This window comes from Astyanax mexicanus, chromosome 9 (genome assembly GCF_023375975.1).
Source record: "Astyanax mexicanus isolate ESR-SI-001 chromosome 9, AstMex3_surface, whole genome shotgun sequence".
NCBI classification, from domain to species: Eukaryota; Metazoa; Chordata; class Actinopteri; order Characiformes; family Acestrorhamphidae; genus Astyanax; species Astyanax mexicanus.
The window spans coordinates 37,739,699-37,811,787 of record NC_064416.1 but is presented as its reverse complement, the minus strand read 5'-3'; the positions used below and the strand labels follow the sequence as shown (position 1 = coordinate 37,811,787).

Genomic DNA, 72,089 nt, shown 5'->3' with positions numbered 1-72,089 from the left:
TCTTTGTCTTATAGGTTTGCCCCCGACATTTACTGGTGACCCTGAACTCTGCAGCTCCTTCAAAGTGATTGTTGGTCTCCCTGTACTTTTTTTCTGACCTCATACTTGTATGTTGGTGAGTTCTGAAGGGTGACCTTTTTTTGTTAATGCTTGGGTGGTGTTTTATACACATGTTTAGCATTAGAAATGCTATATTTACAAGAATTAACTTTGCCTTTAATGAAAAATGAATTTATTAGTCAATATAAATATACATTCTATACAAAGTACCTGGACATTAGGAATACAGGCATTATTACTGACATATAAATATAAAATAAAAACATATAAATCATTTAACTTAAGTTTACCATTCGTTAAAAATAACAGTCCCCCCTCCACTTACTTATCAGACCAGGTCTACCCGCAGAAATATTATAAGAAGATGCCACTGTTGTCAGTGGTCTGGGCTTGGTTAACAGTGACAGTGTCACACCTGGATTGATCCAGGATCACTCTGGCTCCACTATTTTACTGCCCCAATCCACTGTCCCACTGTGAGCTTTCTGCTGCATTGAGTAATAAAGCGTTTCTCTATCTCTGTCTCTCCGACGCTCCCTGTCTTTATCTGCTCTGTAACCTCTGCAGTGTGTGCTGCACTTTGTTCTGTGATCCTCCCTGTTAATTACTAACCTGAGTTAATATGTAGACCTGCGAGAAAAGAGTGAGAGCATATTTATATTTTTACACTGTAAAATGTAAAATTGTTCTTGTTAACCCTTTCAGACCCTGTGTCCATTACAATGGACATCATGTATTTCCTTTTTTTTCCTTTTGTTGCACATAACAGTAATTGAGGCCTGTTTGCCTGTCAGAATAGACCATAACCAACAATAGAAAAAGTTTACCAGCCAAAGAAACAGTAGCTGAGCTCCGCCCACTGCACTGGAAAACAGTACTACACTGTAAACCCAAAAGTGGTTGAACTCAAATTATTTAAGTCTGTTTTACATAAAATTGGATATTTCTAAACAATACTCAACTATCTTGAGTTAGTTGTGGGCACATATACATTCAAACTGAGATCTGAGATGAGCTGAACCAACTTAAAATAACTGAGTTTAGTCTGTTGCCATTATCTATTTGCATACAGGGTGTGTCCAACAGTTTCTGACTAACACTCGCCATCAGTGTGTAGTGATTCCCCCTGGGCTACCTTACAAATAAATCAAGTTGCCCTTTATGCTAACTCAGGTTTTTATTCCCCATTGCTTAAAAAACATTGAGCAAACCGGCTGCCTTAAAAAAGATAAGTAAACTCAACTTATCCGGTTTTACAGTAAAACAAACATAAAAAAGTTAAATCAACTTCCCCTTTAGTTGAAATAACTTGATGTTCTAAGTTATGCTAACTTAAGTTTTCATTATCTATTACTTAACTTTTTTAAGGCAACCGGTTTCCTCAATTTTTTAAGTAAATTCAACTTATCCGGGCTTACAGTGTAGAGCAGACAAGGCAAAACAGGTTCAGAAAACTTTTTTTGCTACTGCTTACTACTGTTGCTCTTTGTGCAATGTAAAGGTCAATTTCAAATATAAAATAAAAATGCTAAACAATGCAAAAATCATTTAAAAGCAATTAATATTTTAGTTTTTTGGATTTAATTTTATATTAGAGTATTATAGTTATATTAAAGTTTATACTGTTTATATTTATAAATAGTTTATATTTAAACAGTTTTTTGTCCATTACAGAAAAAACAGCATTTTTATATTTTCACATCAGTGGAACATAATTCAGGTCTAAAAGGGTTAAGGTCAGCAGAAAAAAAAATAATGAATTGCACCGTAAACTATAGCTAACTAATCACTTCCACTATCATTAATCAATTTCTTGATAAAAGTTGGCGTGATTAAACAATCTGTGTTGGCAAATTTTACAAATTGTACTTGAACCCTAGTTAAGCCAACTACTCTGCAATACTGCACATGCTCAGTTTGACTCATTAATTGAAAGAGGTCTGCTGAGCATTTCTGCAGGGTTTTACACCTGATGTTGGTAATATAGTTGGTTTACAGCCATTTTGAGAAAAAAAAAACTCACTCAGGTATAATCATTTTCCACAGGGTGCTGCTGTCTTCTCTTGGGATATATGTGTTATAGTATAGTTAACTGTCTAGCCTCAGTGTTTAAGGCTATAAGAGCAAGTTACTGTTTTGTGCTGCACAAACTACATGCATATGAATTTGTTGATCCTAAAGGATAGTCAGCAGAAATTACAATGCACATTTTATAGAACTAAAATTAGACGAATTAAAAACAAAGTGAATTTTAAAGTTGGTGAGATTTAATGTTTGAAGTTGTATACATATGAAAAATACTCTGAAATTAAAGCGCAGCGTAAGTACTGCTATAGACTCCATTGCTACGTCATCTATTTACTTATCCAATCAGCTGCTCCCTTCTCAAACACTCATTCAGTACCTTTGCCGCCTTTCAGATGCTGACGGCTTGTTCTCCCCCACCTCCTTCCCCACCGCCTCCAGGCTGCTCCTGTTTGGTTGCCCCGGGTGTTGGCTCCTCCTTGCCTTCCATGTACAACAGGATCTGCAGAGTCCAGACATATCAAGACATGGGCAGATGTACCTGTATTTTGTTCAACATTAAATATTATAACTAACATGTTTGCTTGAGGACTTGTAATAGTAGAACTCAAGATTTGGCACAGTTGATGGTGGTTTTCTTTGGCCTCAAAACTCAAAAATTTAGTGCAATAAGTTGCCTTAAAATTTTGAGTTCAACTTTTTCATTTTACAGTTTTACACGCCCCAGACACTTTATTAAAAATTATTTTAAAGTGTCATTTTGGATGGTGTTCAATTAAATATTGTCTGATGTGCAGATGATTATATTCTGCCCACAGAGCAACTCTTTTTTGTCTGGGTACTTTTGGACTGTGGACTGACATCTCACTGATTCAGTCTGTACTCTAATACTTTTTTTTACACCTTGTTTTTAATTTTTTATGTCTAATATATATATATATATATATATATATATATATATATATATATATATATATATATATATATTTACCTTCATTTCATTTATAATGTTTTTACATACATTTGCTGTTATTCTAATTACTGATATTCTGCAGTATTCAGTAATATCCTGAATGCATTGCTTCATTTTGTGTTTATTATAGATATTTTTATAATGTGTCATACTTTCATTGCACAGCCATGCCAAAAATCTACATTAAACCTAAAGTGAGTGTAGGCTACAATTTGTATTTGTGTGTGTGTGTGTGTGTGTGTGTGTGTACATCCTCCATTTAAAGGTCTCATGACCCTATTCCTCTTTCTCCTCTTTCTGTTTGGTTTCGTTTAGAGCTTCCTGCACTTCTGACCGACCCTTATTACAGCACAGGAAGAGAGATAGATTCACTGTGTACATTACCTGTCAAAAGTTTGAACACACCTTCTTATTCAGTGTTTTTATTTTTTTCCCGGCATTGTAAGTGAAAACTGAAGTCATTCAGACTATAAAGAAACACATAAGGAATCATGTAGTAACTTAAAAGTGTTAAATAAACCAAAATACTCTGTGAAGCCTTTAGATGCTCTTATCTAAGGTGCTGTTAACTTGTGGTTTCTGAGGCTGATAACCAATGAACTTATCCTGTGCAACAGAGGTAACTCTTGCTCTTCCTTTCCTGGGGTGTTCCTGATGAGACCCAGTTTCATCATTATGTTTTTAATGATTTTCGCCACTACACATAGAGCTATTCACTGTATACCTGTAACTCTACCTCTTCACAACTTTACAACTGATACTCTCAAACACATTTAGAGACAAGAAATTCAAATAATTAACTCTTAACAAGTTTAGCACAGCTGTTAACTGAAAGCCTGAATTCAAGGTGACTGAACCTCTTAAAGCCAGGCGGACACTGTGCGTTTTTTTTAATCGGATGCGTTCTGGAGAGCTCACACTGCACATTTGAATCGTTTGTCGTGAATGAACAACGCCTGCGATTCATCTGCACACACTGTACGGTCCGACTGACCTGCTGCGACGGGGGAGCTTACACTGCACGTCTAAACGCAGCCCGTAGGCGGAGCTTTCTTTGCGTACAAACTCTCGCTTCAACACAACATGACGCCTTGCAAAAGAAAGCGCTTAGCTTTGCTTATTTGTGCCCTGTTGTGCGCTGAAAGTCCACGGAAGAGACGTACATGGACTCGCAGGTGGCTGAGGCGACGTGGACTCTACGGGGTCCGTTTTACAGAAGGAGAGCGCATAGAAAGATTACTGCGCGTCAGGCTGCGAAAGAAACACCAGCAGCTTAAATAAAATAAAATAATTTTATTTTTTATTCTGTTTATTGTTTATGTAAAAACTGGTTTTGCAACGCTGAATATTAAACAGGCAATCGATTATTCACACTGGATAGGGACCCTCATTTACAGTGCCGCTGAGCATTAACAGTTTAAAAGGGATTAAAAAAAAATATAAAAAATAGAAATAAAAACTGACAATAAAATAGACGAATAAAATATATACGTAAAAAAGGAAAAATAGGACCTTAAAAAAAGATAATAAAAATTGACATAAAAGGTAAAAATTTATATCTTATGAAGATATATATTTAATGATTTGATTAATAAAAGAAGAAAAATAATTTAAATGAATAAATAAAAAATATAAAATATAAACTCATTAAAAATTCGTTTAAAATAACCCAGGCTTTCTGCAGAATAATCAAAGTTTCAGTTAGTTTCAGTTTCAAATCATGAAAACAGCTCACCAAAACCTCAAACTATTCTTTATATTTGACAATATTTACTTACAGGTCCTTTGCTTGTACTTACAGGCCCTTACTTATTTTTATTCAACTGAACTGAGTTTTATATTATCTGTAGCCTCACGCTGAATTCAGCTCCGTGCTGCAAAAGAGAGTGAGAGAGAGGCGCAGCGCATTTTGTCCGATTTATCTTGATTAATTATCAGTACATTTATTAGCTTAAGTTTAATAGCATTAATTTTACTACACTTCTCCGACCTTATTTATTAAAACGTTTATTTTAGAAGACAGAGGTTATTCTGTGCGCAATGCCGCACGCTGCGCTAAGCTGGCTTTGCGTGGCTAATATTGGAGCACTGGACGAGCACTGGACGAGATTTTAATTAATAAATTAATATATTTATAATTTTAATAAATTTGCCCTGGCGAAAAGAAACGAATTATAAAATATAGCTTTATATTTCTGTGCATGTTTTAAGTTTTATATAATTGACGGGCAGCACCAGACGCTGACAATGTGCTTTATTTTTCAGATATAATAGCAAAGTGAAATAAAATAAATTTATGTTTGTCAAAGTTATTTTCTCTTTTAATTTTTCTTTTCAAAAACTCCAGCTATTGACTGAGAATAAGCATCTGTTGAAATTCTTAAACAGCAGAATGCCTGTGTCTGCTATATTAAGCTATAAGTCTGTGTACCGAACATAAATATAAATCCTTATAACTGACAGAAATAAATATGACTAATAATAATTTATGGTTACTTTGCAGATTTTTGGGAAAACAGGTCGTGACGTTAAGAAATCGGCTCGCAAAACAGCTCACACTGTGAGACAAGCGACCAAAATTTCTGGCATGTCAGAAATCCCTGGTCGCGTCCGACTGCTCATTCGCAGCTCCTATGGGCAGTTAATCGGACATCGCTTCCCCTCTCACACTGCACGACAAACGACGCACGATCAAGCTAAAATTCGGCCCGATCATGAAATTCAGTCGCATCCGACCAGATCGGGCTTAAAATCGGGCTAAAATCGCACAGTGTCCGCCTGGCTTTCAGCTGTCTGAGAAAAAACAGCCAAGACGTACAAAACTGTCATCTAATCAAGAGATGATGCGTTGAATAATATAAAATATAAAACATCTTGTGCTTTGTTTAACACTTTTTTTTCCTAAATAATTACATTGTCTTCATAGTTTGGATGAATAATGAAAAAGTACTGAATTGAAGGTGTTTCCAAATTTTTGACTGATACTGTACATGCAAAAAGATGCAAAATCCTTGAGTCTCTGCACGAATCATCCTTATATTCATCATCATCTTCAGTGTGGGGCGTGACGTGTGCAGGTGTGATGGAGCATATAAACCAATAGGGTGTCAGAATGCTATATATTTATACTTGTCTACATCCAACCACAATCAGATTCACTCGATCTGGATGGAGAGGTTTATCTGAATAGGGTTTTTTTTTTTTTTGTTAAATGATGAGAAGCCGGAATGGAAACAAGCTGTATTGTAATAGATATTCTAATGGTCATTAAATAATTAAATAATTAACAAAGCAAAGTGCAATGCGCAATGACATTGATTATGAAAGTGACTGATGTGACATAGAAATATAATATAAATATGTATCTGTAAAAAATATAGTTCTAAAAAGAGAATGTGAACATGTGAATAAAATGTGTACTTGAAAGTAAGTGAGGTTGGGGAAGTGATAATAATAAATAAATATGTGTAAATAATTAAGAATTAAGTGGTTGAATAATGTCCATATGGTGTAACTGGGTTAAACTCAGTTGGTAGCAGCATCCCGTCCCCGATGGGAGGAGTTAAAGAGTCTGATGGCTCTTGGAATGAAAGATTTTCTGAGTCTGTCTGTTGTGCAGCTCTGTGACAGCATTCTGCCACTGAACACACTCCTCTGTCACTCCTTCATGATGGTGGTGTGAAGTGGGTGACTATCATTGTTCATGATAGAAAGCAGTTTATCCAAAGTCCTCCTCTCAGCTATTGTAACCAGAGAGTCCAGCTCCGCTCCAACCACTGCCCCGGCCCTCCTGACCAGCTTATCCAACCGTGTTGCATCTCTCGTCTTCATGTTGCCTCCCCAGCACACCACAGCATAGAAGAGAATGCTGGCCACGATTGACTGGTAGAACATCTGCAGAAGCTTCTTACAGATGTTAATGGACCGTAGTCCGTGCAGGAAATAGAGCCAGCTCTGTCCCTTCCTGTACAGGGTGTCTGTATTTGTTGACCAGTCCAGTTTGTCGTCCAGCTGCAGGAGTCGTCTAAACAATAATTACTCCAGTAAAGTATAGAAAACTAAAAAAATACTCATCCTGAAAATCTTTAAATATGAAATATACGCAGAGTAGTGCATAGCATAAAGTAAACAGAAACAGAGAGATTCACGCAGATAAAGATGGATAGAGGGCAGTATGGGTAATTAATCATGGAGGAGTAAAGATTCCCCTGCTGGTTCTCTAAGCAGAGGTTCTCACTTGTCTTGTCATGTTTTTCTCCACTCTTTCTCAGCATCATCCTCTGTGCTGTCTGTCTCCGGCTGCCTCAGTGTCTGTTCCTCATGGATAATTTATCACTCTCATTAACGCTGTCGGGACGGAGGCAGGCAGGGAGGTTAGTTACTCTGACTGCTCTCCAGCTCGCAGCACGCCTGCGGGACAGCTCCACATTCAGCACTCAGCAGACTCAAAACACGGCTACTCTCAAAAACCTGTCACTAATAACCCTGCTGACTGACAGGTCAAAAAAAAAAAAAAAACAGCTCAACACCAGCCTTGGCTGTTAGCTGGTTTTGGGTGGTCAGGGTGGTTTAAATGTTGTTTAAACTCAAATGATTTAAGTCTGTTTTACATAAAATTCAATATTTCTAAACAATACTAAACAAAACTATTTGGAGTTAATTGAACATTTGTGGGCACATATACTGTACATTCAAACTGAGATCTTTGAGTTGAATCAATTTATAATAACTGAGTCTTTTCCATTGGTTTCTGTCACAATCTATTTGCATACTGGGTGTGTCCAACAGTTTCTGACTAAAACTCACCATCAGTGTGTAGTGATTCCCCCTGGGCTACTTCAGAAATAAATCAAGTTCCCCTTTTGTTGTAATACCTTAAAGTTTTAATTTATGCCAACTCAAGTTTTCATTCCCCATTACTTAACTTTTTGAGCAACTAATCTGAGGCAGGTTGCAAAAACTGGGTGATGGGCAGCTTATCTGTGGTGGGTGATGGGGAAGGCTGACTTCCAAAAAAAAAAATCCCTCAGTCTGCCCAGATAGGTGAACCTGAGAGTGAAACATCCTGATAATCAGGCTTTCATTTCTGCACTTTTTTAGTTTTTGGTTTGTTGTTTGGTTGTTTAGCTAGGATGCTATATAGATGCTTATAGACCAGCTAAACCATCAAGTTTCCAACATTGCAACTTAGTTTAAAGAAGTAATCTCCACATCTTCTACGGTCAGTTGACACTAACTGTAGCACACTAGAAGTGAAAGAACTGTAGATTTTCTGACAATCTGGGTGTGGCCTGATGACCCTATGTTCACATTGGCAGGCGAATGAGCAACAAATGACTAGTCATTTCTTTATTTTTTTATTTCAAATTTTTCCCATTTTCTCCCCAATTTACATGACCAATTACCCAACCCACCCACTAGGACTCCCTCTATCACTAGTAATGCCCCAACACACCAGGAGGGTGAAGACTAACACATGATGGTTCCTCCGATACATGTGAAGTCAGCCCCCACTTCTTTTCGAGCTGCTGCTGATGCAGCATTGCCGAGCAGCATCACAGCGTGCTTAGAGGAAAGTGCAGCGTTTCGGTTCTGATACATCAGCTCACAGACGCCCTGTGCTGCAGACATCACCCTAGGATTGATGTGGGGAGAGAGTACCATCTACTCACCCTGAGGGGGCAGGGCCAATTTTGCTCCCTCTGAGCGCCGGCAGCTTAATGGCAAAGCTGCCTGAGGTGACTAGTCATTTCTTATGAGAGGACACGATTTGTAGCCATAATTTGGTGACAAGCAACAAATTGCAAATATGACATTGAGCGACATTCTGAACCGATTGGTTGACCAAATTCTTCTGACCAATCCAGCTTTTGCCCTCTAAACTTTTGGTTACTACTGCACATCTGCATGAGGGTGGTTCTAAACATAAAGGAGAGGGTAACTGCTGATTAATGATTCTCTTTTGGTTATGATGCACAAATGCAGGGACAATTTGCAGAAAAACTAGGCATGGACGAAAGTAGTGGATGGCTTGATAGTAGCTTGGTAGATTAAACTCTGTGTTAAAGGGCCACACTGATACATGACCAGACACGACAAAGTGAGCACACCCACAAGAGATTAACTGTTGGGTGATGCAAGCAAATTATTTATTAAAAAATAATAAAAAGCTTCTCTGATGAGCTTTTGTTTACATTCCCCCTGTCTCTCTGTTGCGCTCAATGTGACTTTAGTTTCCACCCGTTCTCATTTTTCAGCCCGTTTTTGGAATCCCTATCTCCTTATAAGGGCGTTTTTCTTGGCCGTGTCCCAATTCATTTGCTGGGGCAGCAGTAGTTTATTGGACCGTAACCCTGACAACACAGGTTCGATCCTGCGTGAGGAGAGGAGTGTTTTTTCCTTTCTTCTTGGGTTTACCTGCTTTGGGATCAACTGTTCTACAGTTGGGTTCAACAACCCTCTGGGCTGGAGAGCTACTAGTCTGTACTAGTTCTAGTCTATCCCATTACACTTAATTTTCCTAAACATAATGGCTTGGAAAAGATCTGGCATGCAGCCAACTTAATTACAGACCTCTGACATAAACCAAACTCTTTGGCATCCAAGCAAGGAAAGCGTTTCAGCCTGCTACTGTTACTAAATTAAAAGCTTAAGTAATATAGTTAATCATTTAGCGCACAGTTATCACTCAGACAAACCCTTTCAGAATGGACCTTTGAACCTACACCTGAAATAAAAATTATTGTGTGTGCCTAAAAGGGTTAACTGGTCATGTCTTTTTAGGTGTTTGGGCTCTCTGTAATTGCAGGCTGAGAACATTACGGCTAGTCTAGCTCCACATGGTGTGATGGTGTGAGGAGCAGGACGTTCCATTAACTCTAAGGGGCAGATCTTGTTTCATCACTATATTAGCTGTAATAAAGCTGATTTATATATTGAATCATAATCATCTAATTATCTAACGGAAAATGAAGTATTTTGGCCTATTGTCAGTCTAAGCTTTCAGCACTAACCCAATGACACCATCAGACAGGCTATAAAACTACAGTACATGTCATTATTTCTATTACTCTCTCTCTCTCTCTCTCTCTATCTCTCTCTCTCTCTTTATCTCTTTCTCTTCTGTTCAGTATGTTGTAATAATCACTGGAGCAGCAGCAGATGATCTTAATAATACAGCTCTCTTGTGCGTCTGCTGATAAATGTCCTCTATAAGAGTGAGCTGCTGCAGTATCAGGCTGTTCTGCTGTCTGGGCAGGTGGACCCACAGACAGCAGACATTTGTCTCTCTTACACACACACACACACAGACACATTCACACACACACACACACACATTCTCACAGCAAGTGTCAGACTGATACTTATCCACTATGAGCCCGCAAGGTCGTCCAGTCACTGGCAGGACAAGCGTCTGCAGGGAGATTGCAGGGAAACTTTTGTGTTTTATTTTTTTATCAGGATTTCCGACTCCATGTTCTCATACACATACACTCACTGAAAAAAGAAGCACTTCCCGGATTGCTGCAGAACTTAGCATAGCTGTTATGTCAGATGTAAATATAAATTATCACGTGTGTGTTTTTTTTTTCTTAACACGGGGTCTTGCCACAAGAGGCTGTATAAGTACTTCTGCCACTGCCCTTTTACTTTTGGGTAGTGTACCTCTTGATGAGAGATTTAGGCCCAATCCAATTTCACCACTTGGCCCTACCCCTCTGATTTTTGTAAGGCTGGAGAGGTAGAGGGAAGAGTTAGGGCTACATGGCCCTTTTAAATTAAGATTTTTCAGAGGCACATTCAAAACAGAGGACTATAAGAATCACAGGCAAGATGCGGCACCAGCGAACCAAGAAACCCACAAATATAAGTATTTTCCATCTTAAAATGAAGATAACTTTATATTACCATAGCTGAATGTGTATTTCCAATGTTTTTGGCCATTTCCTTAATAAAAAGCATAAACTTGTTCTCAGTAGCTAACTAACTATCTTTCCCATTCAACCTTAAATGCTGCACCATCTTTCCACTTTCTGAAGACATACAAAGCCTTAAAGTTAACTACCCAATTAACCAGCAGCTAGGTTTCTGACTATAACACTCAGCTGATACATATCTGTATCGAGTGCTAACCAGTATCTCATCGACCAAAGGCGACCCAACTGTCTCTTTTCAATTTGACAGTTTTCCACAATAAATCATTTGCTGTAATATTACTAATCACTTACATATATCAACATTACAATATCCTTATTGGTGCCTGGTGCATTACTTCTTTGTCATTGGGCTTATTTAACAACTGCTCTGTCAGATCCACCTGGGAAATTAAATAATTACTTTGAAATCATGTTGATGCTGCTAACTGCACTATGTAACTTTAGTGAAGCAGGCATGCTCACAAGAAATTATTTGGGTAACCCAAGTTATCATATTCATATAAAATCCTGTCATAATATTAATAATACTGCATCAGTCCAAATGGTTCTGTACCTCACAGCTTATTAACTAATGCATGTGCACATCTGTCCATGATGGGGCCCTAGAAGTGTGTAAAATTTGTATTTACTGCAGTAGAACACATACAAATTCCACTCTGCAACTGTAGGGGCAGCCCAGGAGCAGAAAATACCAATTCTTGCATACATTTGATAAAAACAAATATGATACATTTTTTAAACTATGAATTTATTTTTTTGCATTTTTTCCCTCATGCATAATGTTCCAGAACATTGCATTAAATAAGTACAGAGATTTAGTTTCATGAGGAGCTGGGCAAACTGATATGAGCAGTGAAATCTCTGATTAAATTTAGGCCGAACCGTTCCTGTGATGCTCCGAGAATAACCCTGGCTGGGTTTCAGGCAGTTCCTGGCTCTGTGGTGGAGTCGGGATATAACTCTTTGCCTGCACCGTGTACAAAACATCAGTCCCTCTGTGGTACAGGTCAGATTCACTGAATGTGTCACATACCAGAGCAGGGAATAGAGGAGTGGATCTGGCAACATTTTCAAATGTTGATCTTGGATGTCTCAGCAGACGTATTTGAGATTCTCATTTAGGTTTTATTTAGAGACAGTGGTGGCCAGACAAATCTCTCAAGTGAGGCCAATATTATGATCCTTGGTGTTATGATGAAGTGTTAAATATGTAAATTAACAGCTATCTTACTGTGCAAATTAACAGTGCCACTTTCCATTAAAGCATAATTACTACATAGCTATATAAATATCTTTATATCTTTTAGTTACATACTGAACAGTGTTCAGTGTAAATACATTTTTGAATAAAATTATATTGGTTTTACAGTGACAGAACAATCAATTGTGGTCATCAGTAACGTAACCTGTCAGTTTACCCCCACCAGGCCCGGAGTGGCTAATCGGGAGATTCGGGAGGATTCCCGATGGGCCGGCTCATGTCAATCTCGAGTTTGGGCCGGTTGGAGGGAAAAAATTATTTTGACACTTATCTGTCCCTTATCTAATCTTATTCTTGCATTCATTTCCATTCAACTACGTATGCATTCTCTATTCATCTGACAGCACAGCCCCTACTTCGCAATAAATTAGATGGGTTTAACCACCTGAGGGAATTCTCCCCTCCCAAATGTTTGACTTGGTTGCGCCCACGAGTGGTCTTTTCTGGAGCGATAAAATTAAATATAGCAACAGAATATCACAGAATAGTCAGTCGGCTGTGATGGAGGGAAAAAGAGGCCAGGTGGAGCCAAAAAGGCCAGATTAAAAAAAGAGAGAAGATGGAAGAAGAAGCTGCCAAATGTGCAAAATTAACAAACTTGTTTTCCAGAGGACAGACTCTAGCTGCAGCCGGTAAACAGAGATATGGAAATAATCTTGAATTGTCAGCTGTTGCGCAACGTTTGCAATGTCGACTTAGCGTAGTTTATTTTGTAGAGCCCAATACACATTATTAACCTCCTAACACGATGTGCAGTAAATAAAACACATACAATTTAACAGTTGGAGAGATACAATAAGTGCAATCACAATTCAAAACTACATCACTCATTTGTATATAAAAAGTGATTTACTTTTTTAATAGTTTTCTCTCCGCTTAAAGCATAACAGCGGCATCTGTCTTATAATTATTATTAGAAACTCTTAAAAAGATGGTTAACATGGGAGTGAATGAGAGCGATCTGGAGCTGATTGGTCTATAATATTCAGAGGCAGGACTGTCTGTCCAGAACAGTCTAAGCTAGTTTAACACTGCTTGAATGTGATAAAAACTTTTTCTCCTTCTCGCCCTGTTGTGGGGCGTCACCCTATTGCCCTAATGAAGAAAACCCAAGTGCTTAGAAATCAACTTGGTCACAGATGTTTCTCCTAAAAAGGCTTAGTAGAATAGCATTAGACAAAAATGAGACATAAGATACTTCTGAGGTTAAAGGAGTCAAAACAGAGAACTTGGTTTTAGACACTATGAGATCTGGGAAGATCTATTGGCAGCCTGCCAGTTAATGCCCAGTGCTCTTACCATTGAGCCACCACTGCCCCAACAGCTAGGAAAGCTACAGAGATCTAATTTTGTTGTCACATTTTAACATTCATCATGTTTCTCTTCTGCTTTGAGTCTTTCTACTTCTCTTTTTTCTCACACAGATGAATACTACACCACCCACAACAGAACACACAGGCTCAGCCCAATTAAAGTCATCCAGGCAATGTTGATAACTGCACTATGTAACACTGACGGGAAGGCGGGCAGGACAGCGCTTGTGAGAACTGTCTAATTCAGTTTAATCCACGTCATGCTCGGTAAAATCCGGTAATATTACTCAAGGGCCTCAGTCCAAATGTTTCTTTCACTTTCAGTGATGGTTTTGTATCTCTCAGCTTGTCTAGAAATGTGACCCATTCAAACTTATCCAAATATGTTTACAATATATCTATAGGGCTAGATATGGCCAAAATTTATATCAGGGAATATTTATACTGGGAATATATATACAGTATTTCTTAATTTTGGACAATACAATATAATTCGAATAACAATATGTGTCTTTAATCATGCACTGACAGATCTGGGTGATCACACTTTGACGCAGGTTTGAACACATCTCAGGGAGGACTTTGGCCAATTCCTTTATACAAAATTTCAAGGATATTGCTTGGCAATTTGACATTTGAGACCCCTCCACAGATTCTGTAAGAGAATGTCTCTTTCTCACCAAGCTTCGTAGTAATAGTCTTGTAGACCAATTCAGCCTTGTGCAGCTCTATAATCCTGTCCCAAACTTCTTCTGGTCTTACCCATGGTGGTCAAGAGGTTTGAATGGAATAAAATAATACTCTGACAGGTGTCTTTTATATACAGAATGAGATGAGATTAGGAGTACTTTCTTAATGGGACAGTATTAATGTGTGTGCTTTGTGGGCACATAACCGGTCTGTGGAAGTGAGAATTTATGCGGGTTGGTTGGGGATCAAATACTTATTTCACCTAATCAAATACAAATTAATGTATAACCTTTATTTAATGTGTTTTTTTTTTCTGGATGTTTTGTTGATATTTTGTCTCTCTCTGTTAAATCAAGCGTAGCAGAAACAGGATAGACTGTTCATGTCTCTTTAATCTGTTTTCAGTCAATTTTTTTTTGCGTTTTCTATGCTGTCCCATTTTTTGCAAATTTGGCGTTGTACAAAGACATAAAACAAGCAAATGACAAATGATTCGCAGATGATGCTGCTCTGGGAATGTTAAGCAGGAAATTCACAGGCCAAAACACACTGGCTGACAAATATCATCTGAGTTGGAGACAAGACAACCATAATGTGTAACCACAGTGATCTTGATGCTTAGAGCAAAGTGCTGATGGTTGTTTTCATTGATGCTGTGGCTAATATGGTTTCCTCTGCTCCCTCTGTGACCTGGGGTCAGCTGGAACAATTAGCCCTGGGATCAGCAGAGAGGCCGTAACCACACTACCACATCTTCATCATCACCATTACCTTCATCATCATTTATAACTATCCTTTTTGTTTTTAATTGATGGCAGATATTTGTCTGTATTAGTGTATGGTTAGCAAAAATAGCCAGCTATCATGGTCCTGTGGAGATCACATGGGCTAAGTTGGGTTCCAGGTGGACATGGGCTCTCTGAGTGGGTTTGTACATGTGTTGATACTGGAAGCCAATTTAAGAGAGGCCTTCAGTTGCTTTGAAGTTCCCCTGGGATCCTTTAAGAACTCGCAGAGCATTATACACATTGCTCTTGGAGTGATCTTTGTTGGTTGAACTGGGGGAGGACAGTAACGGTCTGGAATTTCCTCCATTTGTACACTGAATTATGTCCAACTGTGTCTGCGACTGGGTCCAAACTCTTTAGAGATGGTTTTGTTACCTTTTCCAGCCTAATGAGTATCAACAAATCAAGTCCTGAGAAATCTCATTTGTTTGTGCCATGATACACTTCTACAATGTGTAGTAAAGAGCAGAATTTAATAGTTCCCTGTTCTTTAAATAAACTTAGAATAGACTTCTCCCACTCACACCTGATTGTCGTCCCATTGATGGAAAACACCTGACTTTAATTTCACCTTTAAACTAACTGCTAAACCTAGAGGTTCACATATTTCTTTACCATTAACATTTTCCTCATATTTTTCATATTTTTTTTAATCTCATTTATTTAACTGGGTTCTCTTTATCTACTTTTAGGACGTGTAAAAATCTGATCATGTTTTAGATCATATTTTTGCAGAAATCAAAAAAATTCTAAAGAGTTCACAAACTTTCAAGCAACACTGTATTTTAAAAGATCCTACTGCAGCACTTCAGAATACAAGTGGACAAAATAAACTTAATTAGAGTAGATTTATTACTTTTGATACTTTTAAAACAAACCATTTAAGAGTTTAATTCAAAATGTGTATAGTGTGAAATGGTCTGTTGTAGAAAAATCTACTAACAAGGTGTCTTTACAGTGGTGATAATGGTAACAAGGACCAGTCTACAACATCACACAAAAGTGTCCACTAGGTTTTTTTTTTTTGTTTTTACTTTTTTTTAACACTCTGTATGCATCCCTCCATCATAATACATAACAGTATTAAGACAAATTTAATCTGTAAACTATTGCAGAGCAAAGTTTCAGGCACCAGGCAGAGTATACAAACTACAAACTACACAGAGTAATGAAGGAGCTTTTGGGGGTATGGTCCAGTTTGTTGCATTCTCTTCCAAAGGCTGTTCTTTTTAACGTAGGGAAAAAACAGCATCCCTGCCTGGCTGCTCTCAGGGTTAGCCAAACCTTACTCACATCGATGCATCAAAACCCTTACTTGGCCAACGCTTCTGTGTTAAGTGGCTCTAAGCATCCAAACAGCTACTTCCTCTCACTCTCGAGGAGCACATCTGGACAGCCCAGCCACCCTCTCCCTCTTCTTCATAGCGGAGCGCCGTCCACACTCTCGCGGCGTGATAGGCCTAATCGTCATGGCCTCTGACCCCTGTTTCTATCAGCTGCTCTGTATTATTCATGCGAGTGAAATGGCAGGCGTGAAAGGCGGTTATTGTGGGCCGGGTGAAAGGGCCTGTGTCCGGCCTTCTCTCCGCTCCATCCGGCTGGTTGACCGTTGGTCAGAACCCCTTACGATACTGTAGCTGCGAAGCAAAGCAGAGCGAACAATGCTGCTTTTTTCTGCGCCGGTTCGGCTGGACCGGAGCCACCGGCTGAAGCTTGTGGTCAGTGCAGCTTTCAGCTGTTTCCCCCTCGTTCCTTTCATCGCTCTGGCTTATTTTGTACTTCTTTTTTCTACCAAGTTGTCCCGCCAAATGTGGAGGCTGGAATGCGTTCAACAACTAATTCACTTAGGCTGATAATAGATGATGTCATTGTGCCAAGCTCAGTCACTTTGTACAAGGGGACAGTGAATAGGGGTAGAGCTGCGGTCAGAGTGTCAAAAGTTGTAGATTTTTAACCTTTTGGGATACAGTGGTCTCTGCAGGAAACTAGAATTTTTTTTAATGTATTCTAGGACAGGCAGGCAAGCAGGCAGAGACGTAAGCCTATAGAACTCTAGCTACCCAGCTCAGCTCGCTGATTGCTCGGTGGGCAGCCACAAAACTTACATGATGTTAGTTAAGCAGATAAAAGCCTAGAAAAATGTATAATGTACATTTTCATCGCCTGTTAACAGCATACCTGTACTTTAGCTACAAAATTAACTGTTGAAATTAGCCTAATAACAAGCTACCTATCTAATTTAGTACCTACTGACTGGTATATGTAGCTTTTTTAACTAGCTACAATAATAATGAAATTAATTAAAATGTGGAGTGGGTTATCTAAAATAAAACATAATATGATAATATGTAGCTATACTTAGACTGTTGTTTCCACAGAGATTCCAATTCACAGCTCACCAACTACTACCTCAGAGAGCAGTGATAAAGGATAAATGTGCTCATTCACAAAAAAAGGACTTTTTCGCTGGGATAACAAGGCAGTGGGTAATTGAGTTTCCTAGCTAGCATTAGCAAGGTTACCTAAAACAATCTGGAAAATGTTGGATAACTCAGTAACTCAGTTAGCTACACATGCTAACATGAACTGCATGATCAGTTACAACTGAAGTGTCAAGCAGATGTGTTGTAATTTATCTGATTACTACCTCAGCAGTGATGAGTCCTATATTTTTCTCAAACTAATGCGCACTTAAAATCCTTCTAAAAAACTCTCCTAAAAATCGACAGTGCTTCTTATGTATTAATTTTATCAGTCGTTGTAAGGTTGTAAGGAGCAGTAAAGCCAATTCGCTGAAGTGTAGCGTTATATAGGAGTTTCTAGAGCAGTATTAGCATTAGCCGCTAACCGCGCTAAACGCTAGATCTTTTGCTGTTCAGAGGTGAGTACATCAGACTGTACTCTGCATGTTTACCGTGTTAAAACAAGCTACATGGGACAAACCATTAGCTGATAGCACCCTGGCTTACCTGAATACTCAGGGTTTCTCTGTGTAGAGCTGCTAACCGCAGCTTGTGCTGCTGCTAAACGCGTTCATTATTAGGAATTATTAGGAGCTCTTTACTTACGCAAATGAACAGGAGAGAAATCTGTGTAGATTAACATCCAGCACTTGTTTGACTTTGAAAGAAAATGTTTTTTTAAGAATTACAATTAGATGGTGACATCCTTGTTCCTTACTATTGTCATTTAAATGTGCCTTATAATCCTGTGCCCCTTATGTATGAAAATAGACCAAAAATAGATGTTTATTGATATTCGCCCTAATAATATGGTATGCTGAAAATATACATCATAAACCGAAAGTTAGACTCTATAGTGACTCAATTTAGCTACTAATGTGATTATATGTTGAGAAATTATCTTTGACTGAAATGATCACTGTCTAAATCTGTTTTATTTTAATGGTTTGTAATTTGTCCATATCAGTCTAACAGGGCTAAACAATAGCTTTTAAAACACAGAGTATTTTACTAAAACAAGTAGTATTTTCAGATACATATACACAGTATATTGTATTGCGTAGCTCCTAGTTTTTGACCAGTAAAATAGCTTGCAATATACTTGTCTTTAAAACTCCAATCCAGTATAGATTCACCTTAAACTCTGTCTTTGTGGAAAGTAGAAAGTGTTCAGATGTCTGACGTAAACACTGCCTTACTGAGATCCAAAATAAAATGATGTGCCTATAAAAACTGACCTCAATATACACAGAAGAGTTCACAGCAAGTCTGCTTTTACCGACAGAGAAACAGTACACTGGCAGCAAGAAGACATGCAAGAGCAGTATGCAAATAGATCATGAAGTGTTTTGTATAGGTGGTGTGGTGTTATCTTGTAAGTAAGGTTCAACACTGACCCATGTGCTCATGGCCTGATAGTGGGCACCAGATTTCCAAACTTTTTTTGAAATTTAACATACTTTTATCCACAGTGTCACATGTGTATAAGGAATACATCATAGAAGGTATTACTACCCACAGTGGAAAGATCAGTGGGTGGTGCTGATCATGGAGGGGTCTAGCTAGAACTGTCTGTGCAAACAGACAAGTGACTGTGGCAGAAATTACATCCAATAAGACCCAACACACATATTCCACAGGAAAATGCAGTTGTGTTTTTTTTTTTTTGATCAATGGAAGATGGCAAAAGTCATTGGACACAATATTAGTCCCTGTCCCTGTCCAATGTAAATTTACAGTAAAATTCAGCATTAAGTGTTTACAATCTAACATTTAATAATACATCCCAAAAGGGCAGAAACATGCATTTAATGTATTTTCTAGTTTCTTCATTTTTTATTATATATTGTAATATTTATTTATGTATTGCTCAAAATAAAAAAAAATTACATATGTTTTCCATATGACACCTTTCGCCTTACAACCAAATGAGAACATAACATACACTTACCCATACCAAAACACACACTAACACCTCATACACCACCACCATACCAGTACAATCACTAAAGTCCTGATCATTGAAAACAGGGTGATAAATAATGTTATAAAATAGGGTGATAAAAAAGGTTAGTAAATAATGCATTATGTATTTTGACACCTTTCACTTTAAAACCAAATGCTTTTTATAGACAACAAAATGCTGTTGTCTAAAAATATATCTAAAGTATATTTCATAGGTGAACCTGCCCACACATACAATTTTACTGCAGATTAGGATATCCTCCAGCAGTATCTTAATTTATTTGTCTCTTGTTCCTCAGCCAAATGCTGTGACACAGGGTTGGAGACAGAGAGAGGAGTTAGACGGATGTTTCTGTCTGTATTTTAATGCCAGACTCCAGAAACCAGCACTGATATCAGTCTCTCTCAGACAGAGGAGCAGCCTGCAGAGTCACACAACCTGAATTCATCCATCTCAGACCCACAGACACAAACTTCAGTCCAGCAGTATATCCAGCACAGCAAGATGCTTGCTTTAACAGTACTGCCCTCTTCTGGTCAGCTCTGAATAACACAACACAACACATTTGTGTTATGAATTACGAGTCACTTCAGCTATGAATAATGGTTATAGAAATAATGGCTACAGTTAATAATAATAAAGGGACATGGAAGTGTAAATTAGAGAGTACATTATGGGCTCATAAAGCATGTTAAGTAGTGATCAGGTCTAAACAGTCAGTAATTTTATTTGTCAGACACAACAAACGGCCTTTGAAATGTTAAGATATAAATCAGTGGTTATTATATTTTCCATAACATTAACACCACCGCCTTGTTTCTACACTTACAGTCTACTATCTGCTGAGCTCCATTGACCATACAGGAGTCCTTAACACATCAGGACCCCACAGAAACATCTCAGAGTGAGTATTATCTATCAGTGGATCAGACACAGCAGTGCTGCTGGAGTTTTTTAAAGACAGTGTCACTGCTTGGATAAGAATATTCCACCAACCAGAAATATAATCATGGCTAAAAGTGTTTGCACCCTTTATATATTTTTTTTATATTTTCAAAAAATAAAGTATTTCTCCCAGTAAATTAATGCAATTAGACGTTTTTCATACATGTGTATTTCCTTTCTGTGTATTGAAGCGACACAAAAAAAAGAGAAAAAAAAGCAAATTTGACATTAAAAAAAAAAATTAGGGGTGCCAACGCTTTAGGCCATGACTGTATACAAGCAACAGCATCCTGTGAGCAGCGTCCACCAACCATTGATAAAAAGATGGGGTCCTGACCATTGAAAACATAATAAATTGTGCAGAAAAAAACACTACTCATCCATTTGGGCTTTGGTTTGATTATGAGACACTGTGTCTGTTGGTCTTCAGTATTCATCCTGAAACCCTATGTAGGTGTTTTCACTTATTTTCCATTTCATTGCTTTACCAGTAGATGGCGATATAGCATTGCATGCATGATTTATGAAGTTAATGTGAAATACACATAATTATTAATTAATATAGCGTATTTTGGCTAGTTTCTAAACTTTCTAGACTTTACATATGTTCAAATGTGGCCAGATATTCAGGATTGTCTGGTAGAGTGCAGAATTTATAATTCTATCAATTACAGCAAGTTGTCCATGTCATGCTTTTTTGGAAAGCAGTCACGTTTTCACATAGAGCCAGGTTTGTTTGGATTGATTTTTCCCTTTTCCCTTTCCCTTTTTTCCCTTAATAAATGAAATCATCAATAAAAAACTGCATTTTATATGTACTCAGTTTATTTTTGTCTTAGATTAGATGTTTGTTTGATAATCTAAAACATGTAAGTAACACAAAAGAATTCTATAAAGGGGCAATTTTTTTTTTAATGGCACTGTATTCCCTACTGATGTCACGCTTATCACCAGGCATGGGATTTTAAAAGTAACTAAGTTACTTTACAAGTTACTTTATCAGTTACTTTAAGCAACTGCACACACCATGTCCAGCCGCCTTAACATAAAAATTATAACCAGTTTTGCCAATACTCCCTTTATTGGAAAAAGCATTTTTAACAGCATCAATGTATCTCTAGACATTTAAAGTTGAACTATTTATTTTTATCAAATTAAAAGACCATTTCTCTTGAATTAACTTAACATAAATACTTGTTTTTATAAAAATATAAAATAAAGAAAGTCTTTCTTGACCTGACATATTTAACACTGTAAAACTGAATATTGAACCTGTTGTTCTCTGCAGGGCAGCAAGGAGTGGTTTTATAAAACTAAACCATGTGTATGTTCTAGGCCAGGGATCACATATATGCAGACTGCGGTCTGGGTCCGGACCCAGACGTTGTCCAATGCAGACCCAAACCGATAAACTACTGAGAAGGATTTAATTTTGACAGTGTTCATTTAAAGCGTCAGAACTTTTCTTGTCTTTACGGTATACGCACTCTGCGGCATGGGAAACTCACAGACCAATCACGTGTGGTGTAAAATCTTCAAACGCTCTCCTCTGCCAATCAGATCTGTGCAGACCGCTGCCCTGGATAGTGAATTGGGACGTGGCCGGGAAAACCCGCCTTTATAAAGAGATAGGGAGCCCGAGAACTGGCGGAAAAACGAGAATGGGCGGAAACTAAAAACACGCCGAGCGCGCGAGAGAGAGAGACAGGGGAGAAAGCGAGACGCGTGTGATTGGGGGAGAGCGGAGGGGGATGGGGAAGGGAACGCGGTGTGTGTGTGTGTGAGGTGGAGAGAGAGAGAGAGAGAGAGAGAGAGAGAGCGAGAGTAACGCACAGTGACTTGGATAAGTAACTTTAATCTGATTACTGCATTGGAAATAGTAACGCGTTAGATTACTCGTTACTGAAAAAAGAGTCAGATTAGAGTAACGCGTTACTAACATCACTGCTTGGGACCCTGTGTCAGCGTGAGGCTGCCGTAAAAAAAATGCCTTTTTAATTTATTTAGACAGCAGTCATATTCATATTGTTCTACCCAGCTACTGATGCATCTGTAACTCTTTACAATCAGGGTAAAAAATAACAGTTCTTACGACTGTAATAAACATTAAGTGGTAATTAAGTGGTAAATATTATTTAACATTTCTAAATTGTAATGCTTAAGAATGTTGTAAATAAAGATGAATTGCGATATCAGTTTTAACATTTTGTAGGAATTAATATCTTAACTAGTGTCATAATAATAATTAGTTGAGGCATTCTAACATAAGTATGGTTAAACAATGTAAATTAATTGTAAAGTGCTACTGATGCATCTGAGGCCAAATATCTTAAAGCAGGATTCCTCTACTGTAATTGTATATTTTGGTTTGTGGTAGACAGATTTAACTCAAACCAAAAGGATAGGTATGTGGTTTTAGCAGGTGTCCATTTCTGTCATAATCAAGTGATCACCATGAATTTATTTTGAAAGTTACATTTTTTGTAACTTGTAATTTCATATTGTTTTTACAGACCATTTTTACTGAAAGATGTTACTGATCTCTATGTATCACATGCAGAGGGGGAACAAAAAAAAAGTTTTAGATTTGATTTGCTCACTTGGCATTTTTTGAAAGGCAAAATAATGTAGTAATATGCTCAAAATCATGTAACTTAAATATATAATTATATTAAATGATGGTCCTCCAACCTCTGTGGAGTTGTGGGTGCTAATTTGTAATTTGAACAAGTATTTCTAATAAAACAGATGTTTTATTAATGTATAATTTATGTTATTGGATGAATAAAGGGATACTGCAGTGTCTCATGGAACCTGGTAAGACAAGCAGACTGTAAGAACTGTTTTTTTTTCTCTGTTTTTCTAGTGTGTATGCTGACCTCGGACAGTACTTCTGAAATGCTAATGCTTATCTTTTGGAATTTGATTCCTTTGATTCTTATTTTTTAAAGCATCAGAAAGTTATCAGTATATTTCTGTATGCAGGGCTTAATTTTGCACATGTAAAATTACACTTTGGTTTTAAGTATAACAAAAAGGTGTAACAACACTGAGAGCCTTTGTATATTACCAGATACATTATTTATATAAATTCAATTAAAGGAATAACTTTCACTGAAATACAAAACTGAAATTGTCCTTGGAGCTGACATGACCTTATCAACCTTATCATATTTGGGAATATGAGACACCTGGGATAATCAGCTTTTAACTTCAGAACATCTCTGTTCATTACATTAATAATAAATCAATAATTTCTGATTTATTCTTTCAGTGTTTAGTTGAAGTGTTAAAAAGTGGTTGAATGTGGGCATCAAATCCACATTTAATAAAATATTAAAATTATTTTTTTTCCATAAACACATTTCAAGAAACTTAGCGAGAGTGTGATCAAATAAACAGACAAAAGTGATAGCAATAAAAAAACATTTATTGACAAAGTTAAGAAACAAACAAAATTAAGAGCAGTTAAAAAAAAAAAAGTGTCCAAACCTCTTTTGAGTAAGCACAAAGGAGACAGAGGCAAAGAAAATTCTCTCAGAAAGAGAGATAGAAACCTTGAGAGGAACCCATACTCCTTGGGTCAATACACAAATTAAAAATGTAAAAATCTGAAAAAGACAAAGAGCATAAACATTAAATGAAACAAAAATATATACAATGCAAATATAAAATCCTGTATAAAGACATACAATTAATAATCCCGCCTTTAATTTTATAAAAAAATAAATAAAAAATAATGTATAATTAAGTACAGAAAGATTAATAGTAAAATAGTAAAAGGTAAGTACAATATTAATTGATTAAAGCACTAAAAGACAAACGTTAAAATGTTTTTAATGAATATAAGCCCAAAATAAGACTAAAACACCAATACAATAACCATTAATAAAGCAAGTAACTAAGCAATAAAAGAAATATATACAAAAAGTGTATGGATTAAAACACTAACAGTATACTACATAAAGATAAATACAGTTAAGTAATTAATAAACATCAAAAGATAAACAATATCAAGATAAAAGGATTAAAGCCTTAAGTACATGAACACAAATACAAAACAGGAAGCAATTAAAAGCATACAATACACAAAACGATTAAAACATTTATATAGTTAAAGAAAATCATTACCTTTTTAAAAGTATGGAATCAATAGCTTTATTAATACCTGCTATTTTCCTTAGGTGTGTTTTATTAAAAAAAAACCTCTAAACTAGAGTATAGAGCTGGGCGATATGGCCGAAAAAAAAAAAAATCTTAGATTTTTTTTTTTTTTTAATCCAATTTTCGATTTAAATCGATTTTTCCCCCTACTAAAAATCAAACTAAAGATGATAAAGAAATGGTTAAAAACTAGTTCTTATTTAATTTGTTTTCACTTAAAATGTTCCATTTGTGGTTAAAGTGCAACCAGAAACAAGCAAAATAAAACTATTGTAAACAGTGAGAACATCTAGTGACTTTTAGAAAGCTTTCTCCAACATAGTTTAGGTACTGACACAATGCACCCTCAAACTTAAAAAATAAATAAATAAATAAATAAATAAACACACCCTTAAAAACAAATAGAAATAAATAAAATGGTGCCCTTTTTTGATAAAACTTACAAAGTAGACAATAGAAAACAAGTACAATTTATATGCTCTTAAGTAAATACTTTTCCCTATTGGGTTAGAATAGCAAAACAAAGCATTTAAATAAGTGCCAGTGTTCTATAAAATGAGATCTTTTCTCATGAATATGCAAAACATCTTAACTTGTAGTGCATACAAAACCTGGTACACGGTTGGAAGATGTGCCAGGGACAGTTCCTTGTTTAACGTTGAATGGTGAACTGGTGCTGCTGCTGCGTTCATTCCTATGGTAGCAGCACTTCTCCCACTCCGCTACATGGTTCTGTTTAAGGTATAGTGATAGATTGGTTCACCTTACAGCGAGGACCTGTTTGGTCTACGTCCGACGCCGCAAAACCGAACCAACTCCAGATCACGGAGCTAGTTGCTCTTAAGCTCCGCCGTCATTTGTTTTGTGTATGTGTGTGTGTGTGTGTGTGTGTGTTTGTGCGTGCAAGGGAGGGAGGGAGGGAGTGAGGGAGGGGCAGGGGGTGCGCACGCTGGAGGGAGGGAGGTATGGAGGGAGCTAGCTAAGCTCACTCTGTGCCCACAGAGGAGCGTCTGTGGTGAAAAAGAAAACTCAGAGAAAATCAATTTTCATAAAAACACATTGTCCTTAACTATAAATTCGAATTTATCGATAAAATCGATTAATCGCCCAGCTCTACTAGAGAACTCTCTAAACTAGAGATTGAAAATATAGATTTTTTAAAATTATTATTATTATTGTTTTATATGGTACCTGACTGAGGTGTGCCTGATGTGGTGGCTGTGTCGTGGTGTATACTTAGCCAGGGGTCATAGAGCAGATGGTGGAGAGATGATCTGAGACTTCTTTGAGGTGATCTCCGTGCTGGTGTTGAAGGGTCACCTCTCACACACAGCAGGATGATTCCTATCTGCAACACTGTGGAGGATTTGGCCTCATGGGTAAACCACTCATGAGGAAGGTCCTGAAAAGTAAATTAGAGATAGTGACTGAGCGTTAAGGAATGTTTTTGACCTGAATCTCTATATAGCTTCTACGAAGACAGTTCTCTGCCTGTAGTGTTCACTGAAAACCCATACCAGAAGAACAGAAGATGAAGGCGTGGTTCCTAACTGTACATCTGAACCAGGATGTTCTATGGCTTGAGGTCACAGTGCAGAACCCCTCTGGCATGGACCTCAATCACGCCTTCAACTAGCTGCCTTAGAAGTACCTGCAGAGTACACAGAGCACATTCTAGTAAAGTTAAATTGGCTGAAATTTATCCCAACATTTGCAATACTTGTGATTGTCGGCACGCTGCCACGTTCAATAAAAAAAAATATATAAGTATCTACAGAGTGTAAGAAACAGACAGAAAGAAATTACAGTCGCTATAGAACAGGCTAACAGTTATTCAGTGGGTAGCTGCTACATTAAGGGTGAAGAGAGAAGTGTGTTCAGGTACCTAACGATTTTCCAATGATTTCACAGTTGCAGACAAATTTCCAGAGTCAGGATAAAATCACGGGAGTCTGGCTAGAGTCGAGCTGCAGTTGAGTGTCATCTCAATCGTTAAGTGTAAGGTGGTTACGATTGAAAGTTTTAGTCAGTCGGGTTTGGGTACTGGCGCTCCGATAAAATCAACTGGGTTTGTTTTTTATTTATTAACAGTGTGAGCAGCAGCTGTAAGATCGAAAGAGCGTATTACACCTCTCTGTTTGGAAATATTTTAAAGTGGACTGCAAAGGCAGGATTTTACAAGATGGGAAGGAAAAAAAATGCACATTCAACAACAAACATGATTTACCACCTGAGAAACAATAAGCACCCAGCACAATCCTCCCAGTACACTGCAGACACTCAGTACAATTAGCAACAGCACTGCCAACACATTTCTCTGTGTGTGATCCGTCCCTTAATTAGTTCCCCCGGTAAGTCAGTAATAAGAACAAATAGAGTAATAATATTAAGCTATTAATGTATTAACATATATTCATCAACCTCTTTTGGGTGGGGATGGAGAAGGTGGAGTGGCCAGTGCTTCAGCTGGAGCTCCAGGACACTGAGGATGTTGTGTCTTTTGGAACTGGGCCTGATTTTACAGAACAGAAACAAAACAGTTCATGGTAGCTGTATCAATTTATCCAATAAAGTAGATCTACAGGTCTTACTTTATATAAATAAAACTAACCGACATAAAAAATATGCATTTAAATGTTCAGGACATCCAGAATGGCAAGTATTTAAAAACACGGTCCAGTGTTAATTTTTAGTAACATGTTTAAAGTCTATACTATCTAAGACAGTGAGACAAATACAGCAACTTTTCTAAAATTACACTCTTCTACTGCAGCACAGACGTACACTCCCTCCTTAAAAAATGCTCAAAACCAGAAAAAAAAAAAAAAAAAACACACCCTGGGAGGTTAGCTCTTTAAATAGCTTTTGACCAGCATAGGTAATGTTTATTTCTGGATGATCAGCTGGACTCAGCAGGGCCAACATTAGTAGCCTAGTCTTTTAAAAGTAATTAACTATTTTTTTAAAACCCATAAAGTCCAGTAACAGCTGTGTTTATTTGTTTTTTAAAGTCACTGGTTAGCTGCGGGTGTAACTTCACAGACCGCGATCTCAGTTCACAATTATGCAGCCACACATCTTATAAAATCTCCTGCTCCTAACCAAATATCCAGCACAACAAACCCAGCTTTAAACCCAAACCATCGCTGTATAAACAGAGACAGAGGAGTTTTCTTTCAGTGTTTTCTGACAGAAACTGTGAGGATTAAAAAAAAAGACAAGAGTGTGTTTAATAATCCGTTACTCGTTCGTGATGAAGTTAACGCTAACTTGCACGTACAGTGGATTCACGCGGTTAGTTAATAGTATGCAAAATGCAGTGAATGCTGCTGTTTGGGGTCAAAATAAACTAAACACCTTAGCTAATAAATCATGGACTGCAGAAAACTAAGCCGGAGACACAACAAACGCTAGCTCTGTAAGTTAACGTAAGAGAACGGTATTCCGTACACATTTTCGGTATTTTCCGCGTTTGAGTGGATATTACGAAAATACCCGAGTTCAAATAGGCTGCAGTGATTGGCTAAACTATGGAATATCTGCCTAGCAACCAAAATAAATTTTGATTGGTTACTTTTGGACCAATAGTTTTAAAGAAAACCCCAAAAACTGACCTCAGTCCTGTCACCAGTGTGCATCAGTATTCCGTACACCTGCAAACAAACAGGCAACGGTGTTCCGTACACCTCAGATTTCCGCTCGTGGTGGCTGTATTTTGCAAAACTTCACCACCTTTAACATATGATCTTAGACTGACATAGATGCTTAGTAAAGTGTTTGTCAAATGGATTTGATAAGTTGTCTATGAATTGAAAATAAATTGTGCTGAAGCTGCAGCACAAAATCTCAGCTGTCTATGAGTGGTGAAGTGGAGCTGGAGTAAGCTCGTTTTTAAAGTAAGTTATAAACAATGATTATTAATTCCTCAATCAAATATTACAACAAATGCTGTTAGTTGGATGCTTAACGTTGCATTTTGGGTGAAATGCAATGTTAAAAGTGGGTAAAACCTTACGTGAACTAGTCGATAAAGTTTTCCCCACCCCTTAGCCTCAGCGTTGTTAACCCTTCCCCACCCACCCGTTTTCGGCGACGCGGGCGGTTCCTCCCTACCTAGCGGAATTTCAAGAGAAAACACAACGTGGATGGTCACTGACCTGTTTTAATGGAAAGAGGAAGGATTGACAATGACCCCAGACATTATTTCAAATATAACAATAGTTTATTATTAAGTATTTTATTGTTTAAATGCTCAACTGTACGGAATACTGAAGTGTACGATATACCGTTCTCTTACGTTAGTTGTCTAACGGAGTTACGTTAAGTGCATAAACTGCCTGCACAGATCAGAACATAACAGCAGCTTACCTTTTCATGTTAAATCCACGACGAAAGCATTCTTTTCTCATATCTTTATAAAATCCAGTTGCAGCGTCACCTGCTCGTTCAGAAACAAAACAAACACCCAGCGCCGTTTAAGAGCTGATTCACGACCTTCTCTCCCAGCACAGGGTGTGTTTTTCTCAATCAGCAGCAGCTTTTAAATCACGCTGTAGTTCAGTAATAAGATCGCGTTTCACCGAGAGATGAAACAGCCAGTTAGCTAACGGTAGTTAAAATACCTAACAGGCCTGAGAGCTCCTCTCGGTACGGCAGGGTTTTTGTAGATATTTAATTTCTGAATCTTATTAATACTGAATTAAAGTATGGTAATCTGGCTAGTGTTAAAAAGTCAACTAGTTTTTTACCAAAACACTTGTAGTTAATTTATACCTAATTTTAGCGGTGTGTTCCCACAAGACGAATAAAAAAAAAAAGGGGGGGGGGGAGGTCCTCTGCGTCTGCGCGAATATTGGCGGCCGTCTGCGCATGCGCGAATATTGGCGGCCGTATGGTAATCTGACTTTTTAACATTAGCCAGATTACCATACTTTAATTCAGTATTAATAAGATTCAGAAATTAAATATCTACAAAAACCCTGCCGTACCGAGAGGAGCTCTCAGGCCTGTTAGGTATTTTAACTACCGTTAGCCAACTGGCTGTTTCAGCTCTCGGTGAAACGCGATCTTATTACTGAACTACAGCGTGGTTTAAAAGCTGCTGCTGATTGAGAAAAACACACCCTGTGCTGGGAGAGAAGGTCGTGAATCAGCTCTTAAACGGCGCTGGGTGTTTGTTTTGTTTCTGAACAAGCAGGTGCTGCTGCAGGTAATCGAGCTAACTGTAGCTAATTAGCTTAGCCAGCCATGCTCCACTCGCTAGCTCGCTAACGTTAGCTATCTTACAGCGTTATTCGCCATTAACACGCTTTAAATAGTCTTTAAATAGTGATAAGACTATTTAAAGCGTGTTAATGGCGAATAACGCTGTAAGATAGCTAACGTTAGCGAGTGGAGGATGGCTGGCTAAGCTAATTAGCTACAGTTAGCTCGATTACCTGCAGCAGCACCTGCTCGTTCAGAAACAAAACAAACACCCAGCGCCGTTTAAGTATCATAATAAGACCGCGCTTCACCGAGAGCTGAAACAGTCAGCTAACTAAATTACTCACCGGGACTTACAGAGCTCCGCCGCGCTGCTCTAATCTAATCCGGCAGGGTAATAATCACTATCGGTGCTGAAGGCCCGCTGGAGGCCCGCTAGTGCCGCTGTTTTAAGACTGAGGGGCTTTAAATGAAAACAGAGTAAAGGGGAAACACAGTAAAGAGCAGCGCAGCGGACCTTCAGCACCAGAGTGAAGAAATACTGGATTATTTGACCCAATATTAATAACTGTTCCCCATAAAACACAGCGAGGCGTTGGACTCCTGCAGTCCCCATGCAGCTCCCGGAGAAAAGGACGTCTTTCTTGTGGCTACTGATTCAGTGGAGTGGAGCCACGACCATTCAAAACTAGGTTCGGGGTTTTTTTGTTGCCCGAAAGGTTTTTAATTTGTGTGTTTTAATATATTCATTATATGTTATATTGTATTAAAACGTGAGATATAAACGTAAATAATCACAATTTAATAGGAACGGTGAAATATATTATTTTAATTATATTAAATATCATGCCTCAAAATCTCAGATCTCCCCCTCTTTTCCAGTGACTTTGGTTTCTTCCAAAAGTCTGTTGATGAGAGGGCGGGCGGAGCTGGACTGGAGAAAGAGGGCCGGCGTTCTGTCGAATTCTTCTACCTTGTCGAACCGTGCTGCCCCAATGAATATTTAACTGTAAAAATACAAAAGAAGCACTATTTTAGGGCATGTACCCAGTGATATTCCAGTAGATGTACGTTATTAGATTTGGAGGGCATAATTCATTGTACCATGGCAAAGTTATAGTAAATATAGCTCATTACAAACTGCTTTTGTATTTATTTATGATAATAAGTGTAATTTTTAGTTTCCATTTACACTTCTGTGCAATGATAGTGCGTCCAGGTTGTTTAATGCACATAACGCCCCCTAAACCAGATTAATTATACATAAAACACGAGAAAGAATTAAATTGTGTAGGTCGGCGCATGCGCAGTACCTTTGGGAAGCATGTATCGATGGGTAGCAAAATTCGACAGAACACCGGACTAAAAAAACTGTTTTTAACACACCTTGGGTTTGGGCTGTATTCACTCAGTCGCAGTTAAATAAACTCACTGGCCATATAGGAATCACTTAGACCAGAATTATAATAGAATAAACAATAAAATAATAAAATGTTATATAAAATCTAAAAAAAAAATCACCAGTGTCAGTGGCTGTCTTTACACTACAAGCCTCAAGTGTTTTTTTTTTGTCAAACAGCACACATGCTCTCAATATTTTTTTGGCTGCTCTGCCAATGCTGGCTGATAATGACAGCACTAAGGGCATGAATACTGGCAAACAGATGCATGAAATCCACAAATAAAGAAATATGAAATTTGCAGTGGCCTTTTTTATGCCCAATCAGTTTGAAGACTGAGAACATATGTCTGCACTCCCCTCCAAAGGAATTGGGCGGAAAAAGCATTATTAAAAAATGAATAATGAAGACTGGAAATTGGAAATCAGTTAATTACAACTTTGTCAGTGTGTCCAGGCCCGGAGTGGCTAATCGGGAGATTCGTGAGGATTCCCGATGGGCCGGCTGTGTCTGCTGAAGTGTCTTATTGTGTACCTTGGGGAAGATGTGGGCAGTTATTAAGGAGTATATCTATGCTGGTGTTTTACCGGAGTCAAGCTATCCGCGCGTATACGCGCGATTTTACGGTAAACAGACGCGCAGGAGGAGAGCACGCTAAAAAACACAGAGAGAGACAGACACGTTTCAGTCGGTTATATTAATTCAGACATACATTAAGCCCAGAAACGAGAAGAAAACGGATTAAAATAACTCACCTCACTGTAGATTTAGTGTAGTACATTATCTATTTGATATAATACCATAACAATTTTTTAAGAGAGAGAGTGTTTTATATTAATATTACTTTTTCAATCCATGCTTCAAATTAAATTTCTCATGAGTTTCCCAAAAGGCCAAAACAGATCCAGTACCTCTTAAAAGAGTCCATCCTAGACTATTACCTCTGCAAATTTGGGTAAATTGCACTGTAGTGTTTATTTTATATTAATAAAAAAAAAATGTATGCATGTTTAAAATTAAATTTCTCATGATTTTTCCATAATGCCAAAACAGATCAATGACCATTTGAAAGAGTCCAGCCTAGGCTATGACTCCTGCAAGTTTGGGCAAATTTCACTGTATTGTTTATTTTATATTCATTTTTGTATTTTTTTTTATCATGCTTAAAATTAAATTTCTCATGATTTTCTTATAATGCCAAAACAGTTCCACTACAATTTGAAAGAGTAAAACATAGGCTATGACTCCTGCAAGTTTGGGCAAATTTCACTGTATTGTTTATTTTATATTAATTTTATAATTTTTTATTCAGGCTTAAAATAAAATTTCTCATGATTTTCCCATAATGCCAAAACAGTTCCACTACCATTTGAAAGAGTCTGTCCAAGGCTATGACTGCTGCACGTTTGGGCAAATTTAACTGTATTGTTTATTATATATATATATATATATATATATATATATATATATATATATATATATATATATATATTCATGTTTAAAATTAAATTACTCATGATTTTCCCATAATGCCAAAACAGGTCCATGACCATTTGAAAGAGTACAACATAGGCTATGACTCCTGCAAGTTTGGGCAAATTTCACTGTATTGTTTATTTTATATTCATTTGTTTTATTTTTTTATTCATGTTTAAAATTAAATTTATCATGATTTTCCCATAATGCCAAAACAGTTCCACTACAATTTGAAAGAGTACAACATAGGCTATGACTCCTGCAAGTTTGGGCAAATTTCACTGTATTGTTTATTTTATATTATTTTATTTTTATTTTTTATTCATGTTTAAAATTAAATTACTACTGATTTTCCCATAATGCCAAAACAGTTCCAATACAATTTGAAAGAGTAAAACATAGGCTATGACTCCTGCAAGTTTGGGCAAATTTCACTGTATTGTTTATTTTATATACATTTTTTTATTTTTTATTCATGCTTAAAATTAAATTTCTCATGATTTTCTTATAATGCCAAAACAGTTCCACTACAATGTGAAAGAGTAAAACATAGGCTATGACCCCTTCAAGTTTGGGCAAATTTCACTGTATTGTTTATTTTATATTAATTTTATAATTTTTTATTCAGGCTTAAAATTAAATTTCTCATGATTTTCCCATAATGCCAAAATAGTTCCACTACCATTTGAAAGAGTCTGTCCAAGGCTATGACTCCTGCACGTTTGCGCAAATTTCACTGTATTGTTTATTTTATATATATATATATATATATATATATATATATATATATATATTTTTTTTTTTTTATTCATGTTTAAAATTAAATTACTCATGATTTTCCCATAATGCCAAAACAGGTCCACTACCATTTGAAAGAGTATGTTCTAGGCTATGACTCCTGCAAATTTGGGTAAATTGTACTGTTTAGTTTATTTTATATTAATTTGTTTTATTTTTTTATTCATGTTTAAAATTTAATTTCTCATGATTTTCCCATAATGCCAAAACAGGTCCACTACCATTTGAAAGAGTCTGTCCTATGCTATGACCACTGAAAGTTTGGGTAGATTTTACTGTATTGTTTATTTTATATTATTATTATTTTTTTTATCCATGCTTTAAATGAAAATTCTCATGATTTTCCAATAATGCCAAAACAAATAAAACAAAAAGGTCCACTTAACTGTTCCACCATTAAACTGCTCAGCATATTTCTAAACAGTCTAGTCTAGAAATCACCTGTTAAAGACACCTGTGCTAGAAACAGGGGGTGTGAGTTTAAAACCATCACCTTAAATCCAATACCTCAAGTGCAAGGGGCTATCTATAGTGAAACCTGCAGAAATACGCAGTGCTGATAGCCTGAAGAACTGATAGGACTGCCTCACAGTGGCCCTGTGATGGCTTATTGGAGAATGAATTTACATCTGATACTAGCAAGTATTAAAAATAAACAAAACAGTGAAATTTGCCCAAACCTGCAGAGGTGATAGCCTAGGACAGACTCTTTCAAATGGTACTGGACCTGTTTTCAAGGATTCAAGGAGATTTTACTGTCATTCGTATCACATGTGGTTCATGAGGTGGAACGAAATTGTGATCTCACGATTCAGTTTACACCCAAGAGCTGTTGTTAAAATAGATATATAAATAAAGTAAGACAACAAAATAAAATAATACAATAAAAATAGAATATAACAAAATGAAGATAAGATAAAAAAACAAAACAGTACAACTTGTCATAGCCTAGGACAGACTCTTTCAAACGGTCATGGATCTGTTTTGGCATTATGGGAAAATCATGAAAAAAAAATATTTTAAGCATAAATAAAAAAAAAATTAAATTATTATAAAATAATCAATACAGTAAAATTTGCCCAAACTTGCAGAGGTGATAGCCTATGTTGTACTCTTTCAAATGGTCATCGACCTGTTTTGGCATTATGGGAAAATCATGAGAAATTTAATTTTAAGCATGAGTTAAAAATAATAAAAAATTAATATAAAATAAACAATACAGTGAAATTTGCCCAAACTTACAGGAGTCATAGTCTAGGAAAGACTCTTTCAAATGGTCATGGCGTGTTAATGGCGAATAACGCTGTAAGATAGCTAACGTTAGCGAGCTAGCGAGTGGAGGATGGCTGGCTAAGCTAATTAGCTACAGTTAGCTCGATTACCTGCAGCAGCACCTGCTCGTTCAGAAACAAAACAAACACCCAGCGCCGTTTAAGTATCATAATAAGACCGCGCTTCACCGAGAGCTGAAACAGTCAGCTAACTAAATTACACAGGGGGTGTGAGTTTAAAACCATCATCTTAAATCCAATACCTCAAGTGCAAGGGGCTATCTATAGTGAAACCTGCAGAAATACGCAGTGCTGATAGCCTGAGGAACTGATAGGACTGCCTCACAGTGGCCCTGTGATGGCTTATTGGAGAATGAATTTACATCTGATACTAGCAAGTATTAAAAATAAACAAAACAGTGAAAAGTGGGAAAATCATGAGAAATTTAATTTTAAGCATGAGTTAAAAATAATAAAAAATTAATATAAAATAAACAATACAGTGAAATTTGCCCAAACTTACAGGAGTCATAGTCTAGGAAAGACTCTTTCAAATGGTCATGGACCTGTTTTGGCATTATAGGGAAATCATGAGAAATTTAATTTTAAGCATGAAATTTGCCCAAACTTGCAGAGGTGATAGCCTAGGACAGACTCTTTCAAATGGTAGTGGACCTGTTTTAGCATTATGGGAAAATCATGAGAAATTTAATTTTAAACATGAATAAAAAAAACAATTAATATAAAATAAACAATACAGTGAAATTTGCCCAAACTTGCAGGAGTCATAGACTATGTTCTGTAAGAAAGAACATATCCAAAGATCCTCTCGCTAACACGGACCAGGAAGCTTCCAGCGCTGCCTGACTTCAGCAAATCCTCCGCCTCCTCACGAGTAATAATACCTGTGTACAAAGAGAAAGAGCTCAAATCAAAAACGTTTAATCACGTATTTCAATTTATTGACTGTAAGATAATTATTTATTATGTTAGTAATATTGAAAAAGATTGATAAAGAAATAGCATTAATCCTTTGAAATAATAATAATAACAAACCCAGTAATTATAAGCAGAACACTTAGACAGAGAGAGAGAGAGGTTTTTCTTGGATTAAAGCTCACAGATGGCCCACACTTTGAACTCACCATGAAACCAGGGGGCAACTCGACTCTCGCCTTGCTGTAAACAAACTCTGAGGGTCTGCTTCTCTTTAAACCAGCGAATAATTTAATCCCTGCTGGACGTCGACAGCGACCGGCGCATACCTGGCTTCCTGTTGATCATAACGGAAAAAAAACGAATTCAGAAAAGCTTTAAGAAAGACAAGCTGTCTGACTGCCTCTCTCATACCAGAAAATCCTACATGACATCAGCTCTACAAGCCCAGGAAACAATAGATGGTTAAACTGATAAGCATATATGACACAGCCTAGAGCAGTGATGGTATAGTTACTTTGAAAAAGTAATCCGATTACTGATTACTCCTTTAAAAAAACTTAGTTACTTTATGGATTACGCGATGTGTGTGTGTGTGTGAGGTGGAGAGAGAGAGAGAGAGAGAGAGAGATAGATAGATAGATAGATAGATAGAGATAGAGAGAGAGAGAGAGAGAGAGAGAGAGAGAGAGAGAGAGAGTAACGCACAGTGACTTGGATAAGTAACGCGTTACTGACATCACTGATTGCTTGTTCGTTTTGCGCAGCTGAGATTTGTCAGTGCTAACAAAGGATGACTGCTGAACAGGTTTGTGTTGGTTTTTACTGTAAGAGAATGGAAAGTTATAAAGCTGTTTTCGATGGTTGAGGTGGCTAAACAGCTGTTTATTCAGATGGAAACATACTCTGTACTGTTTCCCAACTCTTGATATAGTGTATAGTGGCAAGAAAAGATTTGTGAACCCTTTGGAATTTCATTAAAACAATAAATAAACGTAAAACCAATATTTTAAACAGTATTTGGATAAAATAAACATGAGGAGCACAAGTACTACATCTTACTACACTAATGTTAGCTTCCTGGCTAACAACTAATAAGCTCCCCAAGCCTGCTTGTTACCAAAAAGTAATGAAGGAAGGAGCTAGGCAGCAGTGTCAGTGCTCTCAAATTCTTTTGCTGGAAGGCAGGCAGGTCACAATAAATCATTTGTGAATAATGACATAAGTGACATTTAACTTACTTTTGAAGAAATTGTGTTGTCAGCATGCCTCGTTTCCAAATTCTATGGTACAGAAGCCAAAATTAGCTCAATTAGCTTGTGAATTAGCCTAATGTATCACATATGTAGCATTTAATAAGTCTCTCTACACCTGAATCAGGGTTACCCAGCCTTGTTCATCATGGATCATTCTTTCATTTTTTTTTATTTCTCATTTCTCCCATTCAGCTGTGCACCATATTTAGTTTTTTCTTCAATAAAGTTATTTTTTACTAAGTTTACTAAAAAATTACTAAAAACATTGTAACAATAAAAATGATGAAATAGTTTAGAAACAAAAATTCTTGCAAAACCAAACAATTTTGACAAGAGCTGAAGTTGATTACATTCATATTACAGCATTAGGTGAAAATATATATGCATTATAACAGATCATTGTGTTATCATCTATGATACAGGAGAACACTTAGCCCTACCTCTCTGTTTTGCGAGTGCACATCTAAGGGTAGGGTGTCCTGATTCTTGTTAGGGTTGAGGAGGAGGTGGAAGAGTTAGGGGTATATGGCCCTTCAAATAGATTTTTTTAGAAGGAAACTCAAAACAGAGGTAAATTCTGTCAAGATGGTGACAAAAACAATCAAAGAAAATTGTTAAAAATAAGATAACCACAATATTACCATATTTTAATGTGTAGTTTCAATGTTTTACGGCCATTTTCTAAGTAACAAGAATTAATCAGTAGTTCATCTCAGTATCTAGCTAGCTAACTAACTTTGGAGTTATGCAATGTGTATGTGTGCACGTGTGTTACGTGATGCCTACATTGGCGCAATGGTGCATCACATTGCAGAGGCAGCACAATTTAAGGTGGAACGTAAAAATAAACGTTTTTCTCAGTGTCACAGAGGAACTAAGGAATGGACATTAATAATTAACTGTAGCACCACCTGCCCTATTTCTGAAGACATACAATGTTAACCAGCAGCTAGGTTGCTGAACTTTAGCGCTCCACTGCTATAGCTATACCTTTATTGGGTGAAGAGTTTTTTCACCTCTTCCCCTTGTAACTCGGTTCTAAGGGGGGGTTACACCTGAAATCAAGTGGTAGGGGTACAAAAGAGAAATGGGATTGGGCTAAAGTGAGTGGGTAGGTTAATTGGCTAAGATATAGCTATTATATAATTGGGGAGAAAATGAACCGTCCTACTGCCCAACACTATCATGGAGCTCTAATAAATGTAAAGTTACTGTAACTGTAGAGATACCTACCTAAAATACCTACATTCTGGAGCTTATTGATTAGCTGGATCCTGTGAGTTGCAGGCGGTGTAGATCCCCGGGAGCAGAGCCAGGCACCCCGGACCTAAACCATTGAGCTGATATAACAGAAGCGTAGTACTATGGATGAATAAAAGGATGAATTCACTGTCAGTCAGTGATTGGCTAGCAATGAACGGGTTCTTTCACTGGTGTTGAGAACAATTGGAAGCCCCTCTGTAAGGCTCACATTTATGGGGGAATTCCTACATATTTTGAAAATGTGCTCATTGTGTAATGAGTTCATTCAGAGTGGTTTGATATGAAATGGGTCATTGTAAAGAAACTTTCAGTACTAGCTTGGATCTGTCTATAGTGAGGGTGACAGAAACCAGGGGGCGCCAAATCATTCATTTAATGAAGAATCATAGTTTTTAAGATGGCAACGAGCGCAGATTGTCCAAATATTTGTGGACACCCCTTCGAATGCATTGAGCCAATTTGCATAGACTGCACCCAATTGTTGATATAGATGTTGGTGTAAAGAAACATTGCCAATACAATAGAACTCCTTGGAGCAGATAATCTATGAACCTGAACTGTTAGAGGGATCTAAAGCCCCTTCATATAGAGCGCTGGGCTGTAGAGAAGTGAAATTGTGCTCTCTGGAATGATGGTGCTCCATTCAACACTTTTGGAATGAGTTTGGGAGTTGTGTTTATTTGCTTTTGTCAGTGAATACAAACAAATCCTCACAGCAATGTAACAGAAATCTGGTAGAAAGTAGAGACAGTATTTTAATATCCTTAAAACAATAAATGAGCAGATGCCTTAATATTTCTCTCCAGCAAGTAATTAAACAGGGCTAAAAGACAAGGAAACCATACCTGTCTGTACAGTTTCAGATAATTAACCAATTATTGGCAATATTTTGGTTTGGTTGGGTTTAACCCCTGTTGGTCCAGCCCCTTGTCCGTTCACATGCTCTATCTGATCAGATTACATCAAAGGCAGGGCTTTGCTGGATGCACCAGCAAGCACCAAGGCTGTTATTGATTCCTAACAGTTATTCCATGCTGGAATCTTGCATTACTTAATGATCACTCTGTACGGCAGCTGTACACGAACATGCAGACACACTCTCTCCCATTTAGAACTTAAGAATTTAGTTAACTTCCAGGGCTTTAAAGAAAACTTTGAAAGTGAACTAAAAACTGATTTTAGTCATTTTAGTACTGTAAAAAAATTGAGTAGATTGTAAAAGTAAATTGTAAAGAACCCCTGAAAAAATCATAAATTGTTCAAAAAAGAGGGGCTGATTTTTTAGAAAACAATTCAGCTTGCCTGGGACGTACAGCACTGATTCTGCACAAAAAAAAAAAAAAAAAAAAATCCACCGAAATAAAAAACTGTGTTTTATTAGAATGTTTTACAGGTAATGATATTATGGGTAGCACTACATTATATCTTTTAATGACAGAAAATGACAATTATTTTTTAGTTTTGTAAAACATAAAAATGAGTACATACACCAATCAAGCATATCATAATGAGCCCCTAGCTATTGTTCAGCTCGATTGACCATATAGGACATTTGGTAGTTCTATAATTACAGACTGTAGTTCTATAATTGCAGACTGTAGTCCTGTATCTTCAATGGTCAGGACTTTTACAGGATAGACCATCAGAGAACAGCTATTTTCACCCGAATTTGGGTTGTGAGTCATTCTCAGCATTGCAGTGACACTAGCATGGTGACAGTGTGTTAGTGTGTGCCATTCTGGTACGAAGTGATCAGTCACAGCAGTCTGCCATAGTGTCCAGTAATCACTGATTAAGGACTAGAGCATGACCAACATAACACTGGGGACAAAGTGGCTGATTTATGTAGAAACAATGGTGTAGAAACAAGGAGGTGGACTTAATGTTATGCTTGATTTTTTTTTTTTAATGAGGCATTACATAAAGTATCTTACAAGTACACCCCTCACATTTTTGTAAATATTTTATATCTTATCACACTTTAATACAATGTAAAGTAGTCAGTGTACAGCTTGTATGACTGTGTAAATTTGGTGTGCTCTCAAAATAACTCAACACACAGCCATTGGCATTTAAACTAGTGGCAGCAAAAGTGAATTTCACTTCTTAGTGAAAGTGGCCAGATTGTGCCCAAAGTGTCAATATTTTTAGCGACCACTATTATTTTCCAGCACTGCCTTTTCCAGTTCAGAGCTTCACAGGTTGACAATTGATTGTCCACATCACTGATCTGGTAGATGTTACAGACCTTGTGGTCCCCCACCTTCCATGTGAGGATGCCCCAGAGGTGCTCAGGTAGGGTTTAGGTCTAGAAACATACTTGGCCAATCAATAACCTTTGTCTTCAGGTTTCTGAGGAATGCAGTTGTCCATTTGGAGGTGTGTTTAGGGTCGTTATCGTATTGTATAGCAGCAAATTTACACTGTTATACTGTAGCTGTACACTGACTACTTTCCCTTGTATAAAAGTGTAATATTTTTATTATAATATATTTTTAAATTATAGAGTCAGACAGAAAATGTTAGCATCACGTAACACACGTGGGCACTCCAAACAGGTTATATAAATTGACGTGTGTTGTTTTGCAGTGTGCTGTGAATTAGTCTGCGTTCTGTAGACCAGCGTGTACAAGCATGTTTCAGTTCCACTGTAACTGAGTTTCCTTTACACTATAAATCTAGCAGTGTGTGTGTGTGTAGACATATGCAAGATTACATTTCACCTTCGTCAGAACCCTATTCATCTTTCTATTGAAGTCTAACTTCCCACTTTTAGAGGAGATAACCTGTGCGTCCACTCTGAGCTCTGCTTTCTAATCCAATTAGGCCTCTGTTTCACTAAAACAACAATTAAACCTGATTTAAATAACACAGAATCACTGTGGATTCAGCCCAAGTCTTAGTGGATTTGCTGAACTTTCACACTTGTTAAAATACACACCAGAGGAATGTTTTGAAGGTGTGATCACCCCCCTCTCACACACACACAATCAATTCAAAGGCACTCCGGATGGGGCGGCCTTTTATGCCTTCTGAGAGGCCAATCCACAACCACTGTGTATCTGCCCTGGACCTGCTGTGTGTATATGTGTGTGTGTGTCTGTGTGTTTATACGTGTGTGGGTGTGTGTAGAGGAGAAACGATCAATGACAACAAAAGACACTTCACTGGTGTGGATGGGCGCAGATCGATGGGGGCTTCAGCGAGGCCCGGAGTTGATTAGTTGGATTTCTACCTCTCAGCGACGGCGGATGCTCTTCTTTTCACCTTTTCACCTTCTCATGGCTGGAATCTCCTGGATGCAAACATTTTTGATAAAAAAAAACTCAAAAATGTTATTTTTTATTTATTAGTTGATTAGATAAACATTTGAGACAATACATTCATCACTGAAATCCTAATCATTATTCATATTATATCTAAATACAGCTCTGGAAAAAAATAAGAGACCACTTAATAATGATGAGTTTCTTTGATTTTACCAAACTGAAAATCTCTGGAATATAATCAAGAGGAAGATGGATGATCACAAGCCATCAAACCAAGCTTGAATTTTTGCACCCAGAGTGGCATAAAGCAGTGTGTAAAACTGGTGGAGGAGAACATGCCAAGATGCATGAAAACTAAGACCAGGGTTATTTCACCAAATATTGATTTCTGAACTCTAAACTTGTTTTCTTTGCATTATTTGAGGTCTGAAAGCTCCTTATCTTTTTGTTATTTCAGCCATTTCTCATTTTCTGTAAATAAATGCTCTAAATGACAATTTTTATTTGGAATTTGGGAGAAATGTTGTCTGTAGTTTATAGAATACATTTATGTTTTACTTAAACATATACCTATAAATATCAAAATCATAGTAACAGATTCAGAAACTTTACATTGATCGGCCAAGACATTAACACCACTGGTGAGTTGACAATGGCATTCCCATGGCACCTCCTATATCTACAAACATGACGACAGCTTAGCAACCACTTAGCAAGTCCTTAGGAACAGTGTGGCAACTGCTTATCAACATCTTTAGAACCAACTCATTGCCACTGCAACCACTTTGAATTCACATTTTTGATTTAATGATATATTGGCATTTAACATTAATGCTCCAAAATCTAGCAGTCTAATGGACTCCAACTAAAGCAGGATAAAATCCACCATATCATATACCTAAACATATCACAAAAGTTAAGGACATTTGTGTTTGGTAGATTCTTTCTTTGTTGTCTTAATGCTTCTTGGCAATAAATCGTTGCAAAGTCTGTTAATTTCCCTTTTTAATCGACATATTTTGTAAGAAATATGCATTTGTGGGATGAGTAACAGAGCTGAGTATGTGGGTTCACTCATGAAAGAAATGGGAAATCCTCTCTGCTATTGTCAAACATCTTATTCTGCTGTTGCTATTGAGTTCAGGCAGCAACTGTGAGCATGGGTCTTGCTACTGTGGTCTGATTTGGATATGGCCTGTGCCATAGGGTACCTTTAAGTTGGTGTTCCACAAAAGTTGTGGGATTATTTGGAGTGAGCCCTGGTACCAATATCTCCAAACTAAAGATCATGTTCCATATAACTTGGGATGTTAGAGACAGGCAGTGAAGTGGGAGTCACAAGAAAAAGACACCTTAAAGCCCTATCTGGAAGGGATTATTTTTTCAGGGGTATGTCTGTAAAACATATTTCACACTTCTACTCAGTGATACTCAGTGATAAAAGTCTTGCATCCAGACTGCACTTGAAAGAAAAAAAAGGACCAGTAAGTTTTTTTCTTTCTCTGTCACATGACATTGCATTCAGTAGCTCCTCCATTTCCACTCGCTGTTGTGTTTACATGGAATTACGTGCATAGCAGTGGACAAATTATTAAACTTGAGGTGACGAAACTCAGAGATGTAAGTCCAGACGGGACAAAAATTACCTGAGTAATTCTGCCTGTAATTGTCTTAAAGGATATCTGAGAAAAACACAGATCAGTTCATTCCAGACAGGAATAAAATCACAAATGACTCCCCATAAAAAATAGAAAATTAACCCAGGACCTCCTGAGAAACCAATCCCATCCAGATAGGGCTTAAGAAGATCATCAAACACCAAACGAATCAACAGCAGAATAAGCTGTTTGGCATTGGCATTTGGCCATTTTTTTTTATTGGTGCAACCCACATACTCAGCTCTGCTGCTCATCCCACAAAAGCATGTTCCTCACAAGTGTGCCCCATTTAAAAGATAAATTAACATGCTTTAAAGGTATCATCTACCAAACACAAATGTACTTCTTTTTTCTGCTTTTGTGCTATGTTTGTATGTTCATATAGTGTAGAAATAAAATTAAAGGACGTCTACTTTTACTCAGGTTTTTATGACATTAAGAAACTGCTTCTTTCTAAATCATCTCCAGCTGATGGAGGGAACACGAGGGAGGAAAATCTGGAAGAAATGAATAACAGGCCAATGATGTCCACTGCAAAATATCTAACACATGGTAGCTCTGAGAGAAAACCAGGCCTTCACAGGGTGTGTCTCCTCCAGCATTGTGAAATCCAGGAAAACGTACCACACGAATTCCTGCTGATGGCTCATTCTGCTTGAGATGCACTCTCTGAGTCTGTATGTGCAAATCAGATGTTTCTGTTCTGACGCAACTCCAGCAGTGACCTACCGACCCCGGGAGTAGTCAAAAGGTGACTTCCTGGGCCGCTGCCATCTACAGGAATATGGGTGCAGTCATAATAACGAAACAGAACATTTACATAAGAGCAGAGTTTCATGATAAGAAATTCATCTCTCTGCTGTCAGAGTGATGCACAGGAAATGCCAGTGACTCAGATCTGAGCCACAGGTAAGGAGCTATTTTAAGACAGTCTTCATCACACTACATGAGGTCTGTCGTAGACAGACTGGTTTCGAAGTCGTTATTAAGTTAAGCTAAGCGATACAGGTATTGAAGGGGAATATCCAGCTTTAACAAGTGTGCGTAAGCCTAGACTCACCAAGTCTTCTGGACATGTGACAACACTGTGACGTCTGTTTTAGTTCTGGATGATATGAGTTGACTCTGTGGGCTGGATAATTCTAGTTCTTGACTGGATACTATGATATTATACAATAATTTAGTCTGAAGCTTAAATGGGAATTCCTGTATGATTAAATGATTAGCATGTAAACATTACAGTCACTTAGGGGATGTTTTCCAGAGGATTCCCAATGATTAAGACCATTCCTGGACTACACAGCATTTTGTATGGAGATTTTGTATTGAATGGAAAAATGGCCTACGACTAGTCTGTTCATATTTGCAGACAACAGAGCGAAAAAAAAATACATGACAACAGTTAAAATTTTCTCTAATTTATGCAAACAAATTATTAAGCAGTGAAGCGACATTCTAATCCTATTGGCCGAATAAATTATTCTGATCACAGACACATGTTGGAGGTGCCTATAGCTTTTGCTTCATGGACTGTTATGGTATGCTATGGACTGTAAGTACTTGTCCGTTCATATCTCCAGCAGTGTGGTTTCTTAACATGACAGAGAAACTCATAGCCATTTATTTCTATCACTAGTTATCACAATTAGTTCCCTGTTGTAAATGATGCACCTATGCTCAATGAGAGAAAAAATGGAGAAAAAAAGTGTGGAAAGTAGCAGATGGCTTGATAAGTAGCTTCCTAGATTAGCCAGCATGCTAACGGGACAAGCTAATGCATGCCCATGTTCAACAGCATGCACAGCCTTAAAAACACTCACATTTCTGCTTTCAGGCCTTTATAACTTAAGCCTTTATAACACAGGCTTTTATAACGTGCTTATTTTTTATTTAGCATATTTACAGTAACAGTCAAATGTTTGGACACACCTTAAATTGAGTGGTTTGTCATTATTTTAAAATGTTCCCGATTGAAGATTAATACTAAAGTCATCCAAATGATGAAGATCAATATATAGAATTATTTAGTAAACACAAAAGTGTTAAACAAACCAGAATATGTTTTAGATTATTCAAAAGTAGCACCTCTTGCTTAGATGACAGCTTTGCACATTTTGGCATTTTCTCAATCAGCTTTATGAGATAGAGTCACCTGGGTTAACTACTAGGTTTCTTAGAGTTTAGGAGAAAAGGCATTTTCTACTATTCTTTTTCAAGTTATTTTTTTTTCTGCTGATTTTTAATTGTTCTCTAATATGCTATTTTCGTTGATTGCTCAGTAAGACTGTCAGACCCCAGGAAGAACAGCAGCTAAGAGCTAATGGGGATCCTAATTATAAAACAGTAAAATTAACATTTTCTATTATGAACTGTCACGATTACTGAGAACACAGGGTGCTGGCTTCTCACCAATTCTCAGAATTCACAATACTTTAGCACAAGAAAAGCCTTTTAATAAAGTCTGCTAACTTTCCAGAAACTGTCAGGACTCAGAAATGGTCTAGGCTAACAAAACTCACTTGTTTCATTAATCTTTTGGTAATTAAACTTCTTTAGATAAGGGTTACTGATACAGATGTCAGGGGCATATGGATAAGTGTGATAGATATGTGGTAAACTGAGATGTTGGTGCTGTAGTCCCACTACTTGCATGCAAAATCTTACATTTACTGATGATGGAGTGGATGAATGCCAGTATTTCAGAGTGCCCTTGTGTCTATGTTACCTTCTGAATCTTTGTTTTTAAAAAGAAGAACAACAAGAACAATAACAAAAACAACAACACACAAACAAGAAAACTGTATTTCCTTTTATTTTGATTAAATAGCATGATAAATGTATGGTGATTTATTTGATAAGTTCAAAGTTAACACTATAAAAATATGTTTCACTCAACAGCAATACTATATGTTTTACATGACTATAACTTGAGTGTGTTTTGGGGCTATTCCTGTCACATTATAGGTTAAACAGCAATGAGTCAGGTCATGTTACACAACACACTTGAAGAAAAGGTGTGGTGCCTGTTGCCCCCCCCCCCCCTTTCTCAGTCAAGTTTCTTTCTCTTTCTCCTGCTTTAATGAAATATTTGAAATATGTTCAGTGACAGACTCAGCATTGTGCAAGACAATTAGCTTTTCCTGGCCAAAACAACGTAACATCTATATGAACATGTCAGTTTCATCTGAAATGCAACCAAGACCATGTAAAATAAAACAATATATACCTAAATAAATTAATAAATAAAGAAATAAAATACAAGGGGTTAGTATACATTTTACTCATCCATAAGTGTATTTATTTAATGTATATGACCTTCTTTAATAATCGGCTAACATTATCAATACTGTGGCTGGGTGTCTCATACCTTTCAAAAATAACTTAAGACTTTTAATAAGTGTCTTCAGTACCTTGACATTTAATTTGAATTAGAAAACTGTATACAATGTACAAAAAGTTATTTAAAGTAAAGTTTAACCAGCCTATATTTAAAATAATGTTTTTATTTTAAGGTTACATTATTGATATTAGTTTATGGATGGTAGAGTGAATGTTAACTTCTGGCTCTCTTTTAGTTAGGCTGTTATAGTCATATTTGCTGGAGTTGTTAGTCACACTCTGATAATCTGATCACACCATGGATTTACAGGAAATGAATTCAGACAAATTCATTCTGACCACATACCTGTGAGAATATGATACATTTCATTTGAACTTGAATTGAGGAAACTGTCTAAAATTTACAAAAGTTGTTTTAATTAAAGGTTAAAAATTCTAACAGTCGTTATATTATTGTATTATTATATATTATGATAAGCAGAGGTCAACACAGTTTATGGGTTAAACTAGCGTGCATAGCGCGTGCGTGCTCGCTGCGGCTCCTTTAAGAAACTGTGCGCTCGCGCTGTGACGTGAAGACGTCGCGCGGCGCAGAGTACTGTGGGGCAGGAAGGGAGTGTGTGAGTTGTGTGTGTGTGTGCGCGAGCGAGCGAGAGAGAGAGGGAGTGCAGACTGAGAGTACACCGAGCACGGATCTCCGCCGCACACGGTCCGCCCGCCCGCTCGCGACGGGCTGTTTCTGATGCAGCGGCACGGCCCGGAGCAGCAGCAGGAGGCTCGCGCGCACCGAGGAGAGGAGGGACACGAGCTGCAGCTGCAGCGGCCGCGGCGGCGGAGGGGGGCGCGTGCACGCGCGTGAGGGGAGCGGAGCGGAGCCATGCGGGAGTACAAAGTGGTGGTTCTGGGCTCCGGCGGCGTGGGCAAGTCCGCGCTCACCGTGCAGTTCGTGACCGGCTCGTTCATCGAGAAGTACGACCCCACCATCGAGGACTTTTACCGCAAGGAGATCGAGGTGGACTCCTCCCCGTCCGTGCTGGAGATTCTAGACACGGCGGGCACGGAGCAGTTCGCCTCCATGCGCGACCTGTACATCAAGAACGGCCAGGGCTTCATCCTGGTCTACAGCCTGGTCAACCAGCAGAGCTTCCAGGACATCAAGCCTATGCGCGACCAGATCGTGCGCGTCAAGCGCTACGAGCGCGTGCCCATGGTGCTAGTGGGCAACAAGGTGGACCTGGAGGGAGAGCGCGAGGTGGCGGCGGGCGAAGGCAAGGCCCTGGCGGACGAGTGGAACTGCCCGTTCATCGAGACCTCGGCCAAGAACAAGACCAGCGTGGACGAGCTGTTCGCCGAGATCGTGCGGCAGATGAACTACGCGGCGGCGCCCGGCGGGGACGAGCAGTGCTGCGCGTGCGCGATCCTGTGAGGAAAAAAGAGTGGCGGAGACTCGAGCGGGAGCGAGCGAGCGAGCTGTAGTAGCGGGGGGCGCTGCGCTGCACGCCGGGGAGAGAGGGGCGGCGAGGCGCGGCGAGCAGCAGCGGTGGAGGAGGCGGAGAGCATGAGGAGGAGAAACGGGGACGCGCACCGGCCACAGACTGCGGGGAGTGGAGGACCAAAAACACACATTCACACACAGATAAACATATACATACAACAAGGAGCAGCGCGTGACACGGCTGGAGTTATCTCTCTCTTTCTTTCTCTCTTTTTTCTCTTTCTCTCTGTTATTCTCTCTCTTTCTCTGGGGGCCTATACTTAAAAGCTTAAAAAACTTAAAATCGCGCAGAACAGAGACAAAAACGACGACAACAATATACGAAAATCAGTGTTTACAATATGGCAGAATACTTGAATGTTGTGGGATCTTTCTTTTATTATTATTTTTTCTTCCTTTAGACGTGAAAACACTGAAACAGCAGTGGGCACTGGAGTCCGGTTCGTTTTTTTAAGGTTTTACTGTTTTTACTTTTTTATAATTTTAAAAGAGAAAGTAGGTGCCTGGCACAAGGGAGACGTTTACTTTTCGAGCTCGCTCAATTTTTTGCTTGAACATCTCTTCTGTTCTGGAGTTGTGGAGGGGTGTGTGTGTGTAAAAGGGAGAGAGAGAAGGGGTTGTGAACTGTTGTTGAGCTACGTGTCGAAGCCCCCCCTCCCCTCTTCCCTCTCTCCTTTTTTGCCTTGGCTGCGGAGAGAGAATTCCTTTAAGGGAGGAGACAGCTGGAGTTCTCTCTCTCTGTCTGTTTCTCTCTGTCTGTCTCTCTCTTTCTGTCTTTCTTTTTCTCAGATTTTTTTCTCTTGCTTATCTTTTATTTGAACTCTCTCTGTCTGCACACTCTCTGGGCTCCGTCTCCATATTTTATTTAATTTATTTTTATTTTGCTTTTTTCCCTGTTTATTTTAGTTTGAGACTTTTATTTTGTTTTTTGGTCTCTGGCGGACTTCAGGAGGACCCCCAACCCCCCCTCCACCATCCCAATACTGAAGCAGAGCACGTCATGTGACTCTCTGTCTCTCTTTCTGAGGGTGTATCAATGGATCGTCATTGTGATTCTTTCCCAAAGTATTGCATTTTATTATTATTAATATTATTATAATTATTAGTTTTTTTTTCTTTAAAAAGGAAGACTTTTGACGACAGAGTTTAAAATCTTTTTGACGAGAGTTTAAAACCACTTAACGCTGACCGGTGCCATCGTCTCTTTTTTGTTTGTTTTTGCGCGCGAGGACCTTACTGTAGTGACGCAAGGACGTCGAGGTGACGTACCGTGTGCGTCGAGTGCCTTCCAAAACCAAGCTGTTCATATTCTTAGTGCCAACCTGAGGGAAAGGTCTGAGGAGGAAAAAAAACAAGGAGTTTATGGCAATCCATAGGAGAGCGAACACTTAAAGTACTTAACGAACTGAACTGTTACCTTTGGGGGGGATTAAGAGTATAACATAAGAAACCTGTTGTTAAAAGGAATGGCGGTTTTCTTTACCTCCTCCTGCTCTCAATTTAGCCTCTTCTTTTTGTTCTTTTTGAATCCTGAAACTGGTCTACTCTTCCCCTAAAGAAGTCTGGAAATAAAAAGACAGGTACTGGGACCTCACCTCCCCATGACTCAACAACACATCCTCTAGACCAGTGAAATCAAAAGTCCCCCACTTTGGTTTTGTTTTGCTTTCATTTTTTTTTTTTTTTACAGAAATTTGATGTAACATTTGAAATTCTAGTCCGATTGTACGTTCACTTTCAGACCGGCTTTTTAACAGCCGTTCTGACTGTTTAAAAAAAAAGACTTTTAATACAGATTGCATTTTTAAAAAAACACATTGCCTGTTTGCGCTCCTTTTGTCAGCATGGTCATGCATGAATCTGGGGTTTGTAAGATGGAAAGGTATGTTACACTTATTTAGACATTTATAAATGGGCTCAGGATGTAAGAGTTTTAATCACTTTTAAAGCCAAAATGTTTCTTTACAATGCGCACAAATGCAGTTTTAGTTTTAGCCATGGTGTTTCAAGTGTGCTGCTGTAGTTTTGCAATGAAACTAAAAGGTTACTTAGATAAAGCCTGTCAACAAAAAGACGAAATGTAAAATGCAGATACAAGTGTCTTGGCCAGTTGTTGACATTTGAGGTCAGGGGAAACTTCTGCATATTTTGTTTTTATGCCAAAGAATTCTTTATAAGGGGATTTACACTTATTTTTTAATTTCTGTGTAATTAAGTTGTTGATCTGCAAACAAAGTCATTCACAGTGAGTTTGGTGTAAACAAAGGTAGTCATGACTAAATCATGAATATTGCTATTTTATTTACTGTCCAGACATCACCAGTTGATGTACAGCTGTCTTCTGAGTTAAATAAGCTCTTCAGGTTAGGCTTTGCTATGTTTTGTTGTTCTTTATTATGTAATCTATTGCAATAGTTAAAATATAGGACGTTTAACTAGAAGTCAATAATCCAGCATGTTATAAAATATAATAACCTCTATCTTGGGTTCAAGATAAAATGAATGATATTGAGCAGTGCTAATTTTCCATGGCAACAAACATAAAAAAAGTTGTAAAATGTACCTAATTTTGCTTTGGGTGACACTGCATATTCTGCAATGTGAAGGCTGCACACACTTACATTGCATTCACAATGCTAAAATTAGATAAAGGTAAAATGGTAGAATTGTGTTTCTGTGGGGACACTTTTTGCAAATCTGTTGTATAATACTCTTCAGGCAGTGTATATGTAACGGTTTTCAACAGTTTGAAGCTTTTAGAGGTGTTAAACTCTTCAGATGGTGTTCCTATCACCACTGTGAACAATCCTGACTCAGCAGGCTTCTCCAGAACAGCATTTCACACCAAACCACCCAACTCTGAATGGCTTTGTTTACATCTTAACCATTGGATTATACTGACATTTTGTTTTATTAGTCTGTTGAATCTCACTTTAAGTGTTTAGTTAGTATTGTCTGCAGTGTAGACCTCAGCTAACAATGTGTGTGTGTGTGTGTACACAACAGCATATACGTGAATATCCAGATATGTCTGTTGGTAATGCTTCTTCTCCTGCGGTTCATCCTCAGCCTGTTAGCTCTTCCCAAGGAGCGAAGGGCAATTATGGCACTAAGCGGTACGCTCTGATTGACAGCTCTACTCTCTGGGGGATCGACCCTTGTCTAATGCACTTAGACAAAACTGCAAACAAACAAGAGCAGGGCGTCACATTCGGGAAAGCTGGGCTTGGTCTCGCAGGGTTGTCGCACTAATGGGGTCATGTAGCGGCAGCGGTGGTGTCATGTGACCTGGCCGCAGTCTCGGCGCAGGAGCAGAGGTCGCATTCCTCAGCGGGTCTCAAAATGCAAGCATGGTACAGTTCTGGAGTGACTGGCGGCAAAAGACGCTGTGGCTCTGATTCCCAAGAATGCGGGCGGACTATTCTTACTTCGCTAGTCTGTTTTAAACCCTTGGTTTGAAGGTTGAGGTTTAAAGTGTTTTTATTTTTGGGTCGTCTTTGGAAACCTGGCACAGGATGCCAGGATGTCTTCCACCCCCTTATAATTATATATGCGTCATAAAAGGTATTCACATTCCTTTCCCCATATTGCTGGTTGTATAGTCTCCTAGGAGACCGGGCCTTGTTTTTAAACCCATGGAATTTAAGGTAATGGTGGTTTTGGCTGTAAAAGTGCGCCTGAATTGCAGTTGATTCACACTTGCCTGCTGTAACGTGTTGCACTATGATTGTGTGGTACTGAATGGTGCATACTGGTGCATGTAGCGTTCGCTTCCCCCTGCCTGAGGGCAACCAGTGTAAAAAAAGACAAGCATGCTGGCCCCTGTGTCCAGCCAGCCATGCTAGCCTCGAGCTATTTTATGATGACGGGCAGAAAAAGGTGGGCTGGGAATGATGGCCTCAATGCCATGGCTTATGGTTTAGGCTTTCACTGTACTGTTAAAGGGGTAGGCCAGAAGAAAATGTTTAATTTCTACAGCTTTCCTTTTGTCCCACATGGCTCAACATTGGTGAGATTACTGAACAGTATGACCAGTTTTTAAGTAAATGTGTGTGCACAGTTTGCGTAATGCCAACTGACTCTTGTAGGCTTGTATTACTTGTTAGTTGTGTTAGCCTTACTCATAGATCCAGTGTAACGCTAAAGGCATTCAGACAAGCTTGACTTGGTATTTGGGTTAAGGGGTCAAAACTATGCAAACTGTGAAGAAGCTAAGATATGTCATCTTCACCATTGTCAGGATGTACAATATTGTAAAAATGTGTTGTTTAAACCAATCAAAAGACTGTAGTACTGTATTATTACATACAGACCAACTCTAAAGTCTAGACTTCCATTTATGTTGCAGTTTCAAATAGATGTTCATTAAAATAACAGTGCAGGTCTGATTGTCTTGTTTTATATTAATGGTAACAATTCAAAGCTAAATGTTTTGATCTGGTTTACATTATATATATTAAAACTATTGGACATGTACATTGTTTAAAGTAAGTCTCATGAGGGAGGTTTTTTTTTGCAATTTCCTGCTAATTTAATACAACAAATTGTAGTAATTTAGCCAACACCTGAACACTGGTAAGATTACTTAACAGGGCCTAGGTTCCTGAAAGCTTTGTACTATTTATAGTGAATTGAATGACAAAGAAAGTGTACATCACATTATCACTTTTATATGCACAGTTTGTACACCTTCTAACTGGTGGGCAAATGCCATCAGTGGTTAGCTAAATTAGTATGATAGATGTTGTTTAATACGGGAGATTTCTTATCAGTTTGTGGCATTTTATCATGATTTTTATTATTTGTTAGCTGAATTAGCCTTGTAGAAGTTTTAGTCTTGGTGAGATTATACAACAGTTTGACACACATTTACATGCTTCAGGCTTACACCCCTTGATTTGAACTACCTCCAGGCATTTTTGTGTGTATAAACAGTCTTTAAAAGTTCTCAGTGCCTAGTTTATATGTCAGAGCCCTCAGAATTCTACCAATGAAGCGTGGAGCTACTTTGAGCTTGTTAATGGTGTTAAAATAGTGATTTCTTTTCATGGACAATGCTATGCAAGCATTAGCATTAACTAATGCTATGCTAGCATATTTCAATACAACCCAAGTCTATTTTTAGACTTGTACACAGGTTTGTTCCAGTACTTGTAAGATTAAAGCTCACAGTTTGCAAAGTGCTATTTAAAGTGATTTTTTTTTTTTTTTTTTTTGCAATTTTGTTGGTTTGTTTAGTTCAATTCTGTAGAATTCTTAATAGTTGATGCATTTTTTATCTTTGTTTAGGTTAACAATTTGCTCAGTGCTAACTGACGGGCACAGGCACTCATTACTTGTTGGCTGTTATTTAACAGTTTGTTATGTGTGCAGTTTGCACTATGCTAACTGGGGTCACACACTTTCATTACTCGTTAGCTGCAATATATTTAGTACTGCTGAAATGTCTTAAGACTTTGATGCAGTTTGGTCATCATATACTACAACAATTTGCACAGTGCTAACTTAAGGCCACAGGCTTTCATTACCTGTTAGCTAAATTAGCAGCATAAGCATGTGTGGTTTAATACTGGTGAGATTACTCAAAAGTTCAACACAATTTAGCATGATTTGGCCTCACAGTTTACTTATTATTGATGTTCAGACTTTTCTGTTACCTGTTAACTGAATTAGCCTCATAGGCATGTTTAATGCTGGTTAGACTGTGTATTATATTAAAGCGCACTGCTAACTGATGGCTATGCTTTTCTGTTCCTTAGCTGAATAGACCTTGTACATGTGCTTCTCTGTTAAGTCCAGGTGAACTTACTCCGTTTTTCATGTTTTTGTTGTGATTAGGGCTTTTAATTTGAATAGTACTAAATGATCAACGCAGATTTTCATTGCTTTCTGGCTTGTAGACATGTTTGCTTCAGTCCAGGTGAGATTGCACAAGAGTTTAATGCATTTTGACATGGTTTATGCTCACAATTTCCTCAGTACTAACTTGCTGACACATGCTTTCATTACCAAATATGTTTGGTTTAATGCTGGTGTTTTAATGCTTTTTGACCTTATTTATTCTCATAATTTGATCAATGATCAGAAGGGCATTGATTATTATTGATTTTTTTTTTTTGCAGCAATAGCTTTGTATGCGTGTTTTTTTTTTAATACTGGTGAGAAGTCAGCAGTCATGGTTTTGGCTTACAGTTTACAATGGTAGGCACATATTTTAGTTTCTTTTTAGCTGAACTAGCCTTGTAGACATTTACAAGTCCAGGCGAGATGGTTTGACACATTTTGATATAGTTTGTGGTCAGAGATACCTCATTGCTAACTGAAGGGCACATCATTTAATTACTTGTTAGCAGAATTAACCCTGTAGACATGTTTGCTCTAGTCCTGGTGAGAATTCTCAATGGTTTGACACATTTTGACATGATTTAGGCTCAGTTAGATCAATGCTAAGTGGTGTCACATGCTTGTTATGTGTAAGGTGATTTAGCCATGTTGGTTTAGTACAAGCGATGTTTGCTAGCAGTTGATTGAACATGATTGAGGCTTACAATTTACACACTGCTAACTATTAGTCACAAGCTGCCATTACTTGCTAGCTACATTAGCTTAGTAGACATGTTTTCTTCAGTCCTTGTGTGATTACTTGACAGTTTGTTGCATTATTGCGTGACTTAGGCTTACTGTTTGCCCATTGCTTACTGATAAGACTTTTGCTCAGTGAAAACTGGTTGTTTAATGTTTCTGTTGCTTAGCTAAATTAGCCTTGTAGACATGTTTGCTTTTAAGTCTTGGTGAACTTCTGTTTTCTGTTTGCAGCATTTCGTTTTGATTAAGGCTCACCGTTTGCACAGTACTAACTTTAGTTTATTACATGTTGGTAATTCTGTCATTTTTGGTTTAAGACTGGTGAGAACTTGACTCACATGTTACTTGTTAGCTGAATTAGCATTGTAGACATGTTTGCGTCAGTTCTGGTGAGACTGCTTATCAGTTTTACTTATATTGTCATTATGTTACTATGCTAACAAAAGGGCAGATACTTTTTATGACTTTTTAGCCACATTAGCCTCCTGGTGGAATAACTCAATGACCTAATTTGGTTCTGTTTTCTCTTATGATATATGCTCCGTTTATTTCAGCCCTGGTCATTCAGGTTGATGCATTTGTACATGATTTAAGTTTACACTTTACTTGGTGCTAACTGTTGGCCACATGCCTTTGTTATATGTTAGCTGACTTAGCCTTTTTTGGTTCAATAATGGTGAGATTATGTTTTTGCTAACTGACTGGCTAGCACAAGCTTTCATTACTTGTTAGCTAGCGATGTTAGCTTCTTAGCATTGGCTGTCCAGCAGCATCTGGCCTGAGGTTAAATTGTGTGCATTTGAAATGTTGTGATATTTTGTATTTTTTGATTGGTTTAATATGTGAGAAGTCAATAGTGTTGTTAACTGAACTAGCCTTGTAGAAATGTGCAGAGATTACTCAATGGTTTGACAAATTTTGATATAGTTTATGGGCAAAGTTACCTTAATGCTAACTAAGGCACCATGTTTTATTACTTGTTAGCGGAGTTAGCCATATATGCTGCTGTTCTTAGCTGATTTTGATTTAAGGTTTCATTAAGGCTTTTTGTGTCGACATTGTTAGCAGAATAAGCCTTGTTTGCCTTGAATTGGCCTTGTTGGCAAGCTTTCCATTACTTGTTAGCTACCTATGTTAGCTTCTAAGCTCTGGTGCAGCTCTAAAGAAGTTAAAATATCAGTCATATCTTGGCTGCCCAGCTGCATTTGATACATTGTTGTGAATTTTTTTAGTTTTGCTGAAATTCTTGGCTCCTTATTCAATGCTGAGTTTGGTGTCCGGTTCCATGAAGGCTGTTTGTTTCGACAGCAGCAGTTAACAGCTTTAAAGCTCCTTTTCTGTAAAGGGCTGGGTGCTTTTTCCTGTCATTTTTTTTCTTTACTCTAACTGCGTGAAAGATTGCACAGTTTCGCTTCCTTGATTGATTGCTCAGCCGTGTGTGTTTGTTTTTTTTTTTTTTTTTTAATCCCTCTTTCACAAACAGGAAGTGACAGTCAGCTGATCGGCAGCCAGGCGATGAGTGCGCTGTCACAGGTCCGCCGGCACCCGCATCATGTGGTGCCGTTGCCGGGGTGACTGTGGCCTGAGGGTCCGCTGTGTGAAGCATGCTGGCTTATACTACTACTAATAATAATGATTATTATTATTTTATTTGAATCTTTTTTTGATTTTTAGTAAAAAAAGTTTTAGGCTTCTTACAATGTGTTCTAGTCTAGCGGTCACTATGTTTTATTACTGGGGGAGAGAAACTGTAGGGGGAAGGGGGAGGGTGAGGTGGGTGTTACAGACTGACAGTAAGGCGGCTGTTGAAGCTTCTGATTTGCTGTGCTAAAGTCTGTTTGTTCCCAGTGTGACGCATGTAGCAAAGTTCCTGCTAATTTTTGTTAGTTCCTATTAGAATTGCGGTCGAGTCCACACTTAACACTGTGTGTGTGTGTGTGTGTGTGTGTGTGTGTGTGTCTGTGTGTCTGTGTGTCTGTGTGTCTGTGTGTCTGTGTGTGTGTGTGTGTGTGTGTGTGTGTGTGTGTGTGTGTGTGTGTGTGTGATTCTGCATGTGTCCACCCAGCGTATCATGCTGATTGGTATTGATCTGTGTGGATTGATGAGAGATCTGCTCTGGAGCTCTTAGTGTACAGCAGCGCTGCTGTGCTTTTGCTTTTAGCTCTGGGTAATGCAATGCCAGCTCAGTGTTGCGGGAGACACTAACTGTGTAAGAGGAAGTATTGTACCACAGCCTGTGAGCATGTGGGTGGTGTGTGTGTGTGTGTGTGTGTGTGTGTGTGTGTGTGTTATGCTTGTTTTTGTTTCTGTTTTTTCCACACTTTCCTTTTCCATGGCTTTAATCACGGCCTAGCTCCTCACTTGAATTACAGCACTTCTTGGTTCACTGCTGTTTAGGTATATTTTAAAACATCACTGCATGTTTAGAACACAGATTTAAGGGGTTTAAGAGAAGATGCAACTGATGCTTCAAGTAATTTTTGGTAGCTGGAGAGTGCTTTTTTTTTTTTTTTTTTTTTTTTTTTAAGTTTAGAATGAAAGAAACAAGGGTACATTTAATTAACAATACTTATAACATACTAAAGTTTTGACTAATTGTTAATTGAAGCTAGTTAGGACATTAATCATTATAAACATTATATCATTATAACTAATGTCACAGTTCATTATGGTTTCTTTCTCAATTCATTTTTAAGCATGAACATTTAATAATGTTGTATAAGGTCTTAACTGGTGTCAATTTATAATTAGTTGAGGCAATACAGAACACCAACAATGTTTATTATTATTGTTGTAAGTACTGTTAGGTGTTGTACCCTTTTTGTAAAGTGTTATCGGCCAATGTTGCTAACTTACACTTGGCTTAGGTTGTGATACAAAAACATCCATCAAAACACTATTTGATGCAACACACTATGTTGAGGCAAAAGTCCTTCCAGGTACACAAAATAACTGCAACACCATTCAGCTCATTTGTTTGGTTCAGGCAAGTGTGTGTAGTGTAGTACATAGTACTGGGGGTGGGAATCATAGAGTATCTCACAATATGATATCACAATACTATGCTACCCGATATCTTGCAAGACAATGCCCTACCATACTCAAAGGCATCTGTGTTACTGAAGAAGTTAAAATACTCCTTAAGTAAATATCCGAAATTCTTGATTTATTGGTGTCAGTTTCACAGAATTTCACAACCAATATTCTCGGTATTCTTCACTGCAGGTTTATCCTATTAATTTGATTAGTTCCACCACATAGAGTAATGAAGCAGTTACTTTAGTAAGTCTAATTGGGGTATTGCGATATCCATATTGTGTCCGATCCCTGGTACATACACACTCCTAAACAAAATGTCACAGACCACTTAATATGCAACCACAGCTTTATTTGTTTGAATTTGACGTTATAATGGTTTTAGAATGTGGTATGAATTACTGTAGGCTACCAAAAATTTAATTATACACAAAGCTGAATGAGGTTGTACCTATTTTGTGTACCTGAAGGGACTTTTACTTCAGCATAGTGTATGGTATCATTTCACACGTTGCTGTCCAGCTTGATGTAAAGGTTTTGATAGATTTGAATTCGAAAACAATTAATATTTTGGGCTATATTCAATGTTTTCAGTGCTTGTTGGCAATGTTGGCTTAGGTAAGCGATAAATCATATACAGTTGATTTTTTTTTTTTTTTTTTTTTTGCCCAGGCTAGTCCTAGCTTCAGTATTAAAATGTGATTTTAACAATGTTTAGATGATTTTGATCTTTAAGCCCTAAAATACACTATATGGACGAATGTATTTGGCAGCTTCTCATTCATTGTATTTTCCAGAATCTAAAAAAGGTTTACACTGCTTTTGTCTGTCTCTACAGTCCAGGGAAGGATTTCTACTAGATTTTAGAACCTTGCTGTGAGGATTTGATTGCATTCTATGACAAGAGTGTTTGTGAGGTTAGGACGTTGGATGACCACCACCCCAGCTCCTAAGCTCTCTCATTCCAGAAGTTTTAGATGAAGTTCTATCGTTCAATAATGCACAGTTCCACTGCTCCACAGATCAATACTGGGCTTTATAGCCTACGCCTGGCAATACGATCATGTTTATCTGGATCTACCATTATTCAAACCAGTGATGGAATACAACTGAAGTTCCTATCCTTCACTGGACTAAAAGCACCATTTTAAACCCCTCAAGTGATTAGATGAAATGTGGTCTATGAGTCTTAAACCTCTATTCCCGTACCATCTGCTCCAGATGTCCTATTTTATTGGCACTAATTCTGTAAAGGGACTGGACGAGCTGTGCTTGTGTGCATTTGCACGTCTGTGTCAGCAAAAAGGGTCTTGTGTAAAATGTACAGGTGTTAAAATGCTATATATTTGTAATTGTTTCACATTTCATTACTAAAAATGTGAAAAAATATTTGAAAACACATTTAATTTCCATATTGGTGCATATTGAATTGCTAACATTTCGTCTTCATATTTTACAAAATATTGTAATACATTTGTGTTTAAATAAGATTTCTTTTGCCCTTCATTTGAAGGGTTTTATGTTATGTTGACAGTTGAACAGGAGGCTGTTTGTCAGGTCCATTTTATGAGCGGGGAATCAAACTATGGTGTGGGAGGAGGTTGCTGGTGGTGGTTGGATTTTTATGGCTGAAAAGCATTTGAAGTCGTTACATGAGTCCCTGGCCAGAGTTTGTCATCATTGCAGTTTAGTATATTATTTTTTTAAGCTTCAAAGGGATAGAAAGCCTCCCTGGAAATGGTGCTGGTAGGGGTGGGCAATAAAATAAGAGTACCAAAATGGTAGATTAAGAAATGTAACGACAAAAGCTACCACAAAATTAAAGTGCCACATATTTTTGCATGCATATACAGCTCTGGAAAAACTTGAGACCACTTCAGTTTCTGAATTAGTTTCTCTGATTTTGCTATTTGTAGGTATATGTTTAAGTAAAATGAACATTGTTGTTTTATTCCATAAACTACGGACAGAAAATGAGAAATGCAGATGCAGAGCTTTCAGACCTTAAATAATGCAAACCAGAAATCAATATTTTAACCCTGTTTTTTAATCACAGTTTTCATGCATCTTGGCATGTTCTCCACCACCAGTCTTACACACTGCTTTTGGACAACGTTATGCCACTCCTGGTGCAAAGATTAAAGCAGTTCAGCTTAGTTTGATGGCTTGTGATTATTCATCTTCCTCCAATTTGGTAAAAATCCAAGCAACTCATTATTTTTAAGTGGTCTCTTATTTTTTTTCCAGAGCTGTAAATAAAGAGAGAATCAAATACAAAACAGGCTGTTGTCAATAATATCAATATTATTATTATTATTATTATTTTTTTTAATCATCTCATAAAAGTTTTGCAATATTATTGCCTTTGTTACGACACGTCACACCCCTAGTTCTGTCTGATATGACATACTGCTGGTTGAGTTTAAACTTGATTACTGGAAGATTATGTAAGCTGTTTGAGTTCCATGTTGCAGACTGGATGGGGTGGAGTCACGGCACTAAACAAGCTGTAATTTTTAATTAGTTAAAGTTTTAAAATAATAATAATAAAAAAATATTAATAATCAGCATGGGCAAGATTACTCTGATTAGAGGCTCCTAATGCCAGTTTTGATCAGTTTTCGATGAATTGCTCACATTTACGTAGATGTAGATAATTGGCTGTATAGACCAGGAAAATGGTTGAAATCAAGTGGGGTTGACTGCTTTTGCCATTGGAGAAATTGTGCATAATTTATTCATGTTTAGATGTGGGTTGGTGTGAAGTGGTGAATTTTATGGATTTCAATACAACAATAGAAAAAGGAACCAGTTATAGAGGACTATAACCTTTTATTCACTGTCCAAAAGACCAAAGTGAACCAATGCATGTCTTCCTAGTGTTATAGATAGTTTTGATGAGAAAATGCTTTATTTATGATTCTTTTTGCCTTATAACATCTGTGAATGGATTTAAAAAAGGTTTGTCTTGTTCATTTTTGCTCATAATTATAACCAGCAGCTTTTACGTATGTATTTCACTGGGTTACACTTAGGAATTAAGTGATTGACAGCCTGGGCTGGAACGGTCCATCTACATTACATATAGTAGCTTAGTTATAGTTGTGCTATCAGGAGTCTGGTTAGTTAGTTAATCATACTACTATTGATCAAGTGCTGTAATTGTACTGTCCAACAAGTCTGATGTCAACATGAAATTGCCAGTGTGATTTTAATTAGCATTAGTGTGATTGTACTCTTGTCTTGGACCACACTCTTCTTGTAAATGTATTTTATGACCTAGACTCAGTCCATGTACTGTTTAAAACATTATGGGTCAGTTTCCTGGACAGAGATTAAGCCTAATCATAGACTATATTTACCTTTTTAATAGTAAAGCTTTATTTACTGTGTTGTGTAGTCAAAGACTAGGCTTAATCTTTGGCAAATGGTGGCTTGGATTACGATTTTAGTCAACAAAATTCTAGCAGCCTCTCAGGGGTTTAAACTGGACTGTTGTAGCTTTAGTTTGAATCAACACGTGATTATCAACAACAATAGATTAACTGACCTTTTACTGTTAGAACTTTACAGCTTGTGGAAAATTTGGGTTGTTCTGTGCTGTACACGCAATGAAGGCAGTCTGAGACCATTTCGCTCTTAGAGAAAGGGGTGGATCTACTAAATGAATAGGCTACTCTTTCTCTGCCTATGGTCTCTACTGCACATACTCTGATTGCATATTTGACAACATGGCAAACATTTTTGGCTTCATTTCTATAGAACAGACAAGAATTGAGTAATTGGCGTCCATGTGGTCATTTGGAAAATATGCAGAAGATTTAAACTATTAGATGGAGTTCCCCTTTTAAGACCAGTTTAAGACTGTCATATATGGTTTTCCACACTAAAAACCACTGGGATTTTTTAAGTTATGGTCATTTTCTGCCTTGTATGATTAAAAATACTTGGGATTGATTGTTAGAAAAGAAACGACACTTCTACACCCTACAGATTAAAGCGATCATGGTAGATTGAGACTGGTGAGCAGGGCCCACAGATTGCTCAGTGGAAGATATGAGTGCGGTATTACCCGGCCGTGCCTCGGGCTACAGCCTGGGCCAGCTCTGGGAATACCCTTTAAAGATTCCTGTCATTTTTCTCATTGCAGCTCCTGCAGTGCCTGGGCTTGTCCCAGAACTGTGCTCACTGAGGTTTTGATAGAGGGAAGGGGGAGAGAAGAGCCTGTCTAAACACAGCTGAGACAGACGCCGCCCTGCCCGAAACAACATGGCCGCATCTGTCTCCGGAATCTAAAGCTAAATGTATCTCATGCTGTGTTTGGCGTAGCTTTCAGAGGATCCAGTAGACTTCAGTTACTCGAGTCCAGCAGTTCGCAGCTTTCGTTTAGTGTTTCATTTCCTCATAAAGGTCTTAAATCAGGTGTGTAAAAGTGGAGATAAGGCTGAACCTTGATAAATGGCTCTTAGAAGACTAACTTAGTGGAAACTTTTTTATTATGGGTTAAGTTGCATTCAATAGCATCTATACTGGACCGTCCAAATGAAGTAATGCCTGTTGAAAAGGAGATAGTCTTATAGGATTTACCTTCACACATACCTTGTTTGTTCCAGATCTTCAGACTTTTTCAGTTAATCTGAATCAAAATAGCAGGTGTGAAATCTCTCTTTTGGTTTTGGACCTCTTCTCCAGACCTATTTTGGTCCAGTCTAATTTGGCCCTAGATCAAAAGAAGTGATCTTGGTCCAAAACGACTAAAATGGGTATCTGTTTATTTACAGTGTAAAACCACCTTTTGGCACCATAATAGGGCTGACTTTATTTTCTAAATGTGTTTAATAATGGTTAAAAAATAGGTTATAATACTTAATGCATTTATTTTCAGAAAATGAGAAATGGCTGAAATAACAAAAAAGGTGCAGAACTTTTAGACCTTAAATAATGCTAAGAAAACAAGTTCATATTCATGAAGTTTTAAGAGTTCGGAAATCAATATTTGGTGCAATAACTCTGGTTTTTAATTACAGTTTTCATGCATCTTGGCATGTTCTCCTCCATCCGTCTTACACGCTGCTTTTTGATAACTTTATGCCACTCCTGCAGCAGTCTGATGGCTTGTGATCATCCAGCTTCCTCTTGATTATGTTCCAGAGGTTTTCAATTTGGTAAAATTAAAGAAACTCATCATTTTTAGGTGGTCTCTTGGTTTCGTCCAAAGCTTTATATGCAAAAGCTACAATGTTTGTAGTAAATGCAAATTTTCACCATCACTTTGCTGTGTAAGGTTTAGGGTTAGATTTGAGTTGACAGTTTATTTGCATTTACGTGACATAAAGTTGAATATTAGTTGAGCACCTATAATAAACCATCCAAATAAAGTGATTAAAAGTGATTAAGCTGGAAAAAAGTGATTTCTGTCAAATCTAAAGTCTCATAAATATAGTAAAATCTTAAGATATTTTAGATGAGAAGTTATAAGACGCCAAAAAAGCATTGTATCCTGTTAAGCAACCCCACTGTCTGCTGTGGAAATCTGATTGAGTGATGATTTCAGTGGAGTATCTGCAGTGATGTCATGAGCTAGTAACAGATCCGTGTAGATTTATTTAGTCTGTTTTACTTTGTTTCAGCATGTTGGATACCCTTGAGTTTAGCTTCAAGTGCAGTTATATACAGTGCCTTGAACGATCCTGCATTTTTCATGTTACACCCTGTAATATATAATTTACATTTTAATCACAAAGCAATTAAATTTAAAGTAAAAAGAAAATGCAAATAGCTTTATTTTTTATAAATAAAATCTGGAAAGTATGGAGCCCCTGAAAGGACATGGTGTATTTATTATTATTATTATTATCATTATTATTATTTTTTTTACAGAAAAAGTGGTGAGCACCAGATAATGGTAGCTAGCAAGCTATAGTGTACACATTGAAATAACATTGTTAGCTAGCTAGTTAGCTATGTTAGCTAATGTTAACTACTTTATTTTAGTGGGGAATGTTTTAGCTAATGTTAGCTAGGTAAGCCAATGTTAACTACTTTATTTCAGTGGAGAATGGTTTAGCTAATGCTGGCTAGATTTTTGCAAAAGTAGCTTACATTAGGTCACAAATGGCTAGCTAAATAGATATGATTTTGATAACTAGAGGGAGGATTACTAGTAGTGAGAGCACATACTAGTAGTGAGCACCACTTCTATCTGGTGCTCATCGCTTAGCAAGTGGTGTTCACCACTTTTTACGTAAAAAAAAAATACACCATGTTGTTTTGGTCTATTATATACAATCCCAATAGAATATATTTTATAAATATAAAGTAATTCAAGTGGTATGAATATTTGTTAGAGGCCCGGTATATTCCTATAATGGGTTTGTTTATAATCAGTTTTCACAGCATCTGTTAATGTTCAAGCTGTGTTTTCTCCTCCGTGTGTCTGTCAGGTTATGTTTGGACACATCTGAGACTCACTTAGAGTGTAATGAACTTCACGTTGGAAGTGGAAGCTCTGCACGTGTCTGTGTTGATTACGCCTGAAGGATGTGATTCTGCCTGTCTGCAGATTCTGCCCGAGTGCAAAGAGCCTCAGTGTGAACTCTGGTTTCAGGTAGCCTTTCAGCTGGCAAATGGAAAATAAAGCAGCGTGAAATGCTTGTGTGTTTTGATTGCTTGGGTTTCGAGGCGATGGGCGGTTCTACTGTCACTCCTGATGCTTTTGCTTTCTGTCTGTGGAGAATTTCTCAAAATTGCCAGGTTGTTTCCTGTGTAGTCTGAAAGGCTGAGTCTGAGTTGCATTCAAGTCCCTCTTGTACGTTTCTGAAGCTGTAAACACATAAAAGAGCATCCCTGAGCAGATGACTAGTGTAAAAACATTGATGTAGGGTCAGTCTTGTCCCCACTGTACCTTTTTAAAATGTCTTTGTACATTACATCGACATGCCAAAGGTCATGGGACACAAACTAGAGCTAGTGTACTTTGACTTTTAATGTGTCCTATGGAAGCTAAAGAATTCTGCATTTACCTGTAGGATATGTCTATGGGGCCTCCTGCACTGAAAGTGGACTATTATTTCTGCTAGAGTTGCTTGTCTGTTTGCATGGACAGACCTAGCCAGATACTGCCTGTCACAATTATTACCACCCACTGTAATGTTCACTGCTGTCTGTCCACTGTGGGTGATAATGCTGTCCTACTATGCAAAGGTGGGAAAAGTATTCACATTAATGACTTATTTCAGTATTTCAGTTCAAAATGTAAATCTCATATATTATATAGGTGTGTTACACACAGAGTGATCTATTTTAAGTGTATTTCTTCTTTAACCCAAAAATCAGTGTCTCAGAAAATATGTATATTATATAAGACCAATTGGTACTTTTGGCAGTGGGGGGGGGGGGGGTGGGGGCAACGGATGCCAAGTCCTGCTGGAAAATGAAATCCGCATAAGAAAACACGTGTGATGGATCGTATAAACCACTATTGTCTTGGAATGGTATATATTTATACTTCTCTACATTAAACCACAATCAGATTCACTCTATCTGGTTAGAGAGATTTATCTGGATAGGGTTTTTTTTTTAAACGATGAGAAGGTGGAATGAAAACAAGCTGAAATTAAATAGGAGTAATGGGGCTATTTTTAAAATGTAAGGAGTAGAAAATTCAGATTATTGTTTGAAAATGTAAAAAGTAGAAGTAGAAAATCGTCTGAAAAATAATTAATGAAGTGAAGTATGGATAACCAACATTTCTACTTAAGTAAGGTTATGAAGTATTTGTACTTCATTACTTGACACCTTAGCCGTGTAAGTCTGACGTATTCCTGGAACACACATGTAGATCATACTGTGGCTTGAGGAATGTTAAATGCCTTTTTCACAGCTTCGGAAATGGAATTTCCCATCCAATCCACAAGATATCACCTCACAGCTTGGACAGATTTGAGATTCCGCAAGCCAATCATCCCCTGATTTAACATGTAATGGTTGGTTTACTGCTATCCAATGACCTTAGGCAGTATGGTTCATATAGTACATTTATATTATGTTTCTTTGTTGGGGCAACTGATCCCAGGCCGAGGGTAACTGATACTAATAGGACCTTGCGTCACGTTTGCTGGTGTATATCTCAGTTACACTCATGCTGTCTTTCACCACTCTGAGGGACGTGTTGAAATGGATCAGTCAGCGAATTCTCAGAAATGAGCCTTTGACTCCATTGCATTTTGGGACCGCTTTTTTTTTTTTTTTTTCTTTTCAGATGCATACCTCCTGCTGCTGTGACCTGTTTGACCGAGATGTATGATCAGATACAGTTCTTGGTGTGTAATGACTCACTGCAGCTGACATTTTAAAGTGCTGGAATGTTGATCTGTTTATCAGACAGACAGAAGTCAGACTGACAGTGAAACAATTGTTCATTGTGTATGGACAGGTCAGTAGCATGTGTCAGCTTCTGTATATGCCTAGTATACCCTGACCAGTCACTTCAGCAAAACCACCTCTTTTGTTTCCATATTCAGTGTCCTTTATATAATTTCATATACCATATAGGAGCACCTCAGTGTCAGAACCACCACATAGCAGGTGGGTCAGTCTCAGCCCTGCAGTGACTGTACTGGTATGGTGTTGGTGTATAAGATGTTAGCCTGTGTGTTGCGCTGGAAAAAACTGCTGGAGTTTTTAAACACTCACTGTGTCCACTTTATTAAACATGTAGCTCCTACCTAGTTGCTTCAAACAGTAGATGTTAAGTCAGAAACTCTGAATCTTTTGCTTAACAGTTTGTTTTGGTCCCCTTTGGACACAGTAAACTGTTGGTTGAATATTTCTAGTTGGTGGACTATTTTCAGTCCTTCAGTGACCCCGAGGTATTTAAAAACTCAAGCAGCACTGCTGCATCTGATCCACTCATAACAGCAAACACACAGGAAAGCTAGTAGTAAGGTAAATAGCCTGTTGGGATGGTGGGTTAGAATAGCTAGCTACTTTTATCTACTTTTGATCAGTGACCAAAGCTGTAGCAACTTCAGACTGGATTTATTTTAAATGAAAAATTATCATAATTTATTCATTTACTATAATGTAATAATGTAATGGTGGTAGAGGAAGAACGACAGGACTTTGCCTCTCATAAATATTTCTGACATGCAAACATCTTGCCTCTGATTGGCTAAGAGCATGTGATGCTCTATCCACAGCCCTGCAGTGTGCAAGTGGGCAAGGCCATGAATCCTTATTTACGGGTTGGCGTCAGTCAAGGGGTTCTGGCAGCTAATGGCTAGCTGCTTGACTGGGATTCGAACCAGTGCTCTGCGGATCATAGTGGCAGCACTTAGCCCGCTGGACCACTCGGCACCTTATGACCAGAAACTTTTGAAAGTGAGTGTGGTTACATTAGGTAAACACAGTCCAAAAAACGAGATGTTTATATTTATTTAATAAAAACGGAACATTAAATGAACACCCATGTGTAAAGTTTGCTGTACGTCAAAAACATTAAACCAACCAATTGAAGAATATACACTATCAAACAATAAAAGGAATAGCAATACAAATTCAATTGTATAATAAAAAATATGTGCAGTATGTCTTAAACTCAAAGGGTTTAATCTGTCTCTCACAGTCTCAACAACAGTCTGAGGAAGACTGCTAGTTCCCAGAATGCTACACAGAAGGTATGGCTGCTGCCCTGAGGGCTCTTGGGTCATGTGACTTGTCCCCGTTGACCCCAGCTGATGAGTGTGTTTCTATCCAGCATGCCTGGACATGCCTCCTGCTAGAAACCCACCCCCTTTCTACCAAATACGCTGTTAGATTCATAACCAAAATTTACAGGGACTTCATTCCCATTAGTTTATATCATGTAAACATTTACATCCCTTTTAGACCACAAATCCTTATCCCTTTGACTCGTCATCTCGCTATATCTGAGAAACTTCCTCTTCCCCCTCCGGGGGCTCATGTGTGGAAGCTTTGTTTTTTGTCTGCTTGAATGAATGATGGAAGTTAAGGGATTTGGAGTTTCCTGGCCTGTTTTGTCTGGTAAATGTCCATTGGTTCTGGATGGTAAGATAATTTTACAGTCTTAAACAATGCCAAAAAACTATTTTTCATTTAATCTCTCTGAAGGATCAGGATTATATGTACATAAAACTGTAATCGTGTTGCAGACAAAGCAACCAACCTGAGATGGGGATGGAGATGGCCTCAGTCCAGTTTATTTGTGGTGAGAACATGATTCGGTCTAGATACGATTCAACTATAAAAAATTCTCAGGTTTTAGCTAAAGGGCTTTTCAGGTGCAGTTAAGCTTTGAGCAAATGCTGTCTCTTCTGCCATTCCGTGCTTATCTGTTTTCACATTGATTGTGGTAGTTGCTCACTGACTGAGCGGACATCCACGTTGCATAAGTAAGGTAAGTGGAGGTGTGTTTGGTTACCAATCCAGATACTATAGTCAGGTTTAAACAAGATCAAATTACTTTTTACTCAATGTCATAGAAGTGATTTTTTTCTGACTTATAAAATATGTTTTTAATAAATATCTTTTTCCATGAAAAAATAAACGTTTTTTAAAATTGAAAGGTTCTAAGACAAGTCCTTACATCGGATTGGGATGGCTTAATTTTGGCATAAGCCACCTTGAGTCCTTCGGTAGGCGGGGGGGGGTTTCAGACCTTCTGAAAGGTTCTTTAGGGCATTTTTCACCTAAATCACAGATTTATTTATGCAACATGGTTTGTGAGACCCACCAGAGGATGTTGTCTTGGTCTGGTTCATTTGTTGTGAAAATATAACCCTGCCTTGATCCAACCCTACAATTAAAAATACTCATGTTTTTGCTAAAGGGCTTTTCAGGTGCAGTTTAAGCCGATTTATTACCTAGATAATGAATAAAGCTATAAACAAACACTGTAGCTCCTGCTGCTCCATACTAAGCTGTTTTCACACTGCACGGGGTATGTGCAATGCTTGCTGACTAAGAGAATGTCAATACTTGTTCTGCCCAACCAAATTTGCACCTTATGATTCACACAGCATTAAGACTTACCAAGTGATTACCAAGTAGAAGTGAACAGTTATTCAGGGTATTTTCACACCTGAAACCTCAAACCAAAGACCAAAACAAGGTTTGTGTTTGTTACACTGTATATTGTGCATTAGTTTTGGTTTCACACCGCAGTAAAGGACATTGCTATTGTTCCACATGCTTGGGGAATTTATAATTTTTTTTTTCTCGTTTTAGTTTCTACATATATTTTTACACATTGACGGACTTGCCAAATGTTGTCTGTTCAGTAAATTGACTTTCCAGTTGTTGTGCCAAATTCTACGTCCCTGACAGAATCTGACAGAATTCAACACTTCAATTGCGCATATCTCACACTAGAGCAGGCGTGACAGATTCCCCTCAAGATTTCTTTTATTTTTGATTATGCAGTAAATAAGGGTTAATCTACAATTACTGTAGAAACGGTAATCACGAGCATAATCTGTACCCATACTGCTTAAGGATGTGCCTGCACAACCAAGAGTCTGATTTTACCACAACATCAGTTTTTTTCAACTTTTACAATTTTATGGGCATTAGTGTGCTTTGGCTTCCTGTATTCACACTGAAAAAGAACCAAAGTTTAAATCCTGTGATCCTTTGGTCTGGCCTTTATCTCACAAGAAACGTGATTACACCCCTCACATTTTTTTTAAATATTTTATTATATAGGAAGCTTAAAATAAAAAAGTTGATGTACTGGCCAAGTATGTCTTGAGACCAGAGTTGCCAGAGTTTGTGGTTTTCCAACCAAATTGGGCTTGTTTGATTGAAATTCAGTAAATAAAAACATTAATTAATAAATGAATAAAAACATTACCATTGCATATTTATTTTATTTTTGATGTTTATTATGCAGTACATCACAAAAAACTAAAGAAGCTTTTATTTTTATTAATTAATTAGCCTTTTTCCTTTTAGATTTGACTGTGAAATACCCATATGTTAATGAAAATGAAATGGCAAAAAGCCTTTTTAATTAAAATTTTATTTTTGTCACATATTACCTGTGCTCAAGTGAAAAATTAAATTGGCAATTAAAAGATTTAATTTTGTTTTAAATTTTGTCATAATATTTTCGCATGTTTGGGAAAAAAGGTGCAAAATGGTATTTGCATTTTAATTTTATTGTTTTCATTTTAGATTTATTTTTCGCTGGATTTACCTCCCATAGGGACAGCAAAAAAGCGAAAGAGAGAGAAATCACAAGGCAATGAAAAAAAATTTAAGAGGAGAAAAGACTGGGATATGAAACTGTTCAAAAAGAAATAATAAAACAATGTTTTAATATTATGATAATAAATTCCTTATAAACAAAATGTCATTTGCTTCAATGGTAGGTGTGACTGACTATATTTAAGGCTAGTTTAATCCTTAGAAGGGCAGATTTTAGATTACCTTTAGCTGGATATTTTTGTTGGACCTGGCAACCCTGCTCGAGACCTAAACTCAATTGAGCGCCTCTGGGGCATCCTCAAACAGAAGGTGGAAGAGGATTCCAGTGGCAACCTGTGAAGCTCTAATGGACTTCATGCCCAAGAGTGTTAAGGCAGAGCTGAAAAATGATACTAGACCTCCTTTCAAAGGTAATAACTAGTTCTTATAGAGATAACTAGTGCTGCATAGAGAATATTTTGTGGCACCGTTATTTTGGGAAAGAGCACACTTTCTAACGTCTCTTATACAACACTTGTCATATTTCATGGGTGTTTGACGACCCCTCGTTCTCTTCCACACTCTCGCTCATCATGTTTAAGGTTGGACCAGCCTGAATCTCACTCCAAGAAACTTGTTAAAATTGGCAGCTCTCTTACACTCTAACATAGCATTCTGTGCTCAGAATGGGAAAAATCTACAAAAAAATCTGCCTGATGAGGAGAGTGTGGGTGAGTCACAGAAACACTGGTAAAAAATCAAGTTTTATATCTCTGTGTGAGATTGGATTAAGAAGGCCTGCTGTTCAAACAACCCATTGAAAGAAAACTTTGATGTTAAACCCATGTTTTCAAATACACCCCGATGCATTTGGGTTGAGGCCAGGCCAATATGAGAAATTTTGAGCACCATGCATAGCACTTTTCCACCAAAAGATCTTTGGTTCTTGAACCAGTATTCTTCAGTTTTCACTGCAAACGACTGTTCCTGGTTCAGGAACCTACTTTTATGTTATTAGCTTATTTCACCTGCATTACAATACAAATTCACTTGGCCATAGAACATTAGAAAAAATATTTAATGGACGTTTTATGATATTAGCAGATTTACCACGGGGCTCAGTTGCTTTAGCCAACTCCTTACATAGCCTAACTGCAGGTTCTACTACGTGTTCCTGTTCACTGTGAGTGCTTTTCCACCAGCATGGTGCTGGTGCCGGTGTCAGCTCCTCAAACGGTTCTTTTGCGTTTCCACCGCAAAATCACAGGTTGCGGGCCAAAAAAGCCGGCTCCATTCTGGCCCCACAATCTTGCTGGTCTGGAACCAGTGAACCTGTGACGCGAGCGGCCAAAGGGCGTGGCGTTGAAACGTCTCTGGTGCAAGGTTGTTTACAAACCTCATCTCCACTCAGCAGCTAAATGAATGAAAATAAAATCAACAGTGATTCACAGAGGAGAGCAGCACAAGTTTCAATTGACGCCCACATTCACATACGTAGTAACTTCTTAGAGCAGTGGAAACACAGGGCGGTTCCAGCACCAGCACTTTGTTGGTGGAAAAGAGGTATGTGAGGGGCACTGCCATAACCTTCGTTGACACCACCATTGCTGTCATCAGCCATAGGAGCTGATGAAGTCCCTGCTGTGGGCCACAGACCGGCATGTTTCAAGAGACGATTGTTAGGAAGCAAACTTCTATGAAGTAGTTTTCAAAAACTAACATGGTTTCCAACATCTGCAGTCCTGTTGAAAAGCATCCCAATTGGAAAACAGGAGTGTATACCAGATATCAATGACGCTATCAAGTCATATACAATAATCGTGTCCAACATTCACTACTGTAGGACGATTGTCATACAGAATGCATTCTGATTGGTCTCTCATTGTGCTTAGTTGACCCCTTTTTTTCGTAGTGCATTAGTTCAGTTTAGTTCTATAGCTCTCTCAGTTTAGTTTCTATAGTTGAAAAACAGGGACCATAAAGCATAAAGTTGGCATTATTATTATACTAATAGGGCTGCATCAGACCAAAGTTGGGTTAAAAAGTATTAGTTTTAATTGGTTTAACATTGACTGGACTTTGTTGGTCACTGCACAGTAAACCTAATGCCTGTAAGATTGTATAGTTGAGATGTTTTCCTGTGTTTTTGTCTGTGTGTTCCAGTGTGTGTGTGTGTCTCATGACCTTTCTCCTTCCTTCTGACACTGGCAGGGAAGAAGGACAGAGATCACAGACGAACCCAAGAGAGAGATTCACTTCTTTCTTTCGTCTGTATTTCACTCTTCCATCTCTCTCTCTTTTGTCTTCTTTC

The 72,089-nt window shown here is 37.8% G+C and overlaps 1 protein-coding gene and 1 long non-coding RNA gene across 3 annotated transcripts; one reads left to right on the top strand and one right to left on the bottom strand.

Moving 5' to 3' along the window:
- Nucleotides 1–23,829: 23,829 nt before the first annotated feature.
- On the bottom strand, nt 23,830–30,399 carry LOC111194802 (uncharacterized). 2 transcript variants are annotated; one of them, XR_007440630.1, is made up of 5 exons: nt 30,137–30,399; nt 28,953–29,022; nt 27,006–27,096; nt 26,102–26,235; nt 23,830–25,986 (listed from the first exon to the last, which is right to left on the bottom strand). It is a non-coding gene; the product is annotated as an uncharacterized LOC111194802 (long non-coding RNA). The 2 variants fall into 2 exon arrangements; XR_007440631.1 differs by lacking the exon at nt 28,953–29,022 and having other exon boundaries at nt 30,137–30,396.
- Nucleotides 30,400–47,056: 16,657 nt separating this feature from the next.
- On the top strand, nt 47,057–49,765 carry LOC103045190 (ras-related protein Rap-2b). Its single transcript, XM_007237286.4, has one exon. It carries the CDS (start codon nt 47,333–47,335, stop codon nt 47,879–47,881), a length of 549 nt encoding a protein of 182 aa, XP_007237348.1. The 5' UTR covers nt 47,057–47,332; the 3' UTR covers nt 47,882–49,765.
- Nucleotides 49,766–72,089: the final 22,324 nt, after the last annotated feature.

Coding starts and splice junctions, on each gene's coding strand:
- LOC103045190 (XM_007237286.4), top strand. CDS start 47,333: ATGCGGGAGTACAAAGTGGTGGTTCTGGGCTCCGGCGGCGTGGGCAAG.